Below are 72,089 nucleotides of genomic sequence, written 5' to 3'. Positions count from 1 at the left end.
GGTTCAGAGGATTACGGGCGCGGTTCAGAACGGTCACCACGCTTGGCTCTTGGCTTGTAAGTAGCGACAGTTTTGCGAGGTTAATCCACAGCTCAGGATGTGGGATGATGGGGAAGGGGGGGGGGGTGGCGTGGGGGGCGTGCCCCCCCCCAGCCCCCCCGCCGTCTCAGGGTATAAAGGGGCCCATAGAAGCGGAGAGAAGTCACAGCGATCTGTCAGCTCATCAGAAAGTCACAGCTCCCCGTCGCTCATCCACCAAGCTCCAACTGCGTTCGACTATGGCCAGGTGAGTACACGCATAGTCACAGTTACACACGCATCACACACACATACTCACAATTACATACAACTCACACACACATACTGATAGTTACACACACAATCACAGTTACACGCGCATAATACACACACATGATTAATTACACAGGTATTACAACAACACGCATTATCAGTTACACAGGCATCACACACATAATCACAGTACACTGGCACACACACAAGCATATACACCTCAATGCCCAGAGACACAGACAGGTATAGTAGAGTTTGCAACTCAATTCGCCTTACATCTAATGTCATGCATTGCAATGCTGAGATACAATATGTATAACACTGTCTTCACAATGTGCTTCCACCTTTGCTGGGAGGCGCCCTTCGGGATTCACCCCCTCGATGGTTTTTTTGTATTCCCCCCCCCCCCCCACGGCTCTACCGCCTCCCTACCCGATGCTCGCAGCTGCCCAGACATTACCCCCATCATCGAGATGACCGCCGAGAACCAGGAGGCCGCTGGCGAGGCCTGCGGCCGCAGCTGCTCCGGCCACCGGGGCTATGGCCACGGCTACAGCCTCGGGGGCTACGGCCACGGAGGCTATGGCCACGGAGGCTACGGCCACGGGGGCTATGGCCACGGAGGCTATGGCCACGGAGGCTACGGACACGGAGGCTATGGCCACGGAGGCTATGGCCACGCGGGCTATGGCCACGGAGGCTATGGCCATGGAGGCTACGGCCACGGAGGCTACGGCCAAGCTCTGGGCTACGGCCACCACGGCTACGGCGGCTACGGCCTGGGCCACGGCCACCTGAGCACCTACACGCACGCGCAGGGCCACTACGCGTACCCGGCCAAGGGCTGCGTCTCGCCGTGCGCCCCGCGGCGTTCCAAGTCGCCGTGCTGCACCCCTTGCCCGCCGTGCGTGCCCAAGAAGTGCGAGCCGTGCCCGGTCACCAAGTTCAAGGGGTGCCCCTCTCCCTGCCGCACCGTCGTCGCCGGAGGCTATGGCGGCTACGGAGGCTACGGCTACGCGGGCAAATACTGAGGAGGGAGACCCCTCTCGCGCGTGGCGCTCACAGCCACACGGGGCAATCCCCATAACCCACTGCAGTTTATCCCACAGCCTCCTGAGTGCCGAACCGCACCCTGACGGGGGGGGGGGGTGGTGCTGATTCGCGTGCTTTTGACAACGAATTTGTCTAAATCTGTCCCAAAGTAACGGCGTAACTGGAGGTGTTTTGGATCTCCCGTGTGGCCTCTTTGTGGGGGGGGGGGGGGGGTGTTGACTTATGTTCAGGAATCGAATATTTTTCGTTTCAGAAAGGAAAAAAAAACCCAAAACGTAACATTCAGTTCCTAAAAATGCACGTTCAGCGAAACATCGGACAAAGTGCCCAAAACAACCCTCAAAAACTCACACACTGGCGATTCGCACTCTCCAAAAAATCCTCCCAATCAGACCGATTTGACCCCTGGGGATGATTTGCAGTCGCGGTCGCTTTGATCAGACGGGGTGTGCCGGGGCGCGCGTGTGTGTGCGTGTGTTTGTGTTGCTGCGAATCGACGTGGTGAGTTCAGTTGGGTTTTGGTTGCTCTGTTGGTGGTTTGAGTTGGTCCGCTGATTCAATCGCTTGTCATGAAGTACCGCATGTAATAAAGTACCCCATCTATACACACCACGGTGATCTCATGTGTCATGCTGCAATTTTTTGCGCATTTTTCACTTCTGGAAAGTTAGTGCTGGTGGGTGTATGTATGTGCGTGAGCACCTGGTGCGGTGTGTAGTAAACATCGCCACTGGGGAGACAAATGCGGCCAGGCGTGGTGCTGGCCACCCACCCCGTCGTGTACCGTTCCGGCCTTCATAGGTGCTCGCTAACAGCACTTGCCCCTACAGTCCGTTAAGGTTACACGGGGAATCTTTGTCTTTGTTCCCCTCCTTTGGCTGCCATTTCATCGTCAGTCTTGTCCACGGTTCTTCATTACCTCCTTGTGATGCGTTTAAAAATAAATTTATGCAAACCAACACACCTGATGATGACCGTTTGAGTTATGGTCGAAACGTCGTGAGAATTTTTTATTGTTTTATATATATTTTGTTATTTTGTTGTTTCTCTTCAACGTGACTTTACCGAAAAAACTAAGAATATTCTCAGAGGAGTCAACGCGATGTCTCCGTGCACTCCCCCACTGGAATAAACTCCCCCTGTACATGAAGCAGTCCCCCTCCTCAACCTCGCCTCTTCTCTACTGCACCATAGACTCAACACTGCCCCATAGACTCAACACTGCCCCATAGACTCAACACTGCCCCATAGACTCAACACTGCACCATAGACCCAATACTGCCCCATAGACTCAACACTGCACCATAGACCCAACACTGCCCCATAGACTCAACACTGCCCCATAGACTCAACACTGCCCCATAGACTCAACACTGCCCCATAGACTCAACACTGCACCATAGACCCAACACTGCCCCATAGACTCAACACTGCCCATAGACCCAACACTGCCCTATAAACTCAACACTGCACCATAGACCCAACACTGCCCCATAGACTCAACACTGCCCCATAGACTCAACACTGCCCCATAGACTCAACACTGCCCCATAGACTCAACACTGCCCCATAGACTCAACACTGCCCCATAGACTCAACACTGCACCATAGACCCAACACTGCCCCATAGACTCAACACTGCCCATAGACCCAACACTGCCCTATAAACTCAACACTGCACCATAGACCCAACACTGCCCCATAGACTCAACACTGCCCCATAGACTCAACACTGCCCCATAGACTCAACACTGCCCCATAGACTCAACACTGCCCCATAGACTCAACACTCCCCCATAGACTCAACACTGCCCCATAGACTCAACACTGCCCCATAGACTCAACACTACCCCATAGACTCAACACTACCCCATAGACTCAACACTACCCCATAGACTCAACACTACCCCATAGACTCAACACTGCACCATAGACGTCCTCCATGACAATTGTCGCGATATCCGTTGCCCGAGACATTTGTCACTGCGCTTCAGCCGGGTGTTGAATTATCCGTGCTTTGTCGCGGTGTTTCCAATCAGAACGGAGATTACTTAAAGAGTTCCTCAACTGTGGCTCGCTGATGAGGAGCCTGCTCGGTTGGCAGAGCAGTGGTATAACGCCTTTGGCTCATAGCAAGAAGCACCAGGGTTCGATTCCCGCTCTTTATGTGTGGCTTTTTACGTCCTTTCTTCCCTGTTCTGCATTGGGCTTCCTCAACAACAAACCCCCACCATAGCAACGTCACTGGGTATTGGTAAAATCACGTTCCAAGACTCAACAATTTACCTACGAATTACTCAAATGAAATTACACACAAGCAATGATGGGTTTACTCCGTGTCCTTCCCCTCGTGCACAGCAGCAGCACAGCGCTGGGTTGTCTCTGAGGTCTCTGTCTCCCTGAGTGTCTCCCCCTTCGTGTACAGCAGCAGCACAGCGCTGGGTTGTCTCTGTGTCTCTGTGTCTCTGTCTCCCTGAGTGTCTCCCCCTTCGTGCACAGCAGCAGCACAGCGCTGGGTTGTCTCTGTGTCTCTGTCTCCCTGAGTGTCTCCCCCTTCGTGTACAGCATCAGCACAACGCTGGGTTGTCTCTGAGGTCTCTGTCTCCCTGAGTGTCTCCCCCTTCGTGTGCAGCAGCAGCACAGCGCTGGGTTGTCTCTGTGTCTCTGTCTCCCTGAGTGTCTCCCCCCTCGTGTACAGCACCAGCACAACGCTGGGTTTCCCCCGGGGTCTCTGGATTCCTCGCACAGAAAGGCAAACTGTCACGAATGGAACTTTGCCCAACATCCCAATGTAGCAGGACCCTCACTTTCAATGATCCATGAGACTCGGATAGATAGGCGGACAATGTCTATCCACGTAAAAATATGTATGCAGCATAAAATGATGCTTCACGCCACTCATCAATGTAGGGGACCTCAGTGACAATATTATTTGTATTCACGTAACGCTTGCTTGAATGGCTCAGCATCTCACAGCCCCTTACCTAACATCTCATTTCAAATATTATTTGGGGACCCTCAGTGGCAGCTGTCCCTGTGCGGCACAAGGTGGTGTCAGCATCGCAATGAAAGTGAACCGCATCACTGTTTTGTTTTAGAACTGCTTTGTGTTTAGTTTGTTGCCTTTCACCCCGCAACTTACGATTAGCACGGTTGGCTACGTACGGTGCGAAAGAAGTTCAACATACAGAGACTCACACAGAGACCCATAGACTTACACAGAGACCCATAGACTTACACAGAGACTCATAGACTTGCACAGAGACCCACAGACTCACACAGAGACCCATAGACTCACAGAGATCCATAGACTCACACAGAGACCCACAGACTCACAGAGAGCCCCATAGACTCACACAGAGCCCCAGAGACTCACACAGAGACCCATAGACTCACACAGAGACCCACAGACTCACACAGAGGCCCACAGACTCACACAGAGACCCACAGACTCACACAGAGACCCATAGACTCACACAGAGACCCACAGACTCACACAGAGATCCATAGACTCACACAGAGGCCCACAGACTCACACAGAGACCCACAGACTCACACAGAGACCCATAGACTCACACAGAGATCCATAGACTCACACAGAGACCCACAGACTCACACAGAGATCCAAAGATTCACACAGAAACAAATTGACACACAGAGATCCAGACTCACACAAAGACCCATAGACTCACACATAGACCCACAGACTCACACAGAGACCCATAGACTCACACAGAGATCTATAGACTCACACAGAGACCCACAGACTCACACAGAGACCCACAGACTCACATAGAGAACCATAATTTGTTGTTTCCCCCCGCAACTCCCATTAGCACGGTTGTCTACGTACGGTGCGAAAGAAGTTCGACATACAACACGGTTCAAACATCACCCCCTAATCGCAACATCAAACTTGGGAGGGACCTCCTCAAAGAGAGCCTTCAGACTGAGTGACGCTTCAGCGGGTAAACACGCGTGGATCGCAATTGATAACAATACAACTTAGCATTTAATTTAGAATAAGCATTCGAATATTATTGGTTCTTTTGGTAAAGTCACGTAGAAGGGAAACAATAAAATAATAAACATATAAAACAATAAAATTATATTGTTTTATATATTTTTTAAAATAATAAACACCTAAAACAATAAAATTCTATTGTTTTATTTTTTTCATTTTATTCTATTATTTCCCTTCTACGTGACTTTACCGAAAGAACCAAGAATATGAATCCCTGCAGTCGCGAAAGCTTTTGACTGCTTGTGTTGTGGTTATTGCAAACATGATGCCTTGAATAAAGGTGTCAGTTTTTGTGCCAGTTAAAAGGGTGAAACCTATTACTATATCTTGTTACTGGCAAAGGAGGTCTCATAATATTTTTTTTCTATCTACATGACTTCACCGAAAGAACCAGAGAGTATGTGCCAGTTTGTTTTGCAGAAGCTCGTCTCCTGCCTCCCCTGTGAACTGGACAAGTGCCAGTTGAGCCCCGACCACTGCCCCTTCTGATGAGGGATTTTTTTTAGTTAATGGGTGGGTTAAATCCACGTAAAGTTTCATGTTTTGTACAGCGGCCGTAATTATTCAAGTGGTGGTGGGGAGTGGGTGGTGGCGGGGGCGTGAGAACGACGCTCGCTGGCACGCGAAACGATCGGTACCGCACGACGGTAAAGTCACCGTGGCACTTGTGCCGGGCTGGGGGCAATTTTGAATCTTCATCTTCCTTGTATTAAACGAATTTTAGAATTTTATTTTACCGGGTAAGAATTACCCACTGAGCAGCACACGATTGGTACAAACTTGAGCTCGCTCATGCCTCGCCGATTGTCCGTCAAGAGCTGCGTTGTATGCATAACAGTTTCGGCGCGACCAACATTTGGCATCAATTACCGTCGTTGAATGCTTTTTTTTTAAATTATTGTTACCAGTTAAGGCCCGCTGGGCTACGTAAGCTTCTTTTTCCCAAGCGACCTGGCCACAAATGATGGCCCAACGAAGTGGCTCATCTTCTCGTGGAAATGTATTGCAGCCAAATAATCGAAATGTGGAGGGAAAACCCGGACGACCCGGAGATGAATCTACGCGACCACGAAGAGAGGAGAGAGAGAGAGAGAGACACACACAAACTGCAAATATACAGCAGCAGGCGTCAGGGTCGGGATCGAACCCACGACCACCTGTATAGCAGGCGAGGTTGTTAACATCTCATAGCCACCGTGATGATAATGAGAGACGCAAACTCCAAATTACAGCAGGCGTCCGGGTCGGGATCGAACCCACGAACCTCCTGTACACCAGGCGAGGTAGTCGACATCTCCAAGCCACCCTGATGATAATGAGAGACGCAAACTCCAAATATACAGCAGCAGGCGTCAGGGTCGGGATCGAACCCACGAACCTCCTGTATACCAGGCGAGGTAGTCGACATCTCCAAGCCACCCTGATGATAATGAGAGACGCAAACTCCAAATATACAGTAGCAGGCGTCAGGGTCGGGATCGAACCCACGAACCTCCTGTATACCAGGCGAGGTAGTTAACATCTCATAGCCACCGCGGCGCCCGTTTGGGACCCACGATTTCGTGCGGCTCAGCTCCTCCGTTCGCGTGAGTCCAGAAGCGAAGAATGCCTGCATGCTCAGCGGCTTCAAGAGCTAAGCAGGTGTTGAACCTGATCCTAGTGTGGGTCTCCTGAGAATCTCCCTCCAGCGGAGCCCCCCCCCTCTTTCCGCGCCAGCAGTGGAGCGAGCCTGGCAATTGCAAGGGCTGCGCCTTTGGTCCCTTCACCTAATACCATAATTGCCCGGTTCACGGGGTTCACAGCGCAGTGAACTAACCGCAACACCACTGCTAAAACCAATGGCAGGGAGCCAGGATTTTCAGGTGGGGGGGGGGGGGGGCAACCCCTCCAGCAATGAAAAATGATAGAGGAGTGGTTAGTAAGTAAGGAGTTGTCCCTTGAGCCGTGAGTGAGTGTGTGAATGTGTGGCCGTAATTGGTCTCGGTTAGCGCGACAAACCCGGCGACCCGAGTTCGATTCCCTCCCCCCCCCCCCGCCCGCTCACGGCCAACACCGGTGATGAGGAGCTGAGCCGGTCATGGGCCTCCCCTAGGTCGACTCATCATTAAATGGGTACCCTGGTGCGATGTGCAAATGTCGCCATGAAGGAGACAAAGGCGGCCTGGCCACCCACCACCCCCCCCCCCCCCCGCTTCGTGTGCCATGCCGGCCTTCAAAGGTGCTGCTACTCGCTAACAGTCTGTTAACAGGCTGGGGATCTTTGCCTTTGTTTTACCTGGCCTTCGCGGGGAGTGGTGGCACCGCGGTTAGCACCGCACCACGCTATGAACCTGGCGGACCCCCCCCCCCCTCAAGCCAAGTTCGATTCCTGCTCACGACCAACAAAAAAAACCCCTTGGTGCGGTGTGAATGAAATGAACGGCACTGCGAGAAGACAAAAGCGGCCGGACGTGTTGTTGGCCCACCCGCCGCACTCGCATGCCGTGCCGGCCTTCACAGATGCTCGCGAACAGCAACTTGCCCCAACTATCCCTGATGAGGGCTACACGCTCCTAACCGCCCCTGCTCTATTAGAAGGGGGCTTATTATGTCGGCGGCACTCCAAAACGATTATCCTCTTTCGGAGATAATTTTCTTCCCACGGCATCAAGAGCGTCTCGCGCATTCCAACTGGCACAGGTAAACACTCCTGCAAACTCACAAACACAACCCCCAGCGAGAAAAGAACAATCAACAACGATTAACGAGTGTTGTTCTCAACGCCGAGGAACAGAGAACCACACCCGGCACGATTTTTGTTTGCCCGGCTATAAGTACCCGCGACTCTCTCTCTGCTACTACTCTCACACGTCGTGCGACAGGTCAACAGTGACAGCCTCATCAGCCGCAACCGCCCTCGGAGCCTCTTAACGCGACAGCGACGACACAGCCTGCAGGGATGGCCAGGTAAGGAGAGGCTTGACAGGTTGGCTGGCTGACTGGCTGACTGGCTGGCCGACCGGCAGATTGACGGGCAGATAGGCAGACCGGCAGACTGCCTTTGCCGACTGTCAGACGAATATATTATATATACTAGTAGATGCATGGGCAGATGGACGGAAGGACTTGCTGGCACACACACACACACATTGACAGACTGGCAAAGAAAGACGTAATGAATTATATACAGACTGGTGGACTGACAAACTGGCTGAATCACACGCAGATAGATACATTGGCAAACAGATGGGCAGACGGACAGATGGACAGGATGGCTGGCCGTCTATACAGACACACCGGCAAACAGAATGGCAAAAAACGGACTTACTAAATGACAGGCAGACAAACAGACTTGCAAACCGAAAGGTTGGTGAAACAGTCAATCAGGCAGGCAGACAGAGAGACAGGCAGACGGACAAGCGCAGTGTGCCAACCATTAACACAACGGCAATGTCCCTTGGCTGTCATACCTTGTTAACAATTAGTATCGTCCATGGGCCATAGCAGAAATCAGTAACGACCTACGGTAGGAGCAGCGACACTTTAGTGAGTATTGGACCGAAGGATTGAAACAGATAGTATGATTGAACTTGTTGATGACCCCATTTCATTTCAAACGGTGGTCACATAATTTATTATTGTTGTTGTTGTAGGGGCCACTCGGACTGAGGAAATGTCAGCATGTCACACCTATTCTGCGTTCCCTGCATTGGCGTCCAGTAAAATAGCGAATTAAAAGTTCCTGCACTCACGTCCGAGGCCCTTAAAGGGGATTAGCTTCATTATATCTCGGCGGAGCCGCATGGCCCTGGCCCGGCAACTTCGAGTCACCAAAACCGTGCGCCCGAGTGAGGCTAAGGGCAGATTGGGCATTCAATGGGCGCTCGGAAGTCAGGCGCTTCGTTTGCGGAACGCCTTGCACCAGTCCGTTCGGGATGTTTGCGTCAGTCGACGTTTTTAGGGCTCGTCTGAAAACACGTTTATTTTCTCTTGCGCGTAGGGGTTGTTCGCCCCTTAGTTTTAACGTTCAGGGGTCCTTACTGGGATTGTGTTGTAAAGCTCTGCGAGGCCTTGTGCGAGTGGCCGCTGTATATAAAACTGAGTTTTACCTACTTACTTACACTTTCCTAACCAACACGGCGAGATAGATCAAAAGAAGCTCTTAAATCGTGTTTCATCGACAAAAACAACAACACTGCGGCTTCTCCAACAAACGCAATAAGTCACAGTAAAATAAATCACTCATAGCAAATAAGAGAAATAAAAAAATAGCTGGATAATCATAATCACAATGTAAAAAAATATTAAAATAAAATATAGATTATCATTAAAACCAAGCTATATCTAGAAACAAACACTAATTGAAATCTGCCATAGGGGGTTCCAATTTGTTTATTCCACCTCCGTAACACACACACACACAGCTCCCTCCTTCATCCACAGCTCTCTCCTATCGTCCATCCTCGTGCCTCCTTCTCAACCAACCACGGTCCCCCCTCTCCCATTTCCTGCCCCTCCCCTGCATCCCTGTTGTTACCTCATCTCCCCAGCCGCCAATCACGTAACGTCACACCTCGGGGTACCCACTCCCAGTCGAGTGGTTGCAGAGATTGACGTCAGCGTGTCGGGGATAGGAACTCTGGATGTTGTGGGGACCGTTATATTGAGGAGTAATGTAGTGTAGTGGTTAGTGAACCAGTCGACTCAGCCTGATGCGGTGTGTCGTGAACATCGCCACGAGGTGGTGGACAAAGGGGGCCGTGCGTGGTGCTGGCCACCCACCCACCTGGTGTGCCGTGCCTTGATGAGGGACTACTCGCCAACAGCACTTGGCCCCCGCCCCTCCCCCCCCTAAAAAAGTGTTGGTTAAAGCTATAACGAGGGGATATTTGTCTTCGTCTATGCCAGTGGTTCTTAACCTGGGGTGCACGCACCCCCTGGGAGTGCGAGATGCCCTTTCAGGGTGTGTGCGAGATATGGCCTCTTTTCTTTAAGAAGTTAAATCATCAAAAACACAAATTAAGCATGGGCAACGCACGGAAACAACTTTACTTTGTTTCGTGAAACCTACATATTCATTTACATTTGACATACATTTTGTTTACGATTGAGAAAGAAACGGGGAGCAAGGCTGCAGTGAAAGGTTAAGAACCACTGCAGACTTCAACGTGGGGGGGGGGGGGACCCTTGCTACATGTGTTGCTGTGAACCGCGTGCGTGCGCCAACTACCCCCGCGTCGCCTCTGCGCCTAATCCCGCAGCTACGAGTACCAGGACTACGAGTACCAGCCGTACCTCGAGGACATGGGCGACGCCGAGGTCGGCTGCTGCGGCGGTCACCACGGCGGTCACCACGGCGGCGGCCACGGCGGCGGCCACCAGATGGTGATCTGCAAGCAGAGCGGCTGCTGCTGCAGCGGCGGTGGCAGCGGGAAGCAGTACGGCTGCTTCCAGACTGGGAAGCAGACGTCGCAGCACCATCACGGCTGCGGCAAGGTGGTGTCGGTGAAGCACATCGGGGGTGGAGGATGCGGTCAAGGCCACGGTCACGGTTACGGTCATGGCCACGGTCACGGCCACGGTCACGGCCAGGGCCTTTGGTCCAAGGGTGGCGGCGGCGACTGCGGAGGCACCAAACACGTGGTCTGTGCCCAGGTCAAGCAGTGCTTTGCTAAGAAGTGCTGAGTTGACGGTGGTGCTGGTGAGGTCAGGTGGTGAGGTCAGGTGGTGGTAAGATTAGGGGATGGTGAGGTCAGGGGGTGGTGAGGTCAGGTGGTGGTGAGGTCAGGTGGTGGTGAGGTTAGGGGATGGTGAGGTCAGGGGATGGTGAGGTCAGGGGGTGGTGAGGTCAGGTGAGGTCAGGGGGTGGTGAGGTCAGGTGAGGTTAGGGGATGGTGAGGTCAGGGGGTGGTGAGGTCAGGGGACGGTGAGGTTAGGGGATGGTGAGGTCAGGTGAGGTTAGGGGATGGTGAGGTCAGGAGGTGGTGAGGTCAGGGGGTGGTGAGGTCAGGTGAGGTTAGGGGATGGTGAGGTCAGAGGATGGTGAGGTTTAAAGGTGAGGTTAGGGAATGGTGAGGTTAGGGGATGGTGAGGTCAGGTGAGGTTAGGGGATGGTGAGGTCAGGAGGTGGTGAGGTCAGGGGGTGGTGAGGTCAGGTGAGGTTGGGGGATGGTGAGGTCAGGTGAGGTTAGGCGGTGGTGAGGTTGGGGATGGTGAGGTCAGGAGGTGGTGAGGCTAGAGTGTCGTGAGGTTATGGGGTGATGAGGTTCGAGTGTGGTGAGGTCAGGAGATGGTGAGTGAGGTAGTGGTGGGTAGGTAGGTGGGGAGTTAGGAGGTGGTGGGTTAGGCAGTGGTGGGGATGCTGTGAGTGAGGAGCTGGTGAATTAGATGGTAGGAATCTGGTTGTTTAGAAGGTGGAGGGCGCGCAGATTGTGAGTTCGGAGCTAATGGGTTAGGAAGTTGTGAGTTCGGGAGGTGGTGGATCCTTCATGGACCACTCTTCAGAGCTGTTTCCCGACACCTCAACAGAGGCATTCCCCTTTATCGCTCATCTCTGGGCGCCTCTCCAATGCCCGTCCTGGTGACCGGCCCTCTTCCTCCACGCTGCTCACAACGTGTCCCAACCATTTCTACCTCCTCCTCCTCCTATTCCCAATCTCAAAGATCCTTACTCTATCCTCCACCTTACACCCTGCACACCACGTGTCCCAGCCATCATAACTCCCTCTTCTTCCTCTTCACAACCTCCAAATTGCTTACCCCGTCCTCCTCCACCCTGCACACCACGTGTTCCACCCATCCCAAGGACCTTGAATTCTATTTGGAATGAAACCGGCAACTGAAATTCACCTCTTCACCTGGGATGCTCATCGTTATACACTGCAACGATCATAAACTATCAATATTAATATGTTAACAACTTAGTTGTGGGTTATCTGGTATATATATACGGTATATGGTTTGGGTTTGGGTTTATAACATCCTGCTGTTGATGTTAACATGCACAGCACAAGCAATTGAGAAACGAGATGACATTTTATTTTGCTGAATGGTGTTTTTTCCTTGAACGTGGAGATGTTATCAATGGGTTACATCACAACACATCACGGATGTGTGCCGATTTCACAATCTTCGTGTTCATCGGTGATCCGCAGCCGCATTACCGCAATTGCCAGCTGTGAACGATGCTTGCTTGGATCGCGTATTTCAAAGAAAAGCATCGTGTTTTCAGAAATAAAAATGTCTTTATTTCCAACTGAAAAATGTGTACTGATTGATTGCCTGATGCAGAAGTTTACTGTGTGTGTCTCATATATATGTGTGTGTGACTGTATGCTGGCGGCCTTAATAGGTGCTCGCTAACAGCGTGTTACACACACTGGCGGAGCCAGTGGGGGTGGGGTGGCACGTGCCCTCCCAATGATCCGATCGAAATCCCTAATTTCGATCGGATCATTGGGGTTTATTAGTAATGAATCGGCATTTTGCGACCCCCACTGCCACTGTGTAGCATATTAATACGTGCCAGGGACTCTACGAGATGATTAGACAATAGTCTGAGTCCATAATTGGCGATAAGTAACGGCAAAGCGGTTATAAGCGACTCACAGAATTGTGCGCAGTTGCGTATACAGTCCAGAGACTTCCCTGAAGGCATTCACCTTCAGTGAGCGCGATGCCGATCACACAACGCGGTTCGAATTTGACCCTCGATCGATGGCTGTGCCATCGCCGCACACGCGTCGAATAAAAATCAAGGGACAAGTCCTTACTTACTAACAACTCCTCTTTCATTTTTCATTGCTGGAGGGGTTGCCCCCCCTACCTGAAAATCCTGGCTCCGCCATTGGTTACATATATACCCTATAAGACTAAACTGTGACCGTTAGCGGGGAGTGGTGGTGTAGTCGTCACCACCGGTGACGATTATTATCTGAACTGGTCCTGGGCCTCCGCTGGAGTACCTGGTGTGGTGTGTAAACATCGCCACTGGAGAGACAAAGGCGGTCGGGCATGGTGCTAGCCACCCACCCCCTCGTGCGCCGTGCCGACCTTGATAGGTGCTCGCTAACAGCGCTTGCCCGTACAGTCTGTTAAGGCTATACAGGAGATCACTGGAGCGATAGCATAGTGGTTAGCACGCTGCACTACACACGGATGTGAATTCCTGCTCGTGGCCAACACCAGTGACGATTATCTTTACCTCCCCTAGGCCGACTCAGACATCAATGAGTACCTGGTGCGGTGTGTAAACATCAGCCGGGCGTGGTTTTGGCCACCCACCCCCTTGCGTGCCACGATGGCTTTAAGAGGCGCTCGTTGCTAACAGCAGGTACCCCCATCGTCTGTTAGAGGCTATACGGGGGATCTTTGTTTTTGTGGTGACCGTGAACTTCCAAAATGAAAGTGACATTAAAAAAAATATTCATACAATAGGGGGCACACCTTCCCACACATTGCTGTGATATTTCCGCATTATCATATATTATTCTGGGAATTAGAATAGAGTAATATTACGTTCTGAACCCACATTTAAAAACAATGATGGGGGTTATTGCTAAGTACAGGTAGTCCCCGACTTACGATGGAGATACGTTACGACGACCACATCGTAAGTTGAAAATATCGTAAGTCGAAGATGGCCTTAGCCTACCCAGACGTCTTAAAGAATGGTGGTAATTTAGCAAAACAGAGCGATTTACAATACCGTACTGTATAAACTATATACTGTATGTATTTATTAATTACAATACTGTATTGCACAGTAAAATTTTAAGAAAAAAACAAGGTAAAGTCTTAGCCTACCTATATGAACTGCAATTTCATGTAAAGTTTTTTTTTTCAGGAAACAATCCTATCTGCTGTAAAAAAAACTTTTAACATGCATTGAACATAACGTATCGTATCGTGGTGACCCTAACATGAAATCGCTAAAGCTACGTATCATACATGCATTGAACTTATCGTAACGTATCATATTCTACTGTTACCAAGATTATGTCCGTCGTCTGCATACTTGAACGATGTTTAGGTTGTTGATGGCTACATTTACTTAGTTTCGATTTAAAGCTTTCGTGACTGCAATGATTCTTCTTTGGTTCTTTCGGTAAAGTCACGTAGAATGAGAATAAAATAATAAATTGATCAAATAAAATAACACAATAATATTCTCACGACGTTTCGGCCACAACACAAGCGGCCTTCATCAGGTGAAGGGACGAGACTGTCTGGTAGGACAGCGCTGGAGTGAACGTGGCTCTTTCCAACTATTTCCCAAGCTCTGCGATCCCGTATATATTAAGATGCTTTAAGCCAATGAGTGTGTATGCATGTGGGAGGATACTGGAGAAAAAAAAAACATGCACGTGATGGGGGTAATACTCTATCCCATACAGATGGGACAGATGTATGTATGTTGAACTTCTTTTGCAACGTACGTAGCCAACCGCACTCATCGGAGATGCGGGGGAAGGACGACCAAACACAGAAAGAAGTTCTCAAGAAATGAGTGTTCAATCTGGATGGTGATCTAAAAGTGAATAGCCCCAGTGGCTTTTTAATATTGGATGGAAGAGCGTTCCAGACAGCCGCATAAGTGCATCTGAAAGCACGCGATGGCAGTGACCGTATTGATATTGATAGAGATTATATTATTCCGTGCTTTGCTCCTGGTGAGCCCAGGGTATGGCTCATCCTCGACGTCCATGCGTAGGATTGTAGGAATATAGGGTACAGTTGTAGGGGTGCTATGGGGAATAAACACATGGCACAGGAAGGTGTGGTTCACCCACACCTTGGTGGCTACAACAACGTCCGCTAAGGCTCCACCCCCTGTGGGTATGAAGTGCGGGGTGCCAGGGAGCTCGGGGCAGAGTGTTGGGCCCCAGGCTGAAGCAACCAGTGAAGAAAGAAGGCCAGCTAGGTGAGACCCTGGAACTCCTGTGACCGCTGCCCTTCTCAGGGCCGGCACAGCAAGCCAGTGGTGCGGCCCCAGAGCCCCAGAGCCAGAGTCCTTCTAAGGGCCGGTCTGGTCGGCGGGGTGCCGAGATCTGTGCCTAACCAGGGCCAGATCTGATAGCCTCCCTTAGAGCCCTACCAGGATGAACTGGGAGCCTAGAGCTTAGGCTAGAGAGCCTGGGGTGTGTTCCTGAGTTATACGGGTAAAGGGGCCGCTACCCCTTCTAGTGTAACCCTTGTTAAGGTTTAAATAAATAGTGCTGCTTCTACTCTGCTGTCTCCGTGTCCTGGAACCCACCACACAGTATAGGATTATTATGAATAGCCGTACTTTATAATCTAGTGGTAATGCCTTACACCAATAACCCATACTCAAAGCCAGCCGAGCGACGTCCGAGTGAGAAATGAAGTGGTGGTCACAACACTTCCATAACTCTCGTTGGACGGAGTCGAGTCAGGGCTAAATGTGACTAGAATGAAGTAGGCACCTTTGGGATTGATCGCGAGTAATGCACGATATGCTTTGACCTTTGACCTAGGTAAAACATACAAAAAACGTATATGACCTGAACCAATATCAACTTGGCTATTATACCACGACTAGAGGATGATGTCGCTATGTCATGGTCAGCGCACTCACCGGACGTACACTCCTATCATGTTTTTTTGTACTGTCTGTTGTTGTAACTTCCTCACCCGCCGCGACTGGTCATTTGCGAAAAAGAGCTTCACAGCTCATCGGATTCCTCCAGGGTGAACAAAGGTTCCGATTCTGAGTCGAAACTATGGTAGCAAGTTTCTTAACTGCATCCGGTTTCTCATATGTTCTGGCTCCTTGTCCACGTGACCCCGCGTGCGCCCGCCGTGCCTCGATCTTTCCTGGCCGTGATCGTTGGCGAGGACACAGGGGCGGCCATCGGTAAATGTCGAAAAAACAAAAGTGTCGGTCAGCGCTCCCTACGTTATTTCCCCCGGTTTCCGCTGCTCGATCAAACCCCTCGTCCTTCCACGACGTGACTCTCGCCCTCGCTCCCAACACGGCCCACGCGCGCGCACCCACGCCCCGGGGACTTTCTGAGCGGGTGACGACGTTCCAAAACGGCGTCTGTTACATTCGCAAGGCTCCCGGTGCACAGGGAGGCCACCGGTGCCTTGTGATTTTGACGAGGCTGGCGTCGCGATTGGCCTCCCTGCGGTATACAGGGCTCCCTCTCTTCAAGATCTCGGGGGGATATACCTAACACCGTGAATTTTACTTTTTTTTTATTTATGTTAACATATTCATACGAATCCAAGAAAGGACTAACGTCGCAAGTTCACCGACATGAAATACATATTACAAAACACAAATGTGTGTTCATGGTTATTTTATTATGAAGGGTGGCTACGGATTACATTTTAATAGTGAAGTGACATTGCTATGCAGCTCACCTTGTCCAGCGGTCACGTGACTCTGGCACTATTCGCAAGCTTTAACATCCCAATAATTATGCTGTAGTGCGAAGATATGCACCGTTTATTGGTAAGACAACCACCACGCTGGTTACACTCGGCTCATGATGCAGGCATAGGGCGGGTCTACCTGCCTGGTGGGCGGGGCTACCTGAGAGGTGGACGGGGCTACTTCATGAATCAGAACCTGCTGCTTTTGTTTAGTTGGTTGTCCTTCCCCACTTCACAGGTGCTGCTACTCGCTAAAAGCACTTTCCCCAACAGCATGTTAAGGCTTTACGGGGCGATCTTTGTCTTCGTCCTTCCCCCGCACCTCCAATTAACCATTGTTGGCTACGTATGGTATGAAAGAAGTATCAATATGCAGACATACACAGACTCACACAGAGACCCAAAGACTCACATAGACACCCAATAGTTTGTTATAACGTGGAAAGCATCCCCCCGTTGTAACGCGGTTTATGAGCGGTCGAGGGCGGACTACTTTCTCGAACCGCGCAGCTGAGCGGTGCAGTAATACAATCACGCGGAATGACACAGTGACGCGCCGGCGTACCCCTCAGTAATCTGCCCCACCATCCCCACTCAAGCCCCACCCCCCCCCCCCCAAACCGGAAGTATTATCCATTTCACATTGTGACGTCGAAGTTCACGGGGTCCAGGGGCAACCCCCTCCCCTATACCCGGAAACATCCATTTGGCATTGTGACGTCGAAGTATGCGTGGGGGGGGCGGGGCCCGGGGCAACCCCCCCCCCAAACCGGAAGTATTATCCATTTGGCATTGTGACGTCGAAGCACGCGCGTGGAGAGGGCGGGGGGGGGGCAAAGCTCGGGGCCCAGCGCGGTCGCCCCAGTTCGCCGTGTGCCTGTAGCCAGTGGTTCTAAACATTTTGTTGGCTGCTACTGTGACACCCCCCCCCCCCCCCACAACTCCCCCACCACCCCCCCCCCTCTTGCCCTGACCCCCCAACGTGGCTCTGAGACATAAATGCATGAATTAATCAACTTCTAAATTTTAACCCGACTGTCCATTTTGTGAGGCGGTAATCCTAACTGAGCTCGTACGGGACCGCAAGCGAATAGAAAAAAAATGAATCAACGGGCGCTCTGCACGTGTGAGGTAATCTGTCCGCGCTCGCCGCTTATTCTTGGAAAGCAAAATTGCTCACGATCGACAGGTTTAGAAAGGTCGTTTATGTCCTTCTAGGTAACCATATGGATTAACATCTTTACCGTAGTTATTTTATGTTTGGCAGATTCACGAGTGATTATATTCACCAATGATTCTGATAGAATTTCACGCATTTATAAATCACCTCACGTACCCCCATTGGTCCAAAGTACCACCGGTTGAGAACCACTGGTGTAGTGTATAGTGTAGTGTATAGTGTATTCTGTAGCAGTCTATTGTATAGTGTAGTGTATAGTAGTGTATTGTATAGTGTAGTGTATAGTGGTGCATTGTATAGTGGAGTGTCTAGCAGTGTATTGCATAGTGTATAGTATATTGTCTAGTAGTGGATTGTATAGTGTAGTGTATAGTGTAGTATTGTATTGTGTATTGTATACTGCAGTGTATAGTGTAGCATGTACCTAACAACTCTCACACATATATTGTTTTACATATATTTTATTATTTTATTGTTTCCCTTCAACGTGACTTTACCGAAAGAACCAAGAACATGAATCACTGCAGTTCACGAAAGCTTGAAATCAAAATTTAACTCTCACATATGTTAACAGTTTCACACATTTATAAAATCATCTCACGTTACCCCGTGGGACATTGCCACGTAACTCCCCCCCCCACCCCAGATCGCGAGACTCTCAACTCCAAGCGCCTTCTGCTTGGTTCAAGGTCACCCGTGCCCCCCAGTTCGCGAGGCCACGTTTATATAACAGGGGTCGAACAACAGATCAAACCCGGCCTCATTAAGGATGCGGTGGCATCCTTAATGAGGCCAGACGGACCGCACTTGGCGTCACGTAATTAGGCGAGGTGATTGCCGCGATGCCATCATTATCATCATTGATGTAGTTTATATTTTAGTTTTTTTTATTAGTTTTACTATATGGTATTCATTATATAGTGTAGTGCATACCCAGTTACTTTATGTTCATGGCTCAACTTATTGAAGAATATAGTGAGTACATTTATTATATTCATGTAGTTTATACTTAGTTTTTTCACATCGGTTTATTGTATGATAGTTGGGTAGTTGCAGTCCTTTAGCGTTCATATACTAAATGCCTCTGTTGATATGTAAACTTTGACTTTAACATAGCTACTTCCGTGACCAGTCACATGCTAATCCCTCACATTAACACCATGCTAATCTCCCAGTTACATGCTAATTTCTGACTTTAGCACCCTGCTGATCCAACACTTTAACACAGCTATTTCAATGCTAAATTATCCTGTTTGATATGTAAACTCCTTTGTCAAGGCGCTTTACTTCTCCCACCTAGCTTAAAAGATGCTGCAAATCTTAGCAGCGTTAATTGAAGCGCTGTCGTCCCGACAGTTCTGTTCCTTCACCTGAAGAAGGCTACTTGTGTTGTGGCCGAAACGTCGTGAGAATTGTATTGTCTTATTTTGTTTTATTGTTTTATTCTCATTCTACGTGACTTTACCAAAAGAACCAAGAAGATCATTATCATCATCATTGTCGTCTTACGTAAGAGGAAGAATAAGATCCCGCGTGAAAAACTCAACATTTATTTTATTTTATACCAGGTGGATTTTTTCAGGAACGACCTGGCCACAAGTCAAAGTTTCAATGAAGTGGCCTTACCGTCAATCATCATTGTCGTCACATAGCTGTAAACCCACGCGGTTCACGCCATATTCTTGTACAGCGTAAATTAAGTTTTCAGGTCCATACGGCGTACAGCCGTTTCAGTACGGGTGTAGTGACTGACTCAGAGACACTCGGAGTGGGAGGCACTCTATTTATTAACAGCCATCACAGTTCACAAGAGGTAACTACAGCTCCCAGTCAGGACAGCTGGCAGACCGCCCAACTGACGACGCCGAGATGATGACGACGTCGACGGCGACAAAGACTCCAGCGGCACGACGAGGGGATCCCACTCCAGGCAACAGCCCCGAGCCCTCTCTCGGGTTTCCCTTTTATCCCTCCAGCGTAGCCTCGTTCCACCCCGGCCACGCCCCCCTTCTAGAACCTACTAGCGGGTTCCCGGGCTTCCCTCACGTGCCCCCTCTGTAACCTTTCCCGTACATCCCTCTCTCTGGTTTATCACGTCTTCTTCGAACGCTGGGGAGCCGGAAAAGCCCTCTGTACTAGCGTGGACGGCACCCTCGTGTTCGCCTTCTGAAACGCTCGCTCGTCACCGTGGCGTGCGCGAATGACCAACCACAACCACCACCACCACGTGACTTTCCTTTCGTGTTGTGCGCGGTGCTTTTTTTAGCGCCACAGCCCGTGGATTTGTAACGTTTATTTTCATTTGTGTTGCTGGTGACTTTGTGTATTTCATATCGAAATCGCCTCCAGTGCTTTTGCTGCGGGGGGCAATAAAAGTTGTTTCAAAAGTCAAAAAAGGTCTGGTTTATCACGTGACCTGCTGTCAGTCAGGGCAGCTGCAATTGCAGATCCCCTTCTCTTCTAGCAACCAGCGCTGTGTTACGTAGTGACCAATTCTATGTCACTACACGGGTAAAAAACAAAATGTGTTGGTCTATTTGTTTGTGTTTCTCCCTTGTGATGGGACTTTGCAGGATGAACGTTGAGATTTTTAAGGGGCACGGAGTAACCAATAAGGTCTGAATTGGTCTGTTATAAGGTAGGGCACTGATAAGGGGTTGACAAGGATGCATCGTCATCGTGTGGACATGTTATAGCAGCAGCTAAATGCTTTACGTGATGTTGATTCTAAATGTGGAAGAGAAAAAACCGGAGGACCCTGAGACAAATTCACACGACCACGTGGAGAGAGAGATAGAGACACGCAAACTCCAAACATGCAGCAGGCGTCAGGGTCAGCATCGAACTCACGACCTCCTGTATACCAGGCGAGGTAGTTAACATCTCCTAACCACCGTGATGATGATGATGGGAGACGCAAATTCCAAATATACAGCAGCAGGCGTCAGGGTCGGGATCGAACCCACGACCTCCTGCAAACCAGGCGAGGTAGTTGACATCTCTCAACCATGGCGCGCACATCACCCATGGTCAATCCACTGCTGGATGAATGCCTACCCCCACCCCAGACAGGTAAACAGACAGACAGGTAAACAGACAGACAGGTAAACAGACAGACAGGTAAACAGACAGAGAGGTAAACAGACAGACAGGTTGACAGACAGACAGGTAAACAGACAGACAGGTAAACAGACAGACAGGTTGACAGACAGGTAGACAGACAGGTAAACAGACAGACAGGTAAACAGACAGACAGGTAAACAGACAGAGAGGTAAACAGACAGACAGGTTAACAGACAGACAGGTAAACAGACAGACAGGTAAACAGACAGACAGGTAAACAGACAGACAGGTAAACAGACAGACAGGTAAACAGACAGACAGGTAAACAGACAGACAGGTAAACAGACAGAGAGGTAAACAGACAGACAGGTAAACAGACAGAGAGGTAAACAGACAGACAGGTAAACAGACAGAGAGGTAAACAGACAGACCAATGAGACAGATTGCGCGTGACTCCAAACAAAACAACAACAACAGCAACCACAGCACCGCGCGGAGGCGGTGCGTCAGTCACCCCCCCTCATCTCCGCCTGACCCGGCCGTATTTGTCTCCCACGGGGGCTCGCCCCCAATAAACACGCGTCCGTGTTGGGCGTTCGAGCGTGGGGGCTGTGATGACCTCACACCTGCTGCTGTTGTGATGACCTCACACCTGCTGCTGTTGTGATGACCTCACGCCTGCTGCTGTTGTGATGACCTCACGCCTGCTGCTGTTGTGATGACCTCACACCTGCTGCTGTTGTGATGACCTCACACCTGCTTCTGTTGTGATGACCTCACGCCTACTGCTGCTGTGATGACCTAACGCCTGCTGCTGTTGTGATGACCTCACGCCTGCTGCTGTTGTGATGACCTCACGCCTGCTGCTGCTGTGATGACCTCACGTCTGCTGCTGCTGTGATGACCTCACGCCTGCTGCTGTTGTGATGACCTCACGCCTGCTGCTGCTGTGATGACCTCACACCTGCTGCTGCTGTGATGACCTCACACCTGCTGTTGTGATGACCTCACACCTGCTGCTGTTGTGATGACCTCACACCTGCTGCTGTTGTGATGACCTCACGCCTGCTGCTGTTGTGATGACCTCACGCCTGCTGCTGTTGTGATGACCTCACGCCTGCTGCTGTTGTGATGACCTCACGCCTGCTGTTGCTGTGATGATCTCACGCCTGCTGCTGCTGTGATGACCTCACGCCTGCTGTTGCTGTGATGACCTCACGCCTGCTGCTGTTGTGATGACCTCACGCCTGCTGCTGTTGTGATGACCTCACGCCTGCTTCTGTTGTGATGACCTCACGCCTGCTGTTGCTGTGATGACCTCACGCCTGCTGCTGTGATGACCTCACGCCTGCTGCTGTTGTGATGACCTCACGCCTGCTGCTGTTGTGATGACCTCACACCTGCTGCTGTTGTGATGACCCCACGCCTGCTGCTGCTGTGATGACCTCACACCTGCTGCTGCTGTGATGACCTCACACCTGCTGCTGTGATGACCTCACACCTGCTGCTGTTGTGATGACCTCACGCCTGCTGCTGTGATGACCTCACGTCTGCTGCTGTTGTGATGACCTCACGCCTGCTGCTGTGATGACCTCACGCCTGCTGCTGCTGTGATGACCTCACGCCTGCTGCTGTTGTGATGACCTCACACCTGCTTCTGTTGTGATGACCTCATGCCTGCTGTTGCTGTGATGACCTCACACCTGCTGCTGCTGTGATGACCTCACACCTGCTGCTGTGATGACCTCACACCTGCTGCTGTTGTGATGACCTCACGCCTGCTGCTGTGATGACCTCATGTCTGCTGCTGTTGTGATGACCTCACGCCTGCTGCTGTGATGACCTCACGCCTGCTGCTGCTGTGATGACCTCACGCCTGCTGCTGTTGTGATGACCTCACGCCTGCTTCTGTTGTGATGACCTCACGCCTGCTGTTGCTGTGATGACCTCACGCCTGCTGCTGTGATGACCTCACGCCTGCTGCTGCTGTGATGACCTCACGCCTGCTGCTGTTGTGATGACCTCACGCCTGCTGCTGCTGTGATGACCTCACACCTGCTGCTGCTGTGATGACCTCACACCTGCTGTTGTGATGACCTCACACCTGCTGCTGTTGTGATGACCTCACACCTGCTGCTGTTGTGATGACCTCACACCTGCTGCTGTTGTGATGACCTCACACCTGCTGTTGTGATGACCTCACGCCTGCTGTTGCTGTGATGACCTCACGCCTGCTGCTGTGATGACCTCACGCCTGCTGCTGTTGTGATGACCTCACGCCTGCTGCTGTTGTGATGACCTCACGCCTGCTGCTGTTGTGATGACCTCACGCCTGCTGCTGTTGTGATGACCTCACGCCTGCTGCTGTTGTGATGACCTCACGCCTGCTGCTGTTGTGATGACCTCACGCCTGCTGCTGTTGTGATGACCTCACGCCTGCTGCTGTTGTGATGACCTCACACCTGCTGTTGTGATGACCTCACGCATGCTGCTGATGATGTTGTTGATGATGCTGCTGATGTTGGTGAACATGCGACACATTTTCAACGATGATGACGTTGATGTTGACGATGATGTTTCTGAAAGAGATGACGGTGAAGTCGATGATGATAATAACGAACTATTATTTTTTTATTTTAATTTTACCAGGTAAGGCCCACTGAGCTATGTAGCTCTTTTTTCAAAAGCGGCCTGGCTATCACAAGTCACGTGGAAATGTATAGCAGGAGCCAAATACTCTAAACGCGTGATGTTGATTCTAAATGTGGGGGGGGGGAGGGGAACCGGAGGACCCAGAAAAAATCCACGTGACCACGGGAAAAGAGAGCGAGATAGGCGACCTCCACATTTACAGCAGGCGTTAGGGTCCGGTCGAACCCACGACGTCCTGCACACCAAGCGAGGAAGTTAACATCTCACCACAATGCTTCGGCCCAGCTTGGTGAAGTATGGGTGAAGCAATGATATTTTAGTTTGCTGTAAATTTCCCCCAATCCTATTTCACCGATCGTCACGAGAGGAGGCGTCCGTTCGGAAATCTCGCAGCCCTCCGTGTGTGATAGAACGGCCCGCGGTGATGGATATCACAGTTCTACCTCTGAGATGTCTTCTTCTTCTTCAAGTGACACTCCGCTCCACACAGAACGACCCGCAGAAGCGGATATCACAGAGCTACTACTGAGGTCCCTTTTTTTTTAAGCGACCTCTGGTCCACACAAAACCACCTGCGGAGACGGATATCAAAGAGCTACCTCTGAGATACCTTCTTTAAGCGACGCTCTCTGGTCAACGCAGAAAAGCCCACGGAAGCGGATATCACAGAGCTACCTCTGAGATCTCCTTATTCTTCTTCCTCTTTAAGCGACGCTCTCTGGTCCACGCAGAAAAGCCCACGGAAGCGGATATCACAGAGCTACATCTGAGATCCCCTCTTCTTCAAGTAATACTATGGTCCCCACACATCGATGGGGAGGCAGCACTTCCCCACTCACCCTGCATGTGAGACTAATGTGTATAGTTTAAATATATATGTATATTTTTACAGTTTAAATATTCGTCACGCCAATGTTTTCATCATTTCCTGCTCGAGTCCAGCAACAAATGTAGTTCACAATCAAATATTAACGTCATTGTTGTTTTTGTGCGCGTGTGTGTGTGTGTGCAGTCATTGTTGATATTCCAGGAGCGGTGGTGCAGCGGTTAGCACGCTGCGCTACAAACCCGGCTACCCGAATTCGATACCCACGCACGGCCAACAACACCGGTGACGATTATCTGAACCGGTCCTATGCCTCCTCCCCTAGGTCGACTCAGCCTCAAATTAGTACCTGGTGCGTTGTGTAGTAAACATCGCCACTGGGGAGACAAAGGCGGCCGGGCGTGGCGCTGGCCACCCACCCCCTCGTGTGCCGCGCCGACCCTTCATAGCTGCTACTCGCTAACAGCACTTGACCCTACAGTCTTCGTTGAAGCTTACTGAGACCACCGCGCACACGAACGCTGACCGCGAGTCTAAGGTACCACCAGCACCCAGCGCATCGAGCGCCGGGCCGATCCCGGTCGACCACGCAGCCCCCAACAGCTTGGGAGGTGACATCAACCGCAGACCGCAACTCAGCAGGGCGGGGGCTCTAATTAGGGGTCGGCCCATCGATGCCAAACTCCCCCTCTCCCTGCCCAGGTTGACTATAAATGGGACACACAGGGCCAGAGCAGAGACCACACCGAGATCCGATCTCCAAACCATCGACCTCCTTACAAGCTCCGCCAGATACCTCAGTAGAGCAGAGATGGCCAGGTGAGATCCCGCCGTGAACGGGTGCGTGGCGGGGCAGGTCGGGATGATGTGCGGCGTGTGATGAGTTACACGCGGTCATTTTTCCCGTGGTTCTCTACGCGATGTCGACTTTTTTTGTTCACTTTGTTGTTGTTTCTGCTCTCTTGTGCGTCGAAACTTCTTTCGCACCGTGCCTAGCCAACCGTGGCTAATCTATGGGTCTCCGTGGGTGTCAATGGGTGTCTCTGTGTATGTACGTTGAACTTCTCTGGCACCGTACGTAGCCGACCGTGGCTAATCTATGGGTCTCTGTGGGTGTCTAATGGTCTCTGTGGGTGTCTATGGGTTTCCCTGTGTATGTACGTTGAACTTCTTTCGCACCATACGTAGCCAACCGTGGCTAATCTATGGGTCTCTGTGGGTGTCTAATGGTCTCTGTGGGTGTCTATTGGTTTCTCTGTGTATGTACGTTGAACTTTTTTCGCACCGTACGTAGCCAACCGTGGCTAATCTATGGGTCTCTGTGGGTGTCTAATGGTCTCTGTGGGTGTCTATGGGTTTCTCTGTGTATGTACCTTGAACTTTTTTCAATCTAGACGACGACGATTTAAAAGTGCCTCATAGCTCTCAGTGGCTTCCTAACATTGAAAGGGAAGAGAGCGTTCCAGACGGCCGTGGAAGCAGCGCGTCTGAAAGCGCCGCGGGACGATGATGATGCGGTGACGATGACGATGAAGTGACGATGACGGTGACGATGACGGTGACGATGACGGTTGCGGTGAAAATGACGGTGACGATGACGACGCAGTGACGATGACGATGACGGTGACAATGACGGTGACGATGACGATGCAGTGACGATGACGGTGACGGTGACAATGACGGTCGCGGTGACGATGACGGTGCTGATGACGGTGACGATGCGGCGACGCTGACGATGCGGCGACGATGCCGGTGACGATGACGGTGCGGTGACCGCGGCCGTCTTTGTTCGACGGCTCAGCCAAAAGCCGCCGTCGCCGCTGCGGGGATGACCGCGGCTCGCGTGACGATGGTTTACGCTCCTTGGCGAGGTCGGCGAGGGCATCGTAGCTGCCGCTGTGCTCACACACCACGGGTCCCCCCCCCCCCGCGTAAAGATAGCGAGGGGAAACCGGCGAAACGGGACCGTCATCCAGTGTAACAAATGAACTCAAACTTAACGGTGTGATGAGATGGGTGGTGAGCAATGGTCGGTGAGGGATGGTGACACGGGTGCTATGCTTGCTCAGTGACGAATACCTGAACTGCTCCTGGGCCCACCCTAGTAGTAAACATCGCCACTGGGGAGACAAAGGCGGCCGGGTGTGGTGCTGGCCACCCACCCCCTCGTGTGCCGTGCCGGCCTTCATAGGTGTTCTTTGGATGGGGGGGGGGGGGGGTGGAGATGATGAAATGTTAACTACCTCGCCTAGTATACAGGAGATCGTAGGTTCAATCCCGACACTGACGGCTGCTGTATAGTTTGGAGTTCGCGTGCCTCTCCTCCGGTTATTCCGTCCACGTCTAAAATCGACAGCACGCGTTCAAGAGCCTTTGGCCGCTGTACATTTCCACGCGATGATGATGATGAAGCCCACCTTCGTTGGGCTATCATTTACGATAGCCGCAATCGCTTCTGACAAAAGGGGGCTACATCATTGGGGCCTTACCTGGAAATGTTGCAAATAGTTCGTTCGTGATTCTTCTTTAGGCGCTGAGTGCCAACAGCCCTCGGCCACTGACAGTCCGCTAATGGCTCTGTGTGGGGATCGTCGTCATTGTCTTTCGCCACCGCAGCTTTGAGAGCGCCACCGGCGAAGACTGCAGCTCGTGCCACCGCCGCGGCGGCTCGTGCCACCACTGCGGCGGCCGGGGCTGCGGACACTGCCGGCGACTGGGCCACGGCCTCCTCGGACACGGTGGCTACAGCCAAAGCTGCCACGGCGGCTACGGCATTGGCGGCCACCTGTACGGCGGCCACGCGGGCTACGGCCACGGGGGCTACGGCACCGGAGGCTACGGCCACGGAGGCTATGGCCACGGAGGCTATGGCCACGGGGGCTATGGCCACGGAGGCTACGGCCACGGAGGCTATGGCCACGGAGGCTATGGCACCGGCTGCTGCAAGCCGGTCACCACCTGCCACACGCGCCCGATAGTCCACCTCGACTTCTGCACGAGCGGCCACGGCCACTCGTCTTGCCACCACTGTGGCGGGCGCGGTTGCGGCCACTGCGGCTCCGGCCACTTCGGCGGGTACGGGCACTACTAGGCCAGTGTGGGGGTCTCTCACTTAATCCCTGCCCACCCCCCCCCCCTCTCTCTCCTTAGCTCCCCCTGGCCCCCCCTCTCCTTAGCTGACCCGGTTCCCTAGCTCCGAGTTCCGAGCGTGCCCCAAACCCTCACCCCCTCTCCCCTCCCCATGCTTGGCAATCATCTTAGGGTTCCAGATCGACGTACTGATTGGGTTAATTGCGCGCCTGCTGCTGCTGCTTCTTCCACAGCAGTGCAGTGACCCCCACGGGTCAATAGCTCGACGCGGCAGTTCACACAATGGGTAAGAAGTTTCAAATTCCCCCCGCACCCCCCACACCTCCTCATTCGACTGTGGCGGTGGTGGGGTAAGGTGTGGGTAACTCCCACCTCTCCCGAGATGGACTGCCCGGCGTGGAAGAGTAGGTCAAATACAGCGGTCTTTTTCACACGCTGCACGAGCCCGATGATTGCTCAACAAAGTGTACGACACGCGTGTCCCACGTGACGCAGCGAGAGCCTTGATTTTAAATCGGGGCTCTCCGCGTCACGCGGGAGGCGTCGAACAATCATCGGGCACGTGCAGCGTGTGATGGATTCACCTGCGTTTAACACTCTCGTCAACACCACTGTGTGTGTGTGTGTGGCCTCAATAGGAACACACTCGTAATAGGCGACGTTTCGGGCAACAGGACCTTCTTCATTGCACTTTGAAACACGTGCTATACAACGTGATATGGATAAGGGCCATTGCCCCGAATCGTCGATTATTACTGAAATAGTTGATTGCCCTTTTTTCAAGGCCACAGTGTTATTGATGAATGTGTCGAGTTACTGTCATTAATTTTGCTTGCGCACCAATGCCAAACGCAGCACGAAGTGCAGCGCAGACAACATCATTAGCTTGGTTTGTTATTTAAGAGTGGGGACATTTTGCTCGGGGTGGAGGGGGTGGTGCGAGGTGCGTGGCCAGGACTGGTGCTGGGTAAATCACCGCTCTGGGCGATGTAGCTGGTGGCTGTGGGTGCGGGCAGGTTTTGTGTCACTTTGTGATCATCTTCAATTTCTCTTTAAAGCGGCCACCAATCCCAGGGGCTCAGGATCCTGTGTTTAGACAGATCCGACCGAGATCAGTTGCGCGCAACTCGATTGAACGCAACTCGAGTTTGCGCGCAACTCGGTCGAACGCAACTCGAGTTTGCGTGCAACTCGGTTGAACGCAACTCGAGTTGCTCGCAATTCGGTTGAACGCAACTCGAGTTTGCACGCAACTCGGTTGAACGCAACTCGGTTGAATGCAACTCGAGTTGCTCGCAATTCGGTTGAACGCAACTCGAGTTTGCGCGCAACCCGGTTGAGCACAACTCGAGTTTGCACGCAAACTTGAGTTGAACACAACTCGAGTTTGCACGCAAACTTGAGTTGAACGCAACTGATCTCGGTTGGGCGTCTCTCCAACCTGTCACAAGCAACTGGTCGCTCGCAGTCGGGTCGCAGGCTCGACTTGAACAAGGCGTCGATCGGCTCGGCCAATTGCGGCGGTCGCGCTCCCCACCTCGTTGCGCAACCGATCGCGGCGCAACGTGGAGTGGCCACCGAGTGGGAATCATCACGGGAGCTCAATTCTGGTCGACGCGGGCGGGCGGGCGGGCGGTTGGGGGGAGGGGTCCGTGAGTTGGGACGGGGCTGTTGGGTGTCTTCTGCTAGTCCTTTGCATTTCCTTCGCCTGTTCTTGGATGCAGCTGTGCCGAGTTGCAACGGGGGCACGCCGCTTTCACTCAATAAAAGTACACATTGTGTCACGTGGCTCTGTGGCTTCCCGCGTTTTACTGTTGCTGCTGTTGTTGTTGTTGTGTTCGAAACAATAAAATGTGTGTTGGACGAGAACAAAAACAAACCCCGCAAAAACGGTGACAACCAGTGCAGGCTCAACTGAGGTATCGTGTCGATGTTGAACTTCTTTCGCACCGTATGTAGTCAACCGTTGCTAATCGGAGGTGCGTGGGAAAAAAAAAACGAGACGAAACACAAAAATCAGTTCTAAAGAAATGAGTTTGTCCATCTAGATGATGATTAAAGAGTGCATAAGCTCCCGGTGGCTTACCTAATCATCGGAAGGAAGAGCGTTCCAGACGGCCGCACGAAGCGCAGACTGACAGCCGCGATGCCGTGGCCACAGTGTTCGTCAGCCGGCCGGCAAAAAAACAAAGCCGCTTGCTGCTGCCGTGAGGATGACCGGCGTTTGCGTGATGATAATGATGATGATGCTTGATGCTCCTCGACGAGGGACTGGTGAGTTCCTACACCAAGCGCAAGCCGCACGCGTATCCTACTGTGGGTGTGCGTAGTTTCAGCAGCATTGATTCAAGACAAGAACAACCCTGGAACGATTGTCAGGAAGGGCCAGCCTCGCTTCAACCAATGCAGATGAACTGCCCGTTTAAAAACAGGGCAAAGGACTCCGCTCTTACAATATTATAACTAGTTCACGATGCCTCTCTTCTCCGGGTAAAGGTTTTCAATGAATATAATAACTAGCCGGATAAGATTTTTTTTACAATTTTTACCTATGTATTTTTTCGCATGAAAAAAACACACAAAAGTTGTTGGCGACTTGGTTCAACTTCTTATATTTAAAGACGTACCCATCGGAAACCGCTCAATTTAAAGATTGCATTCCTAAATTATTAAAAAAGAACAAACATGAATTAACGCAATACTCTACGAGGGGAAGCTATCCTATCTTTGAGCGTTTTCGAATTATTCAGATGTGAACATCATCAAATGTCGATTTCTTTTCGTTCAACAATGGTTCTCATTTAAATTTTATCTGCCGTCTAACGCCCTATCAAAGGGGAAAAAAAACCCCGCAATCTTATATTTTGAACGGTCTCTGAATGACACCAGGCACAAACATGTTCATTGGGCACTTTAACATCGAGATTTGGGGGTGTTGCACACTCGAAATGAAGGACGTGGGCAGGTGCCACAAATCGAGGGCAAACACATTTATTGTGGTTAACCCGTGAAATGCAGCAGCACGTGGTGTCACACGCAGCAATCCTCGACCGAGTCGCCATTAACCACGTGACTTTTGTACAAGTGCCGTTAGTCAATAACAGTTTTCTTAAACCCAATTCTACTACTGACAAGCCATCTTTGTCTTTGACAATAACCTTTTCATTTCACCATTCGCATATTACTTTAATCCTAAGCTGTATGTCTATCTATACCATAGACTTATATCGGTATCTTACACCCATTACCTGTACTGTGTGTGTACAATATACATAATGTATGTCACCATTGTACCACCTACGACTGTGCATGTGTTCTATTCTCAATAGCATTGCAAGTAGTCATCCTCTGGGTGCATGGGCATGGTTATAGACTAAACAGTACTAGGGTTAAAGAATTACAATGACAGTATGAAATTACAGCACATCACCCTTTACAATGCACAGTGCTAAAACCCCTCCAATTGAATATATCACAACCTAACAATTCAAAGCCAAGCTTGAAGTCTAGGACAAGTCTAGAACATTTCTATAACGATAAAAAAACCTTTGGGACCTTTACCTGTGAAATGCAACATCATATGTGTCACACACAGCAATTTTTCAACCGAGTCGCCATTAACCACGTGACTGGTGTACAAGTGCAGTTAATCAATAACCCTGCCAGCCCCCTACAGGCCCAACTCCGTTATCGCATGCTGGTGTACACACGTGCATTGATGGACTGCACAGCACATCAGGACTTTCACAGAACCACACTTTACTCCCTTGCTGCACAAGGGAATAATTAAAACAGTGATCCATTCCTAATGTGCCACAGGATCCTTAAAATTAACAATCTCGAATTTTCAGACGTCTCTCCCTGTTGTTTGTGGCCTAAAAGCTACATGTGTTACCATATTCCAGCTCTCTACCTTGTCGGTAAGAGTACCCTGGAGGATTTTGAGACTACATACAGATTAAGGTATTTGTTTACGTAAAAAATAACCACGGTGTATGTAGAGCGAATTTCATAACTTATAAAAGCGCTTTATATGAATGGAATCGGGGATGGGAGAGAAGTGGCTCTGAAACAGAAATATATATTTAGGCGGAAGGGCTTGAAGATCCCAGCCCAGTGTTGTATATGTAGGTGTTATGAAAATTGATGAAAATTATGCAAATTTCAAATTTCATTTAATTTTAATTATTTTCATCAATTTTCATAACACCTACATATACAACATGAGAGTTCCACAGTGCGGGTGTGACGTGAGTGAAGGCCCAGAGAGTCCCACAGTGCGGTGTCACGTGAGTGAAGGCCCAGAGAGTTCCACAGTGCGGGTGTCACGTGAGTGAAGGGCCAGAGAGTTCCACCGTGCGGGTGTCACGTGAGCGAAGGCCCAGAGAGTTGCACAGTGCGGGTGTCACGTGAGCGAAGGCCCAGAGAGGCCCACAGTGCGGGTGTCACGTGAGCCAAGGCCCAGAGAGTTCCACAGTGCGGGTGTCACGTGAGCGAAGGCCCAGAAAGTTCCACAGTGCGGGTGTCACGTGAGCGAAGGCCCAGAGAGTTCCACAGTGCGGGTTTCACGTGAGCGAAGGCCCAGAGAGTTCCACAGTGCGGGTGTCACGTGAGCGAAGGCCCAGAAAGTTCCACAGTGCGGGTGTCACGTGAGCGAAGGCCAAGAGAGTTCCACAGTGCGAGTGTCACGTGAGCGAAGGCCCAGAGAGTCCCACAGTGCGGGTGTCACGTGAGTGAAGGCCCAGAGAGTAATAAAATTCATCTCACGTGTTAATTTCTCTCACCTTATGAAATAAAAACGATTGCCATGACTCTGCCACTTTGTATAAACACAGTGCCTATCTCGATTTAAAGCTTTCGTGACTGCAAGGATTCATCTTCTTTGGTTCTTTCGGTAAAGTCACGTGGAATGAGAATAAAATAATAAATTGATAAAATAAAATAACACAATAATATTCTCACGACGTTTCGGCCACAACACAAGCGGCCTTCATCAAAGGCCGCCGAAACGTCGTGAGAATATTATTGTGTTATTTTATTTTATCAATTTATTATTTTATTCTCATTCTACGTGACTTTACCGAAAGAACCAAAGAAGACAGTGCCTATCCTTGCTATATAAATACATTTATTCAAGAAGATATCTTGGTTAGAATTATATATCAAACAAAAAACGTCTCAAATTTTGTAATTGCCAAGGCACAGTGCCTCCTGTGTGGCCTTTTGGATAATATCGCCTTGGTGGGTGGCTGTGTGAGTGGGTGGGTGGCTGGATGAGTGGGTGGCTGGGTGAGTGGGTGGCTGGGGGAGTGGGTGGCTGGGTGAGTGGGTGGCTGGGTGAGTGGGTGGCTGGGTGAGTGGATGGGTGGCTGGGTGAGTGGGTGGCTGGGTGAGTGGGTGGGTGGCTGGGTGAGTGGGTGGGTGGCTGGGTGAGTGGGTGGGTGGCTGGGTGAGTGGGTGGGTGGCTGGGTGAGTGGGTGTCTGGGTGAGTGGGTGGGTGGGTGGCTGGGTGAGTGGGTGGCTCGGTGAGTGGATGGGTGGGTGGGTGAGTGGCTGGGTGAGTGGGTGGGTGGGTGAGTGGATGGGTGGGTGGGTGAGTGGCTGGGTGAGTGGGTGGGTGGCTGGGTGAGTGGATGGGTGGCTGGTTGAGTGGGTGGCTGGGTGAGTGGGTGGGTGGCTGGGTGAGTGGGTGGCTGGGTGAGTGGGTGGGTGGCTGAGTGTGTGGGTGGCTGGGTGAGTGGGTGGGTGGCTGAGTGAGTGGGTGGGTGGCTGGGTGAGTGGGTGGGTGGCTGGGTGAGTGGGTGGGTGGCTGGGTAAGTGGGTGGGTGGCTGAGTGAGTGGGTGGGTGGCTGGGTGAGTGGGTGAGTGATAAGGTAGCTACCACGCCACTGACAATGTGGTTACTATGCCACTGCCGCCCCGGTTAATGCACCAAGTGGTGTTAACCGTTGAAACCGTTTTCTCGGCACCAGATATGGGTGTTTGAAAAAAACAACGTGACGTCATTTCAAAAAATGAGCCGTCCATTGTGTGATGACGTCACGGTCTACTTTTTCTATGCATGCATCTACCATGTTGAACTTCTCTCGTGCCGTACGTAGCCAACCATTTAAATCGGAGGTGCGGAGGAATGACAACTCTATGGGTCTCTGTGTGTGGCTATGGGTCTCTGTGTGTGTCTATGGGTCTCTGTGTAAGTCTGTGGGTCTCTGTGTGAGTCTATTGGTCTCTGTGTGTGTCTATGGGTCTCTGTGTGAGTCTGTGGGTCTCTGTGTAAGTCTATGGGTCTCTGTGCGAGTCTATGGGTCTCTGTGTGAGTCTGTGGGTCTCTGTGTGAGTCTATGGGTCTCTGTGTGAGTCTGTGGGTCTCTGTGTGAGTCTGTGGGTCTCTGTGTGAGGCTGTGGGTCTCTGTGTGAGTCTGGATCTCTGTGCGAGTCTATGGGTCTTTGTGCGAGTCTATGGGTCTCTGTGCGTGTCTATGGGTCTCCGTGGATCTATGGTTCTCTTTGTGATGCTATGGGTCTGTGCCTGAGTCGACGTATGTATGTTGAACTTCTTTCGCACCGTACGTAGCCAACCGTGCTTATGGGAGGTTGCGGGGTGAAAGCCAACAAACTAAACACAAAGCAGTTCTAAAACAAAACAGTGATGCGCTTCACTTGCATTGCGATGCTGACACCACCTTGTGCCGCACAGGGACAGCTGCCACTGAGGGTACCCAAATAATATTTGAAATGCGATGTTAGGTAAGGGGCTGTGAGATGCTGAGCCATTCAAGCAAACGTTACGTGAATACAAATAATATTGTCATTGAGGTCCCCTACATTGATGAGTGGCGTGAAGCATCATTTTATACTGCATACATATTTGTACGTGGATAGACATTGTCCGCCTATCTATCCGAGTCTCATGGATCATTGAAAGTGAGGGTCCTGCTACATTGGGATGTTGGGCAAAGTTCCATTCGTGACAGTTTGCCTTTCTGTGCGAGGAATCCAGAGACCCCGGGGGAAACCCAGCGCAGTGCTGATGCTGTGCACGAGGGGGGAGACACTCAGGGAGACAGAGACACAGAGACAACCCAGCGCAGTGCTGATGCTGTATACGAAGGGGGAGACACTCAGGGAGACAGAGACACAGAGACAACCCAGCGTTGTGCTGATGCTGTACACGAAGGGGGGGGCACTCAGGGAGACAGAGACACAGAGACAACCCAGCGCTGTGCTGATGCTGTACACGAGGGAGGAGACACTCAGGGAGACAGAGACACAGAGACAACCCAGCGCTGTGCTGATGCTGTACACGAAGCGGGAGACACTCAGGGAGACAGAGACCTCAGAAACAACCCAGCGCTGTGCTGCTGCTGTGCACGAGGGGGGAGACACTCAGGGAGACAGAGACACAGAGACAACCCAGCGCAGTGCTGATGCTGTATACGAAGGGGGAGACACTCAGGGAGACAGAGACACAGAGACAACCCAGCGCTGTGCTGATGCTGTACACGAAGGGGGAGACACTCAGGGAGACAGAGACCTCAGAGACAACCCAGCGCAGCGAGGGGGGAGACACTCAGGGAGACAGAGACCTCAGAGACAACCTAGCGCAGCGAGGGGGGTGACACTCAGGGAGACAGAGACCTCAGAGACAACCCAGCGCAGCGAGGGGGGAGACACTCAGCTCTGCCGTATCCTGCCAACACCTCCCACGTCATTGCAGCCCCACGCCTGCAACACCTGGGCAAGCCCTGGTTGTTGTTGTTGTTGCTGGTGGTGGTGGCGGTCACCCATCCTACTACTCACCAGGCTCAAAAAAAATCCTGCTTAGCTTCCCATATCTGACGACATGCGACACCGGACGCGCCCGTGGTTATATGCTGGTCGTGGGCCAAACATAAACACGTAATGGATTTGGCAGACGGTTTAATGGGAGTTCAAGTTGTAGGCATCCATCCAGCAGTGGATTGACAACGGTATGTTAATGATAAACGATATTAAACGACGTTGCAAAGGCGACCCAGTGGTTAGTAACACCGCAATACGAACCCCACTACATCCCCCGGGGCTGCCCCACCTAAGTTCGATTCCCGCCCACGGCTGGTCAGGCTAACACCAGCGATGAGCCAATGTGGCATTGACCAGCGTGGTGAAGTATGGTCAAGTCATTCCTCGTCACCGCACACACTTGGGTGTGGGGAGGTCTTCATCCAGCAGTGGATTTACAAAGGGGCTATGGGGTTTCTTTGGGGGGGGTTGGTTATATGGCGATATGTATTTTTGTTTAAAGTTGAATGTATTTAGTACCGCAGGTGCCGTCTTGAATCCCAAATCTCCCATAAACAATGAAGACAAATCATTAATACGCATGGCGAATTCTGTAACACCATCACACGTGCATGTATATATATTTAAATGTATATATCAAATGAAGTGAGTCTATAATAAATTGGGTATATAACACATTCAAATCGGTAGCAACATTTGAAATTTTACAGCAGCCATTCGCATAGTAGCGATTTATTTAAATTGACATCTTTGAAAAAGAGCTTTATAACTCATCGGATTCCTCCAGTATGAACACTGATTCTGGACAACAGTCGTGAATTACTCGATAATTCGACTAATCGGAAAGGGTTATCGCATAACCCACCAATATTATTATTTTATTTGGCCACATGGAGAGACTGGAAACATTCAAGGAAAATCGCAACCCCATTCAGGTGGTTACCGAAAAGTGAAATATTCTGATCTGTTTTCGGGGGGAACTTAACTCCGTCTGCGTTCTACTCGAAATTTAAATTGTTGTTGCTGTTGTCCTTCCTGTCACACGTCAAGTTGTGTAATTTGAGTCGCACGGCGGCTGCAATTATCCGTACATCAACCAGCAACAAGCGAACAGCGGAATCCTCAACATCGCAATTATCGCGCGAAATTGAAGGGGCTTTGCGCACGGCACTGCGCCCAATAAGGGGGTCACCTCCCGTGTTGCGCACGGCACTCGAGGTACCCCCCGCGTGTTGCACACGGCACTCGTGGTCTCCCCACGTGTTGCGCACGGAACGAGAGGTCCCACCCCCGCCGTGTTATAATATATGTACGTTGAACTTCTTTCGCACCGTACGTAGACAATTGTGCTAATCGGAGGTGTTGCGCACGAACCAAAGGTACCCCGTGGTGCGTACGGAAATAGTGGTCACCTTTGGTGGCACGCGACACCAGGTGGTTGTACCCCCGTGTTTCGCACGGCACTACATGGGAGCGGTAAATCCCCCGCGTTGCACACGGCACCACATGGAGTAGTGAACCCCCTACGTTGCACACGGCACTACATGGAGTCGTGAACACCTGCGTTGCACACGGCACCACATGGAGTAGTGAACCCCTGCGTTGCACACGGCACCACATGGAGTAGTGAACCCCTGCGTTGCACACGGCACCACATGGAGTAGTGAACCCCTGCGTTGCACACGGCACCACATGGAGTAGTGAACCCCTGCGTTGCACACGGCACCACATGGAGTAGTGAACCCCCTACGTTGCACACGGCACCACATGGAGTAGTGAACCCCCTACGTTGCACACGGCACCACATGGAGTAGTGAACCCCCTACGTTGCACACGGCACCACATGGAGTCGTGAACACCTGCGTTGCACACGGCACCACATGGAGTAGTGAACCCCTACGTTGCACACGGCACCACATGGAGGAGTGAACCCCTGCCTTGCACACGGCACCACATGGAGTAGTGAACCCCTGCCTTGCACACGGCACCACATGGAGGAGTGAACAAGGGGCCTTGCACACGGCACCACATGGAGTAGTGAACCCCCGACGTTGCACACGTCACCACATGGAGTAGTGAACCCCCTACGTTGCACACGGCACCACATGGAGTCGTGAACACCTGCGTTGCACACGGCACCACATGGAGTAGTGAACCCCTGCGTTGCACACGGCACCACATGGAGGAGTGAACCCCCTACGTTGCAGACGGCACTACATGGAGTAGTGAACCCTAACGTTGCACACGGCACTACATGGAGTCGTGAACACCTGCGTTGCACACGGCACCACATGGAGTAGTGAACCCCTGCCTTGCACACGGCACCACATGGAGTAGTGAACCCTAACGTTGCACACGGCACCACATGGAGTCGTGAACACCTGCGTTGCACACGGCACCACATGGAGGAGTGAACCCCTGCCTTGCACACGGCACCACATGGAGGAGTGAACAAGGGGCCTTGCACACGGCACCACATGGAGTAGTGAACCCCCTACGTTGCACACGGCACCACATGGAGGAGTGAACCCCTGCCTTGCACACGGCACCACATGGAGTAGTGAATCCCTGCGTTGCACACGGCACCACACGGAGTAGTGAATCCCCTGTGTTGCACACGGCACCACATGGAGTAGTGAACCCCTACGTTGCACACGGCACCACATGGAGTAGTGAACCCCCTACGTTGCACACGGCACCACATGGAGTAGTGAACCCCTGCGTTGCACACGGCACCACATGGAGTAGTGAACCCCTGCGTTGCACACGGCACCACATGGAGTAGTGAACCCCTGTGTTGCACACGGCACCACATGGAGTAGTGAACCCCTGCGTTGCACACGGCACCACATGGAGTAGTGAACCCCCGACGTTGCACACGGCACCACACGGAGTAATGAATCCCCTGTGTTGCACACGGCACCACATGGAGTCGTGTATCCCCTGCGTTGCACACGGAACCACGTGAAGTAGTGAATCCCCTGTGTTGCACACGGCACTACATTGGAGTAGTGAACCCCCTACGTTGCACACGGCACCACATGGAGTAGTGAACTCCCCGTGTTGCACACGGCACCACATGGAGTAGTGAACCCCCTACGTTGCACACGGCACCACATGGAGTCGTGTATCCCCTGTGTTGCACACGGCACCACATGTAGTAGTGAACTCCCCGTGTTGCACACGGCACTAGAATTCACCCTGCGTTGCGCACGGCACTAGATGTCCCCCGCGTTGCGCGCGGCACTACTAATGGCAGGGACGCTCACCTGGGTTTGCAGGTGATCATTGTGAACGTATCAGCCCTGCCCGCCGCGTTTAATGACACATTGCCCCAATTAGGCAAATTATCTTTCTGAGGTGAGATTAGGCCGAGCGCGTGTGAAGGGCTTCACGGCAACCCCCATCAGTTGTAACTTTATATTCCATAATTATTATTTTAACGACAATTTAATTTCAACCGATGAGCGCTTATCTACTTAAGCCACGGGGATGAGACGAAATTAAATGGCTTCCGAACGTCTCCTTGTGACCGCGCGGATGAGGTCACTGAGGAAGTGGAGGTGACGGTGGGGGGTGGTGGTGAGGGTTGCCACATCGTCATGGTTTTTTGATGATGATGGTGATGGTCATGATCGTGGTGGACGTGATGATAGTGGTGGTGGTGGTGGTTGTGGCGGTGAGGAAGATGATGATAATGATGGTGGTGGTGGTGAGGATGATGATGGTTGTGATAGTGGCAGTGAGGCTGATGGTAGACATCTGGTGATGGTGGTGAGGATGACTATGGTGGTGGTGACTGGTGAGGGTGGTGGTGGTGAGAATGATGGTGGTGGTGCTGGTGATGAGGATGATGATGATGGCGGTGGTGAGGATGGTGGTGGTGATAATTGTGATGGTGGAGGTGAGGATGGTAATGGTGAGGATGATGATGGTGGTGGTGATGATAATGATGGTGGTGGTGAGGATTGGTGGTGGTGGTGGTGAGGATTGTGATGGTGGTGGTGGTGATGGTGATGATGGTGATGGTAGACATCTGGTAACGATGATGGCGGCGATAGTCATGATGATCACGATTAAGAAGATGATTCTGATGATGTTGGCCGGATGTGGAGGAGAGGGATGGGTGGCTGGGGCGTAGAAAGATGGAGGGTAAATGAATGAAGGGGGGCCTGGGGAGAGATGGAGGGTGAATGAGGGGGGGGCATGGGGAGTAATTGAGGGGGACATGGTGAAGAATTTTGTGGATGATGGCCTTCGACCACGTGTCGATTTACGGGAGTTGATCGACCATACTTCACCACGGGTGGTCAACGCGGATTGGCGTTAGAGGATTGAGGGTGGTGGACATCTGTGGGGAAAAAAAGAGCTTCATAGCTCATCGGATTTATTTTTTTTGCTCCAGTACGAATTTTTTTTCATCGGATTGTTGCCCAGCGAGGAGGATTTCAAACGTCACTCTTGTCACTGACGGCAGCCGTGAATCGGGAATAGAACTCTGGTGATCCAGGTTTAAAAATAAAAACACATGAGCTCAGTATTGACGGTGAGTTGTGCTTTACAAATGGAACTTAGTCACTGAGGATGGCACTCATTTGTTATCCTGAAATTAATTTAAAATTAGCTCAAACTCACTGAGTGTGTGTGCGTGGGGAGCGGTGGTACAACGGTTAGCGCTACGCTGCTCTACGAACTCCCTTCGAGTCGAGTTTGATTCCCGCTCACGGCCAACACCAGTGACGATGATCTGAACCGGTCCTGGGCCCTCCCCTAGGTCGACTCGGCCTCAAATTAGTACCTGGTCTGTAAAAAAAACCATCGCCAATGGGGAGACAAAGGCGGCCGGGCGTGGTGCTGGCCACCCACCCCCACGTGTGCCGTTTCGGCCTTCATAGGTGCAGCTCGCGAACAGCAACTTGCCCCAACAGTCTGTTACAGGCTATACGGGGGATCTTTGTCTTTGTTTTATCATACAAACAAAACACACACACAGATAAAAACAAGTTAAAAGTCATTAGCCTAATGTGACTGTTTTGAAAGAGACACATGACGAAAATAAAGCAATTAAATGCGTTTGGGGAGAGAGAGAGTGTACAAATACAAACACGGGGAACGCGCGGACGACACGTTTACAAAAACATGATTCCGAGTCGCGACGAATGTCGTCATTGCCACGTGTTGTTGCCGCACCACGTGCCGAAACGTCACCGTCGAGAGGGCCAATGGCTCGGCTCGATCTCCGTGGTGTCGTTTACGTTCACCCACATCAATCACGCTCACGAGCTGGCTCTCTCACGTCGTCCTGTATGCAAATCGGCGAACCCAACAGTTCGCCATCCCGTGGAGAGCGTGTTGTGTGTGTGTGACGGTGTGTGGGGAGTGGTGCAAGTTGGCACATTTGGGGGGTACAGCTGGTGGTGCATCTACCGGTCATGCTCAGTCGGTCGACCCGTGGCACCTGCAGGGTCTGTCCCGAGACCTCCTGCACCTAGCCTGGCACAGTAGGGGGTATAGCTGGTGGTGCATCTACCGGTCATCTCAGTCGGTAGACCCGTGGCACCTGCAGGGTCTGTCCCGAGACCTCCTGCACCTAGCCTGGCACAGTAGGGGGTATATCTGGTGGTGCATCTACCGGTCATCTCAGTCAGTCGATTCGTGGCACCTGCAGGGTCTGCCCCATGACCTCCCCCCCCCCGTCAGCAGCGAGGCCTTCGACACTTCACGTGGTTGCCTCAAAGTGCACCTGGCCTGGCACAGGCCCCGTGGTGACGTCACCGTAACTTAGTCGCGAATGGCGAGGTATTAGTATTGGCGGCCCGAGTTCGATTCCCGCTCACGGCAAACACCAGTGACGATTAACTGAACCGGTCCTGGGCCTCCTCCCCTAGGTCGACTACAGCCTCAAATGAGTACCCGGTGCGGTGTGCAGTAGACATCGCCACTGGGGGAGACAAAGGCGTCCGGGCGTGCTGCTGGCCCACTATAGGTGCTCGCTAACAGCACTTGCCCCAACAGTCTGTTACAGGCTATACGGGGGATCTTTGTCTTTGTGAAGCCAGTAGAAAGCCGGCGGATTCCCGATTGATGTGCTCCCTTTATGCATTGTGGGTTTCCCACGATATGGCGATGGCAACTCACCGATATTATTTTGCCGCCACGAATTTCCACACGCGACAGAGGGCCACTTCGTTGAGCAATGATTTGTGATGGCCATGTCGCTTCTGAAAGAAGACGCTACACAGCTCAGTGAGGCCTTTCCTGGTAACGATAAACATCGAGTCTTTGGCTTGTAGAAACTTCCACCAAAACGATAAGCCACACTTTGTTGAGATATAATTTGTAATGACCATGTCGCTTCTGACAAAAGAAGAAGCTAATAGCTCAGTGAGGCCTTACCTGGTGCAAATTTTTTTTTTCAATTGTTTGGTTTCATTTGTATAAATATATGTCCAAGTGATGTGTTTACCTTTCCTACACTTTGCACTGCTGTCGTGTCTTTTTAGTATATTGTTTGTTGGTGTAACGTTCTGACCACGTACCCCCGACTGGACATCTGTGAAAAAGAGCTTTATAGCTCATCGGATTCCTCCTGCAGCATAAAATGAATACTCTGATTCTGACATAATGGCCGTGATAATTGTATCGTTCGGTTTTGGAAAAACGTCGTCATCCAGTATCGTGATAATATTGTAATTTGTTTACGGCACGGTGAACATTATTGCTCTCTTGAATATTTACTTTCCAGACTCCTAAAAAACAATTCCCAAAATGACAAACACGATGGTTAAAGGTGGAAATAAAAATGCGGTAGCTATTTTAACCGTCAAAAAATAGGGGTTTTTTTAAGGAAAATTTGTCCGGAGTAATTGACATGAACGTTGCCACTTCGACCTCGTTTTCCAAGATCACGTAGTTCATTCTTTATCCCTTGCGTTGACTGACACCATGTCCGTTATGAGAGTTACAGATTGTACAGCTGCAATTAATAGAACACGTACGGCTGCCTTATGATTAGTAAAATTCAGTTAAATCCCCTTCAAGTAAATTATCACCACCACCATCCTCACCACCACCATCATCCTCACCACCATCATCATCCTCACCACCACCATCATCATCCTCTCCACCATCATCATCCTCACCGGTGCTTTCACCAATATCATCATCCTCACCACAACTATCATCATCCTCACCACCATCATCATCCTCACTGCCACCACTATCATTATCATCCTCACCACTTTCATCATCCTCACCACCACCACCATCATCATCCCCACCACCACCAGAGATCTACCTTAAGCCTCACTGCCACTATCACCATCATCATCCTCGCCGCCAACACCACTATCATCCTCACCACCATCCTCACCACCACCACCACTATCCTCACCATCACCATCATTCTCACCACCACCACCATCCTCACCACCACCATCATCCTCAACACCATCATAAACGATCCAGGCAAAACCATGGTGGCAACCCAAACCCCAACCACCCTCTACAACCCTTTGTGTAAACTTCACTTCAAGTGACGTTTAAGTAAATCACCGTTATTAGTGGAAAATACAGAAAAAGCACCAACACGAAATACGTTTCATATGATAAATGCACTTTACAAAGTTACGGGGGGAAATTATATCACGATAATCGTGAAAATATCATATTGTATCGCGATAAAATTTTGATTTAAAGCTTTCGTGACTGCAGTGATTCATATTCTTGGTTCTTTCGGTAAAGTCACGTAGAAGGGAAACAATAAAATAATTAAAAATATATATAAAAACAATCAAATATATATAAAACAATACAATTATTGTTTTATATATATTTTATTATTTTATTGTTTCCCTTCAACGTGACTTTACCGAAAGAACCAAGAATATGTATCGCGATAGTGTATTTACTTGAATATTTACATTTATACCAGGGCCGTGGTGGTATCATGCAGTCCCCAACCTGTATTCACTTTATCTCGCTTGCTCTCTTTTGCTATGAAGGAGGGACATTGTCCGAAACGTCGCCTATTATTATGCAACGCGTTCCTTTGTTGGGGCCACGATGTTATTGACGAGTGTGTTTGAGTGATTTTTTTTATAGTTAATTTGCGATAGATGCAGTCAGCTCACCGCACCACCCAGGGGTGTGTGTTCTCTCGTGAAGACGAATTACAAAAAAAAATAAACAACACTTGAAAATAGCTCACGGGGCGCAATTAAGAGGAAGTGGCCTGTTTAGGTGTCACAATTACATAAAATGAGTGGGCAATTTTGGCGAGGCGCGTGACGGCGGCTGCTGACGGTGGTGGTGGTAGTGGTGACGAGTCTCTGGCCAGGGTATAAATGCATCGAGTCGCACAGAGGCGAGATCACACAGCGAGATTCCTGACCTCTCACCGGCGAAACTCGTCTCCAGCAAGAACCTCCGCACCACCTTCAATCTCCTCCAAACTCCTCCGCATCCACCAAGATGGCCAGGTGAGACTCCGTGCGTGCGACCTGGCCGGTGTGAACCCCGGTGTACAGCGGCATGCTCAACGTTGGCTGAACGTTGGGCCAACGTTGTTGGCTCGACGTTGAGACGACGTTGGTTCAACGGTGAGCTAACTTTGAATGAACGTTGGGACAACGTTGAGCCAATGTGCACAGCCAACCGCGCCGATCGGAGTAGCGAGAAATGTAGGGGGCAAAGTTGGCACGCGCTTGTTGGAGCAACGTTTGGAGCAACGTTGGCCCCAACGTTAACATGTTTACCACGACGGGTGACGTGGGATGTGCGGTGCGTGCCCGTTCGAGGTGCCATGGGTCGCGTGATGATGGGTGGTGGAGGTGCGTGACAGGCTGCACGAGATGTTTGGCGTGGTGTGATATGGTGAGCGGAGTTATTGGTGCCGATGCGTGATGATGGGCGGTGTTTGTGTGTGTGTGCGGCGCGGTCATTTGTAAACGGGTGGTGTGTGGTGCGGCGGTGCGGTGGGTGGAGTGGTGATGGGTGGTGGTAATCTGCGCGGTGTTCCATGGCTGGTGAGTAATGTGCGGTGAGCATTGATGAGTGCCGAATGATGGGCGATAGCTGATGAGCCTCACGGGCGATGTGATGGACAGTGTTCTTCGTGATGGGTGGTGAGTGACGTGGAGTGTGGCGCGGTGGATGGTACGTTGCGATGACTGGTGTACCATGGCTAATATCAAGGGTAACGTCATCGATGGCTCGTGTTAATTTGTCAGACACTGTGTAATGTGTCTCGTTGGAAAGAGTCATAAATGCCGGATAGAGAGGGTTGAATGGGCACGGCATGGGCCAGAGAAGAGATTGAGTGATGTGGTGCGAGAGGAGGTGGAGCTGAGTGGACTTGCTAATTAACTGGTGCCAGCGGTGTCAATATCGACCTCTGTGGAGGAGGCTCGTGAAGGACGCTGCTACTGGGCAGTTGAAGGCAGTCGCCCGCCATCAACAACGGAGGGCGGAGGAGCGACGCTCAGAATGAGCGGAGCGCCGGGCGGTTAAAGCACAGCAAGTTGGCACAGTAGGGGGGCACAAGGTGGTGCATCGGCCACTCATCTCAGTCAGTCGGCCCATGGCACCTGCTGGGTCTGCCCCGTGACCTCCTGTCAGCGGGCGTTCGACACTTTACGTGGCCTTAAAGTGCACACAGCCTGGCACAAGCGCAGTGCTGACGTTACCGCCACTTAGTGACGAATGGCAGTGGGTGACGTTTGATAACAATCTTATCCACCTTTGTGTGATGATTATGATCGACCCGGGGTGGCATTTGAAGTCCCAGCAGACTCCATTCAACACATTCCATTAATCCAATGAATGTGTGCATATGTGTTTGTTGAATACGCGAGAGTAGAACCCTCTCCTCTTAACGACGGTGATTGGTTCCACGAAAACGGTCAAGTGATTTGGTCGTTAAGCGAGTCTAGGAAATGCACGTGAAAGCCTTAAACCGTTCCGATAGCATCGAAAGTTACCCCTTTTCACCCAAAACAACGTACTTTATCATATTTAAAACGTAAAGATACGAACAACATTATAAACACGTTATGTTAAAAGAAGCACGGTTAATCGACGTGTAGTGGGTTTAGGACTTGAAAATCGGAGACGAAGGGTTTCTTCAGCGGGACGGACAGCCCAGCTCCCTCTCGGGACTCGGCTTATATTTTCCTCCGGCGTGGCCGACTCCACCCCTGACCACGCCCCTTTTCCAGATCCTTCACGAAGAACCTCGGTTTCATCACGTGACCCTCAGCCCCCTCTTGGCGGCCCCTCTGTCATTCTAACCGGTCACGTGTCCTCCCGGGTCAACCAGGCTGTCATGGCCTTACCTGACTTTCCCTTCAGTTCGACACACACCGTGCCCTCTAGGGCCAGTACTGCACCTACAGCGTGGTGACATCCAGCGGTGTCACTATACACACACCGTGCCCTCTAGGGCCAGTACTGCACCTACAGCATGGTGACATCCAGCGGTGTCAGTATACAAACACCGTGCCCTCTAGGGCCAGTACTGCACCTACAGCATGGTGACATCCAGCGGTGTCACTATACACACACCGTGCCCTCTAGGGCCAGTACTGCACCTACAGCATGGTGACATCCAGCGGTGTCACTATACACACACCGTGCCCTATAGGGCCAGTACTGCACCTACAGCGTGGTGACATCCAGCAGTGTCACTACACACACACCGTGCCCTCTAGGGCCGGTACTGCACCTACAGCATGGTGACATCCAGCGGTGTCACTATACACACACCGTGCCCTCTAGGGCCGGTACTGCACCTACAGCGTGGTGACATCCAGCAGTGTCACTACACACACACCGTGCCCTCTAGGGCCGGTACTGCACCTACAGCATGGTCACATCCAGTGATGTCACTACACACACCGTGCCCTCTAGGGCACACCTACAGCATGGTGACATCCAGCGATGTCACTACAAATACATTAATTAATATTTACTGTACCTACAACAGCCCGTCGTTAACAGGGCAATGGTCGGTGAGAGATTAGTCGTGAACAGGGGAGGTCGTTAAGAGGGGTTCTACTCTGCACTACTATACACTACACTGCAATACTCTACACTACTATACACTATACACTACTATACACTACACTACTATACACTGCTCTACACTACACTATACACTACACATTGGGCTCGATGGAGGCCCGTCGTTAAGCGGATGATCGTTAACGGGGGTGATCGCTAAGAGGGGTTCTGCTGTATTCTAGTGATGTCCGACGAGGGGTTAGAGAGAGCTGCAATTTGCCACCAAAACCATGAAGTCGAGTGAAATAACTTGAAAAATATTCGAAACCACGTAATATTTTTCTTGATATTTGAGCTTCCCCCCCCCCAAAAAAAGAATAGCCATCGTTTCTACTCAGCTCTAGTGTGCGCACGTCGTGAACCACTCATGTGACAACAAGATCCCTTCCGAGGGGGCTGGAGGGGAGGGTGAAAGTGACAGGACACAGGGGGGCCACAATTAATTCTTTGCACCGGGCAGCCTATACACCAATCCAGCTGCGCTACGTCCTTCGATGTACCGTACAGACTCATCATGAAAGTCAAACCAAACTCACGCACGTGTAATCCCCCTCCCACCCCCCACCCTCCCCCCCCCATTATTGCCTTTCCTATTGTCGCCCCGTACCCACCCCACCCATCCCTCCCGTCTCGCCCCCCCCCCCTCTCCATTTTCCAGCTACGAGTGCACCGCCGACTGCCACGACGAGTGTGCCACCTCCTCGTGCCACCACTGCGGTGGCAAGGGCTGCGGGCACTGCCGCCACCGCCAGTCGTGCCACCACTGCGGCGGCAAGGGCTGTGGGCACTGCCGTAGGTCCTCGTGCCACCACTGCGGCGGCAAGGGCTGTGGGCACTGCCGTCGCTCCTCCTGCCACGGCTTTGAGTGCGACGAGGAAGTCGGCTGCGGTCTGACCGTCGGCCGCTCCTCGTGCCACCACTGCGGCGGCAAGGGCTGCGGCCACTGCCGTAGGTCCTCGTGCCACCGCTGTGGCGGCGTCGGCTGCGGGCACTGCCGTAGGTCCTCGTGCCACCACTGCGGCGGCGTCGGCTGCGGGCACTGCCGTAGGTCCTCGTGCCACCGCTGCGGCGGCGTCGGCTGCGGGCACTGCCGCCGCTCCTCCTGCCACGGCTTTGAGTGCGACGAGGAAGTCGGCTGCGGTCTGTCCGTCGGCCGCTCCTCGTGCCACCACTGCGGAGGCAAGGGCTGCGGCCACTGCCGTAGGTCCTCGTGCCACCACTGCGGTGGCAAGGGCTGCGGGCACTGCCGCCGCCAGTCGTGCCACCACTGCGGCGGCAAGGGCTGCGGGCACTGCCATAGGTCCTCCTGCCACGGCTTTGAGTGCGACGAGGAAGTCGGCTGCGGTCTGACCGTCGGCCGCTCCTCGTGCCACCACTGCGGCGGCGTCGGCTGCGGGCACTGCCGTAGGTCCTCGTGCCACCGCTGCGGCGGCGTCGGCTGCGGCCACTGCCGTAGGTCTTCGTGCCACCACTGCGGCGGCGTCGGCTGCGGGCACTGCCGCCGCCAGTCGTGCCACCACTGCGGCGGCAAGGGCTGCGGCGTGTGCCGCGGGTGGGGCATCGGGGGCCGGAAGTTCTAGGCATGCGTGGAGGGGGAGGGTTGGCGGCGCGCCCGTGGGCGTAGCGACCGCTGCCGGATGGTTGGGCTTTGGGTTGGGTGGTCGGAGGGGTGGGTGGCAGAAATTTCTCCAAAAGCGGCAGTCCGCGTCCGATGTTTCTTTCAGAGCGGCGTTTTAATTTAGGGGCAAAAGCGACTGATAATTTGGGACGTGCGCAGATGGGCGCGATTTAGCCACGAGGTAAATTCGTCGACGGTCGCGACATAGTCCTTCGTCGCTGACACGTTGTCGTGGCTAAGGTCCACGTGGCTGCCTACGAGACACCGCTCTGCGTGTGGTGGTGGAGGCGGCAGCGGCGAGGGTCGGTGGATCGCCGCACAGACGGGTCTGTGAAACTCCCTTCGAGGATGAGCAACGCCCGCCCCTGGTTCCGCCAGGGGAAGTGTCGACTCCACCTTTTTCAATCTGTATGGGATAGAGCGTTGCTCCCTCCCGCACGTGGGGCTTTTTACTGATGCTTCCTCCCGCGGGTCTAAACACTCATCAATTGGCCGATGACATCTTAATATATAGAGGACCGCAGAGCTTGGAGGGATGGGGGATAGAGCATTGCTCCCTCGCACGATTAGGTTTTCTTTGGTGCTTCCTCCCGCGTGTCTAAACACTCATTAATATGTCGATGACATCTTTATATATAGAGGACCGCAGAGCTTGGAGGGATGGGGGGGGAGGGGGCATATTTGACACTGGATCACCCACCTCCGATTAGCACGTTTGGCTACGTACGGCACAAGGGAACTGCGGCACGCGCATACCTGTGCAGCTGCGGCGGCACATCACCAATTGAAATCGTGGTTATATAACACATGTTATATAACATGTGTTATATAATATATATATAATCTATTAATAAGTAACGTTTGGAGGACTGACTTTGTACCACTGACCGAGCTTTTGTTTTGTGTTTGTTGCCACCCGTTCTGTCGACACCCGCGGGACCAGAGCCTTTCCGAGCGCCGCGTAAATAATAATAATAATCGTTGGCATGGCGAAGAGGGCTCCGGCAGGTAGATTAGCGTCTCTTAGCACTGAACGCGTGAACGCGTGAAGGTAACTTACTGGCTTTGCAAAGTGCGCACGCAGCCTACACGATAGACACACGCACGCACGCACACACGCGCCGATCCTCCCGCATAGCCGTTAAGAGACTGTGTAGGAGCAAGTGCTGTTAGCGAGCAACACGTATGAAGAACGGCACACGAGGAGGGCGGGGAGGGGGAGGGGGGGTCAGCACCACTCCCGGCCGCCTTTGTCTCCCCAGTGGCGATGTTTACGCACGGCACCAGGTACTCATTTAAGGCTGAGTCGACCTAGGGGGGGGGCGGGGCAGGATCGGTTCAGATAATCGTTACCGGCGTTGGCCGTGAGCGGGAATCGAACTCGGGCGGCCGGATTCATAGCGCAGCGCAGCGCTAACCGCTACGCTGCACAATATACACAGAGACACAGACAAAGATCCCCTGTATAGCCTTTATCAGGCTGTTGGGGCAAGTTCTGTTAGCGAGCAGTCCCTATGAAGTCAGGCACGGCACTCGAGAGGGGGTGGGGTGGCCGACGCAATGCCCGGCCGCCTTTATATCCCTACACACAGCACACACATACACACGTGAAGGGCCGTGTGACAGAGGGCACAGTCCCATGCAGGTGTGTGTGGGTGTGATGGAGTTGGCACAAGACAGGTTAGGATACACACACATGGGCTTAGTTAAGCATCAAACACACCTTTGCACAGGTGTGTGTGGGTGTGATGGAGTTGGCACAAGACAGGTTAGGATACACACACATGGGAATAGTTCAGCATCAAACACACCTTTGCACAGGTGTGTGTGGGTGTGATGGAGTTGGCACGAGACAGGTTAGGATACACACACATGGGCGTAGTTAAGCATCAAACACACCTTTGCACAGGTGTGTGTGTGTGTAAAGGTGGCACGAGACAGGTTAGGATACACACACACACATGGGCACAGTTCGGCATAGAACACACCTTTGCACAGGTGTCTTGATGTGTTTGATGGTCAGTCACCACCTGCCCTCTGCCACGGTACTTAGCTATATATGACAGGGGTCACATCTTGATCACCACGAACTTCCAAGGAAGGAGGGGGTGGTGATGGGGAGGTACAATACTGATTGTCTGGTACCTTCACTTTACCCTTCCCGTTTCTGCCTCTCTCTCTCTCTGGTTATTCGCGCGCGGGGTTCATGTCGAGTCCTTACCATGTGCGCCCGAGTGGGGGGGCAGGCGGGCGGGGAGGTGGCAGGATAGGGGGGGGGGGTCAGGGATTAGGTGATGGTAGGGTGGGTGGGGGGATTGGGGGGGAGGGGGGGGACATTTGTACACGCGCTTTTGCGAATTAAAAAAAAAAATATTAAAATTGCAATAAAAGTCACCAAAAAAAGAATGTCTCGCTCACTGCCGGTGGATTTATTTCTCTGGAGATTTTTAGTTTTTAATCTGACGGGAGTCCTGGCGCGCTCGGCTAATTCACTTGTAGTCGTTTGCATGTTGCTGCATCGCCGATCAAGCTGTCATTCTCTCTCACTGCCCTTCAGTCGCTAACTTCTACGACTACTGGTGACCATTTCACCATGGAACCTTTTTTTGCGAATATCAAAGTATGAAAAAATACTAATAGGCTTTACCGTTTCTGCCAATAAAACAGGTGTTAAGATATCCAAAGACCAAATAAATGATCAACCAAGTACTGCATTGACCACACACAGAGTGCTTGTGGTGAACGCGCACACATTACCTGATAATGCATTGTCTTTGAAACTGATTGATTCCTTGCAAAAGTGTTCTATTTGGTGTTTGAACATCCCAACACCTCCTGTTTTGTTGCCAGAAAGGGCTAAAACCTCTTCTTATTTTTGCACATCGCCCATTCCCTTATCTCACCTCGCACCTCCACCCCTTCCAGCTCCTACCCTACCCTTCGCTATCCCCTACGCCCCCCCCCCCCTCGCCTCTCTATCGCGGTCACCCATTCCTCGGCCCTTTGCACGCCCCTGCAAAGATCGCACTCGATATAGACACACACACACAAAGCCGCTTGCCACAAATGAACCACCAATAACCTCGCTGATTTGGTTAAGAAGCATGAACCATCACCACGTGAACCGCGGTCATTCCTCGCCACAAAGCCGCTTGCCACAAATGAACCACCAATAACCTCGCTGATTTAGTTAAGAAGCATGAACCATCACCACGTGAACCGCGGTCATTCCTCGCCACAAAGCCGCTTGCCACAAATGAACCACCAATAACCTCGCTGATTTGGTTAAGAAGCATGAACCATCACCACGTGAACCGCGGTCATTCCTCGCGGCAGCAGCAGCAGCGGCGGCTTTTGGCTGAGCCGTCGAACAAAGACGGCGGCGTTCACCGCATCGCCGCGCGGCGCTTTCAGATGCGCTTCTGCGGCCGTCTGGAACGCTCTCTTCCATTCCTTTATTAGGAAGCCACTGGAGTTATGCACTTTGAAATCATCTCGATTGGCAAACTCATTTCTTTAGGGTAGCTTTTCGTGTTTGGTTTGTTGCACTTCTCCCCGCACCTCCGATTAGCACGGTTGGCTATGCACGGTGCGAAAGAAGTTCAACGTACATACGCTCTGTTCGATCACCACGCTTCAGGTCACAACAACAACACCACTCACCCAACGTTCGCGACTAAGTGGCGGTGACGTCACCACGGCACCTATGCCAGGCTAGGTGCACCTTGAAAGCTATCACGTGAATTGTCGAAGGTTCGTTGACAGATCATGGGAGAGACCCAGATGCTTTGGGTTAACTGAGATGACTGGCAGATGCACCAGCCTGTGCTCCCCCACTGTGCCACCTCTCTGAACTTTAGCCGCCCGGCGCTCTGCCCGTTGTTGTGAGCGTCGCTTCTATGCCCTCTGTTGTTGTTGGAGGGCGACTGCTTCCAACCACCCGGTAGCAACGTCCTTCACGAGCCTCCTCCTTCACAGAGGCCGATGCTGACACCACTGGTACCAGTTATTAAAAAGTCCACTAGGCTCCATATCCTTTTGCACCGCATCACTCCATCTCTTCTCTAGTCCGTGCCGTGTCCGTTTACCCCCCTCTATCCGGTACCGGTCATCTGCAAGTCTTATTGGCTCCACGTCCTCCAAAATTTTAATATTTGTCATAGTTTTTTTTTTCTAAAGACCGTTTTCGATTTTTTTTGGGGGGGGTTTTCGGATCGTTGGCGTTACCGAGTGATCGAACGCAGTCTTCGTGCTCACGAAAGCGACGTCACCCGAGGCCACGTGACGCCGATTATGACGGGGCATATGAAAAAAAATGAACGAAAGTCGTGTCACAGGAAGCCGCACGTGACTTCCGGTGACGTCATGTTTCGGATAGATTCAAAAATATGTAATCACCTTAGCCCCCCGAGCATCACGGCAAAAAGTCAGCAGGAAACGCCGCCGGTTTTTATTAATAATCGTTGTTTAATAGCAGAAAATCAACATTGATAATGATGCATATATTTAAAAAAAATATCGTCACGGCCTACAACTTGAGGGTGTAAGGGTGAGCGATACACCGGAAACTAGGGGGAGGAGGAAGTGGGGGGGGTGGACAAATGCGCCTTTTAAACCAGTTTCTTCCCCCTCCATGGAACCGTTCACACGACGACGTTCTGGATGGTTATCGACCATAACAGAGGGGGGGGGGGGGTTTGGGGGGGGGGAGGGGCTAGATCGCGTAAATATATCTGTTGTGTCGCTAAATTCGCCACCACCCGACGCGGCCAAATTAGTGAAGGTTCCGTCACGTAAACAGAACGTGGCCAATTCGTTACTAGAACGGCACACCGGTTGTCTGTTGGAGAGCAATGATTGTAAATGTTGTGGATTTGCTCTCCAACGCACCGGTGTGGCTGTACTAGTGTAGTGGGTACAAACTTGAGAAGACTTCACTCTTCTGGAGGCAGCACGTTCATTTCAACATTACAATAACACAAAGGGGTATGGGCTCCTGACACCCGATACCTAGGGAGGTATTCCCTCCGGACTAGCCTGCCCTAACACTGGTTACGCTCTAACCTCTTCGCTGGTTAAGCTTTGACCCGGCCCTAGCCAGGGGTTCGGGTTCTGCCCTTTGGGCTCTTCGCTTTGGGTCTTCCAGGTGGCAGCTCCAGGGTGGCTCTTGAGTCTTCAGGTAACGGCGACTGCTGGTCTCGTTTAGCGGACCGTTTTTCATACTGGTCTCTGGCTCACTCCGCCCCTAGCCACTCCTCCCTTCTGGAACCGTCTGGAGGTGCCTGGGGAGTGACGTTGGCCCAACGGCCTGACTCATCACCTGTTGACTCCCTTCTGCCCCGTGTTGACTCGAGGCCGTTATTACAGGCTACAAGTAGTGGCAATCGCGTGCAGCGCTCAACGATGCCGCTACGCGAGTAACGAATTGCCCACGTTCCGTTTACTTGGCTGTTCAATCGGCCGTGAAGGGTGGTGGCGGGCTTTAACGACACATTTATATTTACGCGACCTAACCCCCCCCCCCCCCCCGAACAAAAAAAAAAACAACCTGCGTTATGAATAACGACCGTCGCAATAAAGACCAATAATTACGATTTAATTTTTCACCCAGGAAATCTTCAGTGAGTCTCACGGCTCGTTTTTCGGGATTAGTGCCGCTCCACTGGAATGTTTCGACCAAACTCAAATCCCCCCTAGCAGCCCGGGAAGTAAAACCAATCGCGTGCCCCCCAGAAGAAAACCTCACGATCACGACAGGGGGTGGGGGTAGGAGAAGACCCCGCACGGATGGATTCAAGAATCCACCACCTGCGGCAGGTCGTGGCGGAAGGAGAGGGAGGTGCCGGCCATCTTCTTCGCGTACACCTCGTCAAACTCCTCGTTCTGGGCCACCGTGAAGTGGGTCCGCCAGTCGCCCACCGAGCCTGCGGCCACGCATGGACCACGGTCACAACCACGACGGTGATGACGGTGGTGACGGTGGTGATGATAGTGATGATGATAGTGATGATAATGATAGTAATGATGATGGTGACGATAATGATGACGATAATGACGATAGTGATGATGACGGTAGTGATGATGATGACGACGATAGTGGTGGTGATGATGATGATCATAGTGCTGATGATGATAGTGATGATGATGATGATAATGATGATGATGACGATAGTGATGATGACGATAGTGATGATGATGATAGCGCTGATGATGATGTGATGATGATAGTGATAATGATGATAGTGACAATGATATTGATGACAATGACGATAGTGATGATGATGATGATCGTGATGATGATGATGATGACGACGGCGTTGATTATAATGGCTGCGTTGATGACGACGACGACGACGATGACGGCAGTCATGATGATGTACGGCAGCAATAACAACGACGGTGACGACGTTGGACACAACCGAGCGCTGCACCTTTGCGCATGAAGGGCGACACGGAGTGGTCCATGACGAAGCTGGGCAGCGAGGTGTAGTTCGCCATGGGATTGTCCCTCATCTGCTCAAAGCTCGTGTGGTGGACAATCTTCTCCAGCGCCTCCTCCGGCAGGTGGACGTCCAGGAACTCGGCCACCTGCTCCACCGCAGCCCTGGGGTTCTGCAAAACGCAAAAGTCAAAGATCCCCCGTGTAGCCTCAAACAGAACTGTTGGGGCAGCGTGCTGTTCGTAGCAAGTAGCACCTATGAAGGTCGGCACGGCACACGAGGGGGGTGGGTGGCCAGCACCACGGCCAGCCTCCTGTATACCAGGCGAGGTAGTTAACATCTCCCCATCTACCACCACTATGTCCACGAACGCTCTCACGGTCGCCCGCTGCTTTAAATACCGAGCGCAGAGCCATGAGACCCCCGTGAGGCTTTCCTGGGTAAACAAGTATATCAACAATGATTATTATCACTACCATCAACCACTACCTTTACTGCCATTACCATCACTATTTCCATCATCATCATCACCACCACCACTAACAATTAAGACAAAGACCTCTCTCATAGCCTGTAACAGACTGTTGGGGCAAGTGCTGTTAGTGAGCACCTACAGTATGAAGGTCGGCATGGCACACGAGTGGGTAGGTGGCCAGCACCACGCCCGGCCGCCTTTGGCTCCCGAGTGGCGATGTTTACGCACCGCACCAGGTACTTGTTTGAGGCTGAGTGGATCTAGGGGAGGCTCAGGACCGGTTGGTAGGCCGCGAGCGGGAATTGAACTCGGATCGTCGGGTATGTAGTAGAGCAGCACTCTTCTAGCCTGCTACACTACCTACAAGCGCCCGGATTCAAACCTATCTCCCCGACCTTCGGGGTCCAACCAGAGCAGCCACTGTGAACCACCGTGGTTGATGATGATGATGATTCACAGTGGCTGCGTCGTAGACACTGAGCCGGTGCCCCTGAGAACCACACAACAAAGACAAAGGTCCCCAATATGGGCTTCAACAGGCCGTTGGGGCAAGCGCTGTTAGCGAGCAGCACCTATGAAGGTGAGTGGCCGTGTGTATAAGTGAGTCGATAGGCAAGTTAGTGTGATGAGTGGGTGAACGTGTGGGTGATTGAGTGAACAACTGAGCGATTGAATAAGTGGCTGAGCCACTGAATGCACATTTAAACTACATGGCGGGACCCCGGGGTCACGAATAAGCAAAAGTCCAAATTGCAATCTATCTATTTATTTATTTAAATATTTTTGGCGACTCTGCCCCACCGCGCACACAAACGCCGCGACCCCCCCGGCGCAGATTATTCTGTTGTCGTGTCGTCCAAGCGCAGCAGCGAGGACAAATGCGCAGAAGAGCTGAACAAGCGAATGCACTCACTCCATGCTCGGGTATGGGGAGGATCATGACAAGTCGTATCCAAAGCTGCTCAAATTGCCTACACGACTTAAGGCCTTTATTTGTCAGTTTCGCGGTATGCATAATACAGTGAAACTGCTCTCTTATCTTCATTATTATTTGTGACCTACCAATGTCTACGACCCTATTACCCGCAGATATTTAACAGATGAGATGCGTTGCACCGTTAATTCCTCCTGTTTGATTATACTACTTCTCTCGTCCGAATGCATCTGTGTAGATGTTATTTTTTTGCGGTTAAGCCATAGTCCCCACATACCGCACGATGATTGACAGAGGGGTGTAAATTATTTCTTCAATCGTGCATTTAAATAGAGTCACTGCAGGTAAGTAGTTTTCAGTTTTAAAGGCAGAGTTTAACAAAACAACACTTGCCACCATCCTTCAAACCCGTTGGTGAAAAAGAGCAACGTTTTGTGTTTACATTATAATATAATGTTTACATTATAATATAATATATAATATAATGTTTACATTATAATATGTTTACATTATAATGTTTACATTACAATATAATACATAATATAATGCTTACATTATAATATAATGTTTACATTATAATATAATATATAATGTTTACATTATAATATAATGTTGACATTATAATATAATATATGATATAATATTGACATTATAATATAATGTTTACATTATAATATAATATAATGTTTACATTATAATATTTACATTATAATATAATGTATAATATAATGTTTGCATTATAATATAATATATAATATAATGTTTACATTATAATATTCACATTATAATATAATGTATAATATAATGTTTACATTATAATATAATGTTTACGCGAGAGCCGGGGGCTCATGGCACACAGGGGTCGCGCCATGAAGTTCATTTGAGCGACCGAGTGAATGAATTCATTATTTACCGAATGAGCGAATGACTGATTAACTGAGTTTACGAGTGAGTGGCTAAGCAAGTGATTGAACGAGTGAATGAGTGAGTGACCGAGCCGATCAGCTGGGCTAACGAGTGACTGAGCAAGTGAATGAATCAGTGGCCTGAGTTGGTCACAGCGAACGAGTGAATGAATGAGTGAGCCAGCACCTCCTTCATGTCTTCGTAGAGGAGGTAGAGGATGCGGTGATGATCCCTCTTGTCCCAATACCCGAGCACGTGATCCCACCAGCACCCCCACGGGACTGCACAAAAGACAGATATGCCCCGTGTAGCCTTAGCGGACTGCTGGGGCAAGTGCTGTTAGTGAGCGCCTGTTGTGAGCGGCACGCCACTCGAGGTGTGTGGCCAGCACCAGGCCCGACAGCCTCTGTATCCCCAGTGCTGATTTTCACACCGCAACAGGTATGCGTACTCATTTAAGGCTGAGTCGATCTAGGGTTCGTAGCATGGTGTGCTAACCGCTGTGCCACCGCTCCCTATGGCACTGCTGAGCCCAATGGGGCCTCACAGGCTGTAGTAATAAAGCCTGAGTCTATGGATCTATGGGTCTCTATGTGACTCTATGAATCTCCGTGCCACTCTATGAATCTTTGTAAATCTTTGTAAATCTATGGATCTCTATGTAATTATGTGGATCGCTATGTAACTCTGCAGATCTCTAAAATAACTCTATGGGTCTGTGTATAAATATATCGGTCTCTACGTAATTCTACGGGTCTCTATGTAACTCTTTGACTCTCTGTACCACTCTATGAATCTCTGTAAATCTATTAATCTCAATGTAATTCTGTGGATCGCTACGTAATTCTGTATATCCCTATGTAACTCTATAGATTTCTAAAGTAACTCTATGCGTCTGTATGTACTGTAACGATATGAGTCTCTATGGATGTCTATAACTCTCTATTTAACTCTGAGTCTCTACGTAACTCTATGGGCCTCTAAGTAACTCTACAGGTCTCTATGTAACCGCAATGTTTTGTAACTGCCACCACTGTCCACGGTCTTGGGCTGTGGTCGTCCTTGCAAAAAGCGCTGCGGTGGCTAGGAGATGTTAACAACCTCACCTGGTGTACAGGAGGTCGTGGGTTCGATTCCCAACCTGACGACTGCTGTATATTTGGAGTTTGCGTGTCTCTTTCACCCCGTGGTAACGTGGATTTTTCTCCGGGGCCCTCCGGTTTTCCCCTCCACGTTTAGAATCAACGTCACGCCTTTCGAGTATCTGCGCTGTTATACATTTCCACGCAATGACGATAAGCCACTCACTTCGTTGAGCTATCATTTGTGACGGCCAGCTGGCTTCTGAAAGAAGATGCCACACAGCTCAGTGGGGCCATACCTGGTACGAATAAAACGTTTTTAGTATCCAAAAAGACCAATGTGACCCCCCCCCCCCCGTGCCATGCAACCGGTGACCAGAGATCGAATCCCACTCGCGGCCAACATCAGTGGCAAATATCTGAACTGCTGCTGGGCCTCCCCCTAGATCTATAGCTTAGTGGGGCCTTACCTGGTAACAATTACAAATACAGGTAGTCCCCGACTTACGACTGAGATGCGTTACGATGACCACATCGTAAGTGGAAAATATCGTAAGTCGAAAATAGCCCTAGCCTACCCAGACGTCTTAAAGAAAGGTGATAATTTAGCAAAACAGAGCGATTTACAATACCGTACTGTATAAACTATATACTGTATGTATTTATTAATTACAATACTGTATTGCACAGTAAAATTTAAAGTAAAAAAAACAAGGTAAATTCTTAGCCTACCTATATGAACTGCAATTTCATAGAAAGTTTTTTTTCAGGAAACAATCCTATCTGCTATAAAAAAAACTTTTAACATGCATTGAACGTAACGTATCGTATCGTGGTAACCCTAACATGAAATCGCTAAAGCTACGTATCATACATGCATTGAACGTATCGTAACGTATCATATTCTACTGTTACCAAGATTCTGTCCGTCGTCTGCATACAGTGAGGGGAAAAAGTATTTGATCCCCTGCTGATGTTGTACGTTTGCCCACTGACAAAGAAATGATAAGTCTATAATTTTAATGATATGTTTATTTGAACAGTGAGAGACAGAATAACAACAACAACTCCAGAAAAAACGCATGTCAAAATGTTATAAATTGATTTGCATTTTAATGAGGGAAATAAGTATTTGACCCCCTCTCAATCATAAAGATTTCTGGCTCCCAGGTGTCTTTTATAAGGTAACGAGCTGAGATTAGGAGCACACTCCTAAAGGGAGTCAATCAATCAATCAGATTCCAAACTCTCCACCATGGTGAAGACCAAAGAGCTCTCCAAGGATGTTAGGGACAAGATTGTAGACCTACACAAGGCTGGAATGGGCTACAAGACCATTGCCAAGCAGCTTGGTGAGAAGGTGACAACAGTTGGTGTGATTATTTGCAAATGGAAGAAACACAAAAGAACTATCAATCTCCCTCGGCCTGGGGCTCCATGCAAGATCTCACCTCGTGGAGTTGTAATGATCATGAGAACGGTGAGGAATCAGCCCAGAACTACACGGGAGGATCTTGTCAATGATCTCAAGGCAGCTGGGACCATAGTCACCAATAAAACAATTGGTAACACACTACACCGTGAAGGACTGAAATCCTGCAGTGCCCGCAAGGTCCCCCTGCTCAAGAAAGCACGTATACATGCCCGTCTGAAGTTTGCCAATGAAGATCTGAATGATTCAGAGGACAACTGGGTGAAAGTGTTGTGGTCAGATGAGACCAAAATGGAGCTCATTGGCATCAACTCAACTCGCCGTGTTTGGAGGAGGAGGAATGCTGCCTATGACCCCAAGAACACTATCCCCACCGTCAAACATGAAGATGGAAACATTATGCTTTGGGGGTGTTTTCTGCTAAGGGGACAGGATAACTTCACCGCATCAAAGGGACGATGGACGGGGCCATGTACCGTCAAATCTTGGGTGAGAACCTCCTTCCCTCAGCCAGGGCATTGAAAATAGGTCGTGGATGGGTATCCCAGCATGACAATGACCCAAAACACACGGCCAAGGCAACAAAGGAGTGGCTCAAGAAGAAGCACATTAAGGTCCTGGAGTGGCCTAACCAGTCTCCAGACCTTAATCCCATAGAAAATCTGTGGAGGGAGCTGAAGGTTCGAGTTGCCAAACGTCAACCTTAATGACTTGGAGAAGATCTGCAAAGAGGAGTGGGACAAAATCCGTCCTGAGATGTGTGAAAACCTGGTGGCCAACTACAAGAAACGTCTGACCTCTGTGATTGCCAACAAGGGTTTTGCCACCAAGTACTAAGTCATGTTTTGCAGAGGGGTCAAATACTTATTTCCCTCATTAAAATGCAAATCAATTTATAACATTTTTGACATGCGTTATTCTGGATTTTTTTTGTTGTCATTCTGTCTCTCACTGTTCAAATAAACATACCATTAAAATTATAGACTGATCATTTCTTTGTCAGTGGCCAAACGTACAAAATCAGCAGGGGACCAAATACTTTTTTCCCTCACCTTACTTGAACGATGTTAGGTTGTTGATGGCTACATTAACTTAGTTGTCAGAAGAGGAGGATGGCGATGGTAAAGTTACAGTATCGTACCTCGTACGCTGCTGCGTTTGCCTGCCGCGCGAAATTAAATTTTTTAAACAATTTTGTCATATCGCTATCGCCATCGTAAGATCGAAATATCGTAAGTCGGACCATCGTAAGTCGTGGACTACCTGAATATCTCGTTGAGTTTTAGAGTGGGAGGGGGTGGGTGGGGTTGAGCTTCCGCGGCTGACGTAACGGAGCACCGGGACTCGAGTTTACCTGCGCCGTCCAGGTGCTTACGGAAGTACTCATCCCAGGTGCCGGGGTGCGGTTGGCCGAAGTTCATCTTCCCGAAGTAGAAGCATGACACCATCACGTCCTTGGCGTTGCGGGCCAGGTAGATGACCTACGGCGTCAAGGGGAAGGCGATGTCAACACGGCCGCGTCAGGTGTGGGTGCGGGTGGGTGGGTGTGGGTGGGTGAATGTGGATGTCTATGTGTATCAGTGGGTGTGTGTGGGTGGGTGTGCATGGGTGGGTGTGGGTGGGTGAGTGTTTATGTCTATGTGTATCGATGGGTGAGTGTGGGTGGGTGGGTGGGTGGGTGAGTGTGGGTGGGTGAGTGTGGGTGGGTGAGTGAGTGTGTATGTCTATCGGTGGGTGAGTGTGGGTGGGTGAGTGTGGGTGAGTGTGTATGTCTATGTGTATCGGTGGGTGAGTGTGGGTGAGTGAGTATGGGTTGGTGGGTGTGTATCTGTATAGTGGGTGAGTGTGGGTGAGTGAGTGTGGGTGGGTGAGTGTGGGTGGGTGAGTGTGGGTGGATGAGTGTGTATGTCTATGTGTATCGGTGGGTGAGTGTGGGTGGGTGAATGAAACCATGAGAAAATTAATGAATGAATGGACCTTGGAGTTATTCTCCCAGAATGATTTGGGCACCAGCTGGTAGGGGAGGTGCGTTTTGATGACTCGGGGAGATGGAAGCTGCTCAATCTGATCAATCCCTGCAGCACAAACGCTTCAATCTCAACAACGATAACAGCAACAACAACAACAAAAGCGACGACCCTGGGAAACCCAGAACGGGTGGCAACCCCAACCCTGACATCTCCACGCTTTGGACGAGAGGACAATACTGGGTAAACCTGACGGGTGGCAACCCCCACCATAACCGTGGCAGCTCCACGCCTTGGACAAGAGGACAATACTGGGTAAACCTGGACGGGTGGCAACCCCCACCCTAACCCTGGCATCTCCACGCCTTGGACAAGAGGACAATACTGGGTAAACCTAGACGGGTGGCAACCCCCACCCTAACCGTGGCAGCTCCACGCCTTGGACAAGAGGACAATACTAGGTAAACCTGGACTGGTGGCAACCCCAACCCTAACCCTGGCATCTCCACGCCTTGGACAAGAGGACAATACTGGGTAAACCTGGACGGGTGGCAACCCCAACCCTAACCGTGGCAGCTCCACGCCTTGGACGAGAGGGCAATACTGGGTAAACCTGGACTGGTGGCAACCCCCACCCCTAACTGTGGCAGCTCCACGCTTTGGACGAGAGGACGCTCCTCGGTAAAATCCAGGACAGGTGGCAACCCCGGCGGAAGGAGGACGGCATCGCACCGCTGGGAATGCCGAGGCTGGGCACCGCCGACATCTCGAGGAAGGGCACCCGACTGTGGGTGGGCGCTCGCTTGCAGCGCTCGATGTCCCCGCGACCAAGGATGGCGTCCACAATCTCCTGGAGCCACGTCGTCCCTGCGGGCGTGGCAGCAAAAAACGACGGGAAGGTGGTGGCGCCGAGGTTTGCCACGCTGTTGGACGCGCGCGCTCCCACGCTCGCCCACGAGACGCGCTCTCGCACCGATCGATGCCAACGCGGCCGCCGCTCGCCACGAAGCCCAGGCCGGGTGCGCTTTGAGGCTATCGCGTGAGGTGTCGAAGGCCTCGCTGGCAGGGGGGACCACGGTGTCAGACCCAGCAGGTGCCGTGGGTTGGCTGACTGAGGAAACAACTGGTAGATGCACCACCGGCTGTACCCCCCTAGTGTGCCAACTTGCTTCATTGTGGCGCACTGAAGCGCACTCACTGAAGCATACAAACTAAGGCAAAGATCCCCTGTATAGCCTTAACAGGCTGTAGGGGCAAGTGCTGTTAGCGAGCACCTATGAAGGACGGAATGGTACACGATGGGGTGGGTGGCCAGCACCACGCCCGATCGCCTTTGTCTCCCAAGTGGCGATGTTTACTACACACCGCACCAGGTTTGAGGCTGAGTCGACCTAGGGGAGGCCCAGGACCGGTTCAGATAATCGTCACTGGTGTTGGCCGTGAGCGGGAATCGAACCCTGGTTGCGGGGTTCACAGTGCAGCGAACTAACCACTACACCACCACTCCCCACACACACACACAGAGTGATGATGATGATGATGATAACGATGATGACCATCATGCTGATGACGATAATGGCGACGACGATGATGACGACGACGACAACGACGACGACGACGAATGATAATAATGATGACGACGATGACGCTGATGATGACGATGATGAATACGACGATAATGATGACGACGATGATGACGACGACGAAAATGATGACGACGATGATGACGACGACGATGATGACGACGATGAAAACGCTGCACGGTGCTCGTCAACCTGATTTGGGGTAGGTGGAGATGACGATGTCCTCGGGCTGGGCACGGAAGGCGCTCTTCTCCTCCCAGTCCTGGAAGAACACCTCTGCCATGAGGATGCCCTCCACGTAGCTCAAGCGGGGCCTCTGCAGGTGCGTGGGAGGAGCGCCCGCTGGGCCCGTCGGGGGCCCATGGCCGGGCCTTGGCGCCGACCCTTCCGCCGATTCGCCGCCTCGGCCCGACATGCCTCCTTGCCTGTGGCTAAACATTTTTTTGTTTTTGTTTTAAAGACAACACACACACACACCGGGCAAAATTAAACCGGTGTTGCCTGAAGAAGAAAGCCATCTCATTGCTCACCCTGAGCTCTCAATGTCCTGTTCGTTGTGCTGTTCGCCTTTTGGCGTCCTCTGGTCTCACACTGTTTGAGACTAGGCTCTAAAGAAAGCTGTCTCTGGTGTGGACCAATCAGTGTCAAATACAATGCATGACCGTACACTACCAGAGCATGTTTCTTTGTTTGCATGTTCACCACAAGTATATGTGGTTAATGCAGACATGATTCCTTGCAAAGGTTTAAGTTTGGTGTTTTAACATCTGAACACACCTGTTTTATTGACAGCAAGGGGAAATCTCTATTATCATCTCAATGCTGAAAAACACGTATAAGGGACTCCTCTACTTATGAACGAGTTAGGTTCCAGAGTTCTGTTCGTAAGTCGATTTGTTCGTAAGTCTGACTTTTCTCCTGTCGATTCCAAACATGTTGTACGGCATGTACACTAAACACGGGGAATGGCATTAAAAGTTGTATAATCTCCTGTAGATGTAGATGCCACTGATTCTTCATGTTCTGCAAATGCAGATGTAGATGCCACTGGCTCTTCATGCTCTGCAAATGTAGATGCCACTGGTTCTTCATGTTCTGCAGATGTAGATGCCACTGGTTCTTCACGGTCTGCAGATGTAGATGCCGCTGGTTCTTCACGTTCTGCAGATGTAGATGACACTGGTTCTTCGCGTTTTGTAGATGTAGATGCCACTGGTTCGTCACGTTCTGCAGATGTAGATGCCACTGGTTCTTCGCGTTTTGTAGATGTAGATGCCACTGGTTCGTCACGTTCTGCAGATGTAGATGCCATTGGTTCTTCACGTTTGGCAGATGTGATACCACTGGTTCTTCATATTCTGCAGATGCCACTGGTTCTTCATGTTCTGCAGATGTAGATGCCACTGGTTCTACATGTTCTGCAAATGTAGATGCTACTGATTCTTCACGTTCTGCAGATGTAGATGCCACTGGTTCTTCATGTTCTGCAAATGTAGATGCTACTGGTTCTTCATGTTTTGCAGATGTAGATGCCACTGGTTCTTCACGGTCTGCAGATGTAGATGCCGCTGGTTCTTCACGTTCTGCAGATGTAGATGCCACTGGTTCTTCGCGTTTTGTAGATGTAGATGCCACTGGTTCGTCACGTTCTGTAGATGTAGATGCCACTGGTTCTTCACGTTCGGCAGATGTGATACCACTGGTTCTTCATATTCTGCAGATGTAGATGCCACTGTTTCTTCATGTTCTGCAGATGTAGATGCCACTGGTTCTACATGTTCTGCAAATGTAGATGCTACTGATTCTTCACGTTCTGCAGATGTAGATGCCACTGGTTCTCCATGTTCTGCAAATGTAGATGCTACTGGTTCTTCATGTTTTGCAGATGTAGATGCCACTGGTTCTTCACGTTTTGTAGATGTAGATGCTGCTGGTTCTTCACGTTCTGTAGATGTAGATGCCACTGGTTCTTCATGTTCTGCACATGTAGATGCCACTGGTTCTTCACGTTCTGCAGATGTAGATGCCACTGGTTCTTCACGTTCTGCAGATGTAGATGCCACTGGTTCTTGACGTTCTGCAGATGTAGATGCCACTGGTTCTTCACGTTCTGTAAATGTAGATGCCACTGGTTCTTCACGTTCTGCAGATGTAGATGCCACTGGTTCTTCACGTTCTGCAGATGTAGATGTCACTGGTTCGTCACGTTCTGCAGATGTAGATGCCACTGGTTCTTCACGTTCTGCAGATGTAGATGCCACTGGTTCTTCACGCTCTGTAGATGTAGATGCCACTGGTTCTTCACGTTCTGCAGATGTAGATGCCACTGGTTCTTCACGTTCTGCAGGTGTCAATGCCACCACCGCCATCCATTGCGCGGTGGTCGAACTTACGACTCTCGGTCCGAACGGGCAACTGGACATACGGAGAGGTTTTTCGTATCGCTCAAAGTTCGTAAGTCGAATGTTCATAAGCAGAGGAGTCTCAGTACCTGCAGAGACTACAGTATCGTCCGTGCTCTGTGTTCGAGACCGGAAGCAGGAGGACTTCTTTACAATTCTGGCAAGTCACCTGATGAAGCTGGTTGTCCTAATCATGAGCGAAATGCAGTGCTCAAAATTGTAAAATGTTTCGGTGGGTTTACTCTCCGGCACACCGGTTCGCGCTGAAGTAGTAACTGATGCGTCACGTTTTGTTTACGTGACAGACCTCACTGATTTGGCGGTGATGGGTTAACGACACACTTATCTTGAACACGAAACTAGAGCAGTCCCTCGTTATTCACGGACTTGATATCTGCGGATCACGTCTGAAACTGTAGACGACTACATCGAGAGAGAGAAATAAATAAATCTGTCGCGGTGACATCTCCACTAGGCGGGGCTGTTGTGAGTGACCTCTGAAAGATGACGGTGTTCTTAATTAAGAAAAACCTCGTCGTGTTATTGGCCTTCGCATGCTAGCGATATAACCGTCTTATCTAGGCATTCGTGAACAATACGAAACACAACAACAGAGCACTCAAATGCTGTCCCCGTGACCCTCACGTGCACACTCCACAAACCCTTTCACACTGCCAAGAGCCTCGAGAACAATTGAAGATCGGCTGAAACGACTCAAACAAATTAGCCAAGGCGACCAAGACACCGCATACTGCACAATAACAGCAACCACCCACCTACACGAAAAAGCTTTGATCTGCATTCACTGGCCACGTTAGATGTTTTTTTGGGGGGTTAGATCACGTAAATATATGAGTTAACCTACATGTACATACGTGTACGTTAACTCATTAATCCCCTCCCCCCGCCCCACAATTTGCACAAGAGCGCAGAAGCGTGGTCACCACATCTACGCCTCTGTATAAGGAACGAAACAGGGGGACTTCTACACACATCTGTCTGTCCGCCTGATGAAGCTGGTTGTAATTACTGGCGAAACGTCGTTACTCAGATTGTCAATGTTGTTGGCTTGGCTCTCCAACACACAACCGGTGTGGCTGTACTAGTACACTACACTATAGACTACACTATATACTACACTATACACTACTATACACTACACTATACACTACTATACACTACACTATACACTACTATACACTACACTATACGCTACTATACACTACACACTACACTATATACTAATGCTGTACTAGTGACGAATTGGCCACGTTCTGTTTACGTGACAACCCTTACTAGTTGGTTGTGTCGGGTGGTGGCGGGTTTTAACGACACAACATTTATATATTTACGCGATCTAACCCCAAAAAAAACCCTCTATTATGGATTAAATTGGTCGCGAAAGCCTCCTACTTCGCGTTAAACTGGGCACGTTGTTGACACAATGCACGCAGGCCCTGCTATTCACTTAACTTTTCATCAGAGCTCGCTACGTTGCATGCCCAATGTTCGTCTCACTGTTATCCGTGGCGACGGTAACATCACTTGACACTGACATTAGCCTACACATTTAATTTTGGATTTAAGCCACGGTTAGCTGCATCGCAACAAAATACTTCTAGTTCAAAGGCCACCCAGCGTTGTGACGCTGTGATTAGAGCCACGGGCGCCTTTTTCGCCGCACTGAATGGGTCTCAAGCGGCGTAGGCTACAAAGCGAAAGGCGAATAGCAACGAATGAAGAAGGGAAATCTCTCACTCGGATACCTTCACAGAGCCACCCCGAAGAGCTCCCCCGAGGCACAAGTCGGACAGTGGCGTTGCAGCGATTTCTAACACGAACAACTTAACATGTTCTCTTCATTGGGCAATTCACGCTGAAAGAGTAATCAAATTTACTTTTTTGTTTTGTTTTAAACGCAACGAAACAATTTCTAGAAAAGTATTTTAATGAGAAAAATTAATTTATCATCACCAGCCGCTCGGTGGGGTGGAGCCCCATCGCCCCCTAGTGGACAAACCGCCCCTTAAAGAACGCGATGAGAGATAAAGTTGTTGAGTGTTACTCTTTGTTTTTTTTTTCGGTAAAGTCACATATAAATAAGAAATAATTATTAAAATAAAATTACATAATAGTATACGTACGACGTTTCGATTGCAACGCAAGCAATCATCATCAGGTATAGAAGAGCTCAAACTTAAGAGAGAGAGAGGAAACACAGAGAGATGAAGAAGCACATCAAATTTGAACAAGATTTAGTAAAATTTGGAAACAATTAAATGCAGCACAGAGGGTCGGTCAAAACACAATTAACGCATGGTCTGGCTGATTACGTTATTTCAAAGATTGCTAAATTATAGGTTAAGAGTGATAGAGTACAGATCACAGACACATATATAGACATCCAAGCAGAGAGAGCCAGCACAGAGACACACAGAGAGATACACACATGAGAGTGAACTTCTCAGCTTTAGAAGCATCTGCAAACGTTGCACAGTCCCAGTATTCGTTGATCAAACGAGGTCAAGGTAAAGATCTCCACTGATAACCACTGACACACTCACAAAGGCACAGATCCCCCGCGTAGCCCTGACAGACTGCAGGGGCAAGTGCTTGTTTGCGAGCACCCATTAAGACCATACCTCATTTAGGTCGACTCAGCATTCCTGAAAAGCGGCACGTAGTGTATGAAGATCCGAACTGGGGGGAGACAAAGGCGGCCTTGCGTGATGCTGGTCACATCACAGCTCCTCGTACAAAGACAAAGATCCCCCGTGTAGCCTTTAACAGACTTTTGAGGCAAGTGCTGTTAGAGAACACCTCCTCGTACAAAGACAAAGATCCCGCGTGTAGCCTTTAACAGACTTTTGGGGCAAGTGCTGTTAGAGATCACTCCATCGTACAAAGACAAAGATCCCCCGTGTAGCCTTTAACAGACTTTTGGGGCAAGTGCTGTTCGAGATCACCCCATCGTACAAAGACAAAGATCCTCCGTGTAGCCTTTAACAGACTTTTAGGGCAAGTGTTGTTAGAGATCACCTCCTCATACAAAGACAAAGATCCCCCGTGTAGCCTTTAACAGACTTTTGGGGCAAGTGCTGTTAGAGATCACCCCCTCATACAAAGACAAAGATCCCCCGTGTAGCCTTTAACAGACTTTTGGGGCAAGTGCTGTTAGAGATCACCCCCTCATACAAAGACAAAGATCCCCCGTGTAGCCTTTAACAGACTTTTGGGGCAAGGGCTGTTAGAGATCACCCCCTCGTACAAAGATAAAGATCCCCCGTGTAGCCTTTGACAGACTTTTGGGGCAAGTGATGTTAGAGAACACCTCCTCGTACAAAGATAAAGATCCCCCGTGTAGCCTTTGACAGACTTTTGGGGCAAGTGCTGTTAGAGATCACCCCCTCGTACAAAGACATAGATCCCCCGTGTAGCCTTTGACAGACTTTTGGGGCAAGTGCTGTTAGAGATCACCCCATCGTACAAAGACGAAGATCCCCCGTGTAGCCTTTAACAGACTTTTGGGGCAAGTGCTGTTAGAGATCACCCCATCGTACAAAGACAAAGATCCCCCGTGTAGCCTTTAACAGACTTTTGGGGCAAGTGCTGTTAGAGATCACCCCCTCATACAAAGACAAAGATCCCCCGTGTAGCCTTTAACAGACTTTTGGGGCAAGTGCTGTTAGAGAACACCTCCTCGTACAAAGACAAAGATCCCCCGTGTAGCCTTTAACAGACTTTTGGGGCAAGTGCTGTTAGAGATCACCTCCTCATACAAAGACAAAGATCCCCCGTGTAGCCTTTAACAGACTTTTGGGGCAAGTGCTGTTAGAGATCACCCCCTCGTACAAAGACAAAGATCCCCCGTGTAGCCTTTAACAGACTTTTGGGGCAAGTGCTGTTAGAGATCACCCCCTCATACAAAGACAAAGATCCCCCGTGTAGCTTTTAACAGACTTTTGGGGCAAGTGCTGTTAGAGAACACCGCCTCGTACAAAGATAAAGATCCCCGTGTAGCCTTTAACAGTCTTTTGGGGCAAGTGCTGTTAGAGATCACCCCCTCGTACAAAGACATAAATCCCCCGTGTAGCCTTTGACAGACTTTTGGGGCAAGTGCTGTTAGAGATCACCCCATCGTACAAAGACAAAGATCCCCCGTGTAGCCTTTAACAGACTTTTGGGGCAAGTGCTGTTAGAGATCACCCCATTGTACAAAGACAAAGATCCCCCGTGTAGCCTTTAACAGACTTTTGGGGCAAGTGCTGTTAGAGATCACCCCCTCATACAAAGACAAAGATCCCCCGTGTAGCCTTTAACAGACTTTTGGGGCAAGTGCTGTTAGAGAACACCTCCTCGTACAAAGACAAAGATCCCCCGTGTAGCCTTTAACAGACTTTTGGGGCAAGTGCTGTTAGAGATCACCTCCTCATACAAAGACAAAGATCCCCCGTGTAGCCTTTAACAGACTTTTGGGGCAAGTGCTGTTAGAGATCACCCCTTCGTACAAAGACAAAGAACTCCCGTGTAGCCTTTAACAGACTTTTGGGGCAAGTGCTGTTAGAGATCACCCCCTCATACAAAGACAAAGATCCCCCGTGTAGCTTTTAACAGACTTTTGGGGCAAGTGCTGTTAGAGAACACCGCCTCGTACAAAGATAAAGATCCCCGTGTAGCCTTTAACAGTCTTTTGGGGCAAGTGCTGTTAGAGATCACCCCCTCATACAAAGACAAACTTCCCCCGTGTAGCCTTTAACAGACTTTTGGGGCAAGTGCTGTTAGAGAACACCTCCTCGTACAAAGATAAAGATCCCCCGTGTAGCCTTTAACAGACTTTTGGGGCAAGTGCTGTTAGAGATCACCCCCTCATACAAAGACAAAGATCCCCCGTGTAGCCTTTAACAGATTTTTGGGGCAAGTGCTGTTAGAGATCACCCCCTCGTACAAAGACAAAGAACCCCCGTGTAGCCTTTAACAGACTTTTGGGGCAAGTGCTGTTAGAGATCACCCCCTCATACAAAGATAAAGATCCCCCGTGTAGCCTTTAACAGACTTTTGGGGCAAGTGCTGTTAGAGATCACCCCATTGTACAAAGACAAAGATCCCCCGTGTAGCCTTTAACAGACTTTTGGGGCAAGTGCTGTTAGAGATCACCCCCTCATACAAAGACAAAGATCCCCCGTGTAGCCTTTAACAGACTTTTGGGGCAAGTGCTGTTAGAGAACACCTCCTCGTACAAAGACAAAGATCCCCCGTGTAGCCTTTAACAGACTTTTGGGGCAAGTGCTGTTAGAGATCACCTCCTCATACAAAGACAAAGATCCCCCGTGTAGCCTTTAACAGACTTTTGGGGCAAGTGCTGTTAGAGATCACCCCTTCGTACAAAGACAAAGAACTCCCGTGTAGCCTTTAACAGACTTGTGGGGCAAGTGCTGTTAGAGATCACCCCCTCATACAAAGACAAAGATCCCCCGTGTAGCTTTTAACAGACTTTTGGGGCAAGTGCTGTTAGAGAACACCGCCTCGTACAAAGATAAAGATCCCCGTGTAGCCTTTAACAGTCTTTTGGGGCAAGTGCTGTTAGAGATCACCCCCTCATACAAAGACAAACTTCCCCCGTGTAGCCTTTAACAGACTTTTGGGGCAAGTGCTGTTAGAGAACACCTCCTCGTACAAAGATAAAGATCCCCCGTGTAGCCTTTAACAGACTTTTGGGGCAAGTGCTGTTAGAGATCACCCCCTCATACAAAGACAAAGATCCCCCGTGTAGCCTTTAACAGATTTTTGGGGCAAGTGCTGTTAGAGATCACCCCCTCGTACAAAGACAAAGAACCCCCGTGTAGCCTTTAACAGACTTTTGGGGCAAGTGCTGTTAGAGATCACCCCCTCATACAAAGATAAAGATCCCCCGTGTAGCCTTTAACAGACTTTTGGGGCAAGTGCTGTTAGAGATCACCCCCTCGTAGAAAGACAAAGATCCCCCGTGTAGCCTTTAACAGACTTTTGGGGCAAGTGCTGTTAGAGAACACCTCCTCGTACAAAGATAAAGATCCCCCGTGTAGCCTTTAACAGACTTTTGGGGCAAGTGCTGTTAGAGATCACCCCCTCATACAAAGACAAAGATCCCCCGTGTAGCCTTTAACAGACTTTTGGGGCAAGTGCTGTTAGAGATCACCCCCTCGTACAAAGATAAAGATCCCCCGTGTAGCCTTTGACAGACTTTTGGGGCAAGTGCTGTTAGAGAACACCTCCTCGTACAAAGATAAGGATCCCCCGTGTAGCCTTTGACAGACTTTTGGGGCAAGTGCTGTTAGAGATCACCTCCTCATTCAAAGACAAAGATCCCCCGTGTAGCCTTTAACAGACTTTTGGGGCAAGTGCTGTTAGAGATCACCCCCTCGTACAAAGATAAAGATCCCCCGTGTAGCCTTTAACAGACTTTTGGGGCAAGTGCTGTTAGAGATCACCCCCTCGTACAAAGACAAAGATCCCCCGTGTAGCCTTTAACAGACGTTTAGGGCGAGTGCTTGTTAGAGATCACCTCCTCGTACAAAGACATAGATCCCCCGTGTAGCCTTTAACAAACCTTTCGGGCAAGTGCTGTTAGAGATCACTCCCTCGTACAAAGACAAAGATCCCCCGTGTAGCCTTTAACAGACTTTTGGGGCAAGTGCTGTTAGAGAACACCCCCTCGTACAAAGACAAAGATCCCCCGTGTAGCCTTTAACATACTTTTAGGGCAAGTGCTGTTAGAGATCACCCCCTCGTACAAAGACAAAGATCCCCCGTGTAGCCTTTAACAGACTTTTGGGGCAAGTGCCATCGAACCACCCTACTCCATCGTGCCAA

General features: G+C 50.7%; 1 protein-coding gene across 1 annotated transcript; it reads right to left on the bottom strand.

The window, feature by feature from the left end:
* Positions 1 to 52,453: 52,453 nt before the first annotated feature.
* Positions 52,454 to 67,982, bottom strand: LOC116956456 (sulfotransferase 1B1-like). Its single transcript, XM_076054282.1, has 8 exons — positions 67,883 to 67,982; positions 63,031 to 63,269; positions 61,988 to 62,122; positions 61,266 to 61,363; positions 60,643 to 60,769; positions 56,961 to 57,055; positions 54,451 to 54,631; positions 52,454 to 53,943 (listed from the first exon to the last, which is right to left on the bottom strand). Exons 1-8 carry the CDS (start codon positions 67,885 to 67,887, stop codon positions 53,813 to 53,815), a joined length of 1,011 nt encoding a protein of 336 aa, XP_075910397.1. The 5' UTR covers positions 67,888 to 67,982; the 3' UTR covers positions 52,454 to 53,812.
* Between the last annotated feature and the right edge of the window lie 4,107 nt (positions 67,983 to 72,089).

Source organism: Petromyzon marinus, chromosome 65 (assembly GCF_048934315.1).
Source record: "Petromyzon marinus isolate PM22_M1 ecotype Great Lakes invasive population chromosome 65, UKy_Petmar_22M1.pri1.0, whole genome shotgun sequence".
Taxonomy (NCBI): domain Eukaryota; kingdom Metazoa; phylum Chordata; class Hyperoartia; order Petromyzontiformes; family Petromyzontidae; genus Petromyzon; species Petromyzon marinus.
Note: the sequence above shows the minus strand (reverse complement) of the source record. Positions and strands in the feature narration are given on the sequence as shown.

Coding starts and splice junctions, on each gene's coding strand:
- LOC116956456 (XM_076054282.1), bottom strand. Junction 62,123..63,030: donor CTCCACCTACCCCAAATCAG/GTTGACGAGCAC, acceptor CCACGCCCGCAG/GGACGACGTGGCTCCAGGAG. Junction 61,364..61,987: donor CAGCCTCGGCATTCCCAGCG/GTGCGATGCCGT, acceptor TTTGTGCTGCAG/GGATTGATCAGATTGAGCAG.